Genomic DNA, 72,089 nt, shown 5'->3' on the forward strand with positions numbered 1-72,089 from the left:
TGCAGAGACCGAGGCGGACGTGGGAGGTGCAGACAGTGTTCAAAACAGGCTGGACCCCAGTGGACCAGCTGGAAGTCATCCCATTGGATTACTGGAGAATGTTGACATAACCAAGGGAGTCCCAGCACTAGCGGATGCACTGCTCGTTCCAGTACGAGCAGAGAGATCTCCTCTGAGTGGAGAAGGCCGGTTTGCAGAGTCACTGGTGCTGTGGAGCAAGTGATCACTCCTGGAAGCAAGGTCCCTCGGATCGAGGAGATTCGCAGAGGAGGAACCTTCTGTAGTGTAGGCAGGGCAAGCTGTGTCACCAGATCGGCCACAATAAAGTTCCCCTCGGCTCCGGAATCAACGAAGGCCCGAATCTGGATTTCCCCGCCTGGGTATTTCAGGGTTACTGGTAGCGTGCAGAGAGGAGCTGATCCAGTAGCGCCTAGGTGTAGCTCCTCAGTGTAGCCTAGGCACGAGCGTTTTCCCGGACGCTCAGGGCAAGAAGAAAGAAAGTGTCCTTTGCCCCCACAATATAGGCAGAGGCCCAGAGAACGCCGTCTCCTTCTTTCTTCCGGAGTGAGTGGAGACCTGCCCAGTTGCATAGGTTCTGTCGTAGGCATAGCAGAGGGAGGAACCCTGGGAGCCGGTGTTCGGGCCGAGGCAGACAGGTGAGGTGAGGTTCTGCAGCTTGAGCGAGTCTCTCTATCTCGCTACTGGAGGCGGCGATCCACTCTACCCGCAATGTCCATTAGGTCATTTAAATCCTCCGGAAGCTCCCTTCCTGCCAGTTCATCCTTGATTCGACCCGCTAAGCCCCCGAGGAAGATCCCCTTCAGGCAGTCATCCTGCCAAGCGAGTTCCATAGCCAGGGTTCGGAAGTCTATAATATAATCGGACACCGGGCGAGTCCCTTGTCGGAGGTGTAGGAGCTCCGAGGCCGCGGTGGAACGTCGTGCAGGGTCATCGAAGGCCAGTCGGAAGTTAAGGAGAAAGTCCGGCAGATTCTGCAGCAGAGGGTTGGAACGTTCCCATAAGGGTGAGGCCCAGTCGAGGGCCTTGCCATCCAGCAAGGAGAAGATAAAGGCTACCTTGGCTGCATCAGAGGGGAATTGGGATGGCAGCAACGTGAATCGCACTTGACACTGGTTCAGGAAGCCAAGACATGTCTTGCTGTCCCCAGCGTACCTAGTAGGCGTGGGCAGTTGAGTACTTGTAGTGGATACAGCTGCGGAGGGCGACTGTCGAGTGGAAGCCTCCAGGCGAGAGACCAGCTGGTCTACTGTGGCAGCGAGAGTGTCAATGCAATGTTGTTGTTGCTGGAGACGTTGAGCCATCCCCGGAATGGCCTGTAGACTAGGAGACTCTGCCGAGTCCATGGCCTTGCAAACTGTTGCAGTTGGGGGCTGCAGTCAGGATAGTGGACCCTTGGGCCGGTCTACCCAGGGAGGCAGGGTAGGCCGGGAGGCGGAGCCACAGGCTAGCGGTGTTCACCCGGGATCCAGAAACCCCCCAGGAGGAGCCCGAAGGGTCCTGGAACCTTGGGACTTAGGAGAACGCTCAGAGTCTATAAACAGAGAAAGCCTGGGCAGAGGGTGTAGCGATGAAAGTCAAAAGAGAACACAAAAGTCTGTAGGCCAGCAATGCCGGTAGAGGACCAGCTGAAGGTTGGACAGCGGGCAGCAACAACACCTGTGGCAAGCTGGACCGTGAGGCAGGAGTTGAAGACAGGCTGTGAACTGGAGCAGGCTGTAGACTGGAACGAAGTCTGGAGCTGGCTGGGAACCAGAGCGGCTGTAGACTGGAACGGAGTCTGTAGCTGGCTGTGAACCGGAGCAGGCTGAAGACTGGAACGGAGTTTGTAGCTGACTGTGAACCGGAGCAGGCTGAAGACTGGAACGGGGTCTGCAGCTGGCTGTGAACCGGAGCAGGCTGAAGACTGGAACGGGGTCTGCAGCTGGCTGTGAACCGGAGCAGGCTGAAGCGGAGCCAGGAACGGGCCAGGGTCTGAGGCAGGCAGCAAGCTGAAGCAAGGTCAGGAATGGTCCAAGGTCGGAGGCAGGCGGCAAGCTGAAGCGAAGTCAGGAACGGTCCAAGGTCGGAGGCAGGCGGCAAGCTGAAGCGAAGTCAAGGCAATCCAAAGGTCAAGTCAGGAGCGAGGAACAGACGAAAGCGCAACTCAGAACTACTAGGCAGTAGTGAACCTCATTGCAAGGCAAGGAGAAGGCGTCCGGATGCCAGTTAAATCAGACTTAGGGCGTGGCGTCGTTAGCACAGGCGGGGCCAGACTTCCGGGAGCTGTGCGCACATAGTGTGCGTCCTCACGCGCGCGCGAGGCAGCGGGGAGACAGGCAAGCAATGGCGGACGCCATGAGGAACCGGCGGAGCTGCAGGGGTGTCGGGCGTACGGAACGCGGCGTTTTCAGTAGTGGAGGTGAGCCCTGTTCAGAGTAAGAGAAGGGGAAGCGGTGGAGACCACAACAATACCGTAGTGCTATTTTTACTACTACAAAGCAGAGGCTGCTATTGAAGGAAACATGGCGTCCATTCATTCACAAATTACCTCCAGCAGAACAAGGTAAATTTCAGTTTTGGCTATGATAATTTGGAGGATATTGCAAGAAGTATAGGTGAGGTTTGCTGGAGAGACTTCATCTAAATTGACTTCAGTTAAATTGACTTTTCTGCCACGCAGGAGATTTGCTCCTACACATTAGGATACTGGAGACTATCAAAAGATCTTGACTGTTTTGGCTGAGGAATTTGCTGCATGGGAAGGGTTGGGGGGTTGCTTCAATTCAGTGTAGTGTTTGTAGGTTTTATTACACATTGTTTTTGGGTGAAAATGTAGAAAATGAAAGATGTATTGTTGTGATTGGTATTTGCTCTTGAGTTTGTTATCTTGAATAAAGAGATTGAAAAAAATTAAAGAAAGAAGCAAGAAAAAATAATAAATAAAATTAAATAAAATAAGACATGGGATGGTCAATAAATGGAAGGCCATGAGCAAGTCCCTGCCGCAGTAGTAAATCCATGGCATGCATTAGGGTCATGGGTGAACCTCTGCTGTGGTGTGCTAGGGTTGAAAGAAAAACCTAAAAGGCCACTCCCAGGGAAAGTGTTTACAATCACATAATTTTATCAGGATTGGTGATGGGGAGCCCAGTATATGCTCTCATCACCTGTGCAAGGGAGTTTGGGGCATATTTTTGTGGTGAGGAGAATCCCCTGTCTGCATGGACATCTATGCCAGGTTTTACTTTGTTGTATCCCCTCTCAGCATGCTGGATGAAGGGAGATGTAAACCTATCAATCACAGTAGCCTGATGAAATAGACTCATGGGTTCATGGAAGTGAAATGCCCAGGGTAGGAATACCAGTAAAATAAGCTGTCCAGCCCCCTGGGGATTTTTGAAATGCCACAGTTACTTTAAAAAATGTAAAAGGTTTACTAGAAGTGGCTGGCACCAGTCCCATGGAATGGAGAATGCAGTTATTGCAGGAATAAGGTCTGTTAAAAAGTTTAAAAATGGCACTATTTTTGTGATATCATCAGAGCAAGGATCTACTCCCTGTGAATAAAAGGCCGATATTGAAAATGCATTCAGCCCTTGATAGTTGGATAAGTAGGACTTATTAGGCTATCTAGCGATTCACTGAATATCAGCGGTCACTAGATAGCCAGAAAAATCACTTATCCAGATATCTTTTAGCTGGCCAATTTGTGGGCAGGCAGTGGGCAGATCTGAGCGGTGCTACTTATCTGGTTAACTTAATTGGATAAGTAGCGATATTTGTTCTTACCCGGTTAAGTTAATCGGATAAATTAGATCAGCCACAGAGCTGATCTAACTTAGCTGAATTTAACTTATTGGTCTAAGTATCTATCGCCTTGACTGTGGATATTATTCAGTGGCATAGCCATGCCACTGAATATCCCTTGTAACTTAGCTGGATAAATCATATCCAGCTAAGTTACTTACCGGGCCAGCGCTAAATATCGGGCCCAAAGAGTTTTTGAAGAAGGGATTAGAGGAAGAGGATGGGTGAGGCTGGGCAAGGGCACAAGTGGCTTTCTGGCTCTGCTATAGTCCAGAGGGAAAAAAAGAGAATAGAACTTGGGGAATATAGCGACCAACCTAAGGGGGAAATGGACAAGGAAAATATATGTAATGCCCCCTTGACTGCTTGTGCCCCCCTTGACTGCTTGTGCCCCCAGATTTCTCTCCTTGACCCTGAACACATCACCATTAATGGATCAGTCTATTGTGCTTGTCGAATGTCCTGAACGTCAAACTTGGCATGTAAATGGGGACCAGAGACACAACATCACAGTAGGCAGGGGGAGTGCTGCCAGGGGGGATCCTCAAGCTGTCTGCAGCACGTCATAAGTTCTCAGTATCACCTTCACTCCCATTCCCCGCCTGGTTACACACTGCTGCCACTCCAGTCTCTGATAAACTGCACCAATCCCCCTGGGTAGAATCACTCCCGTGGGGCTGCCGGGACAGTGTTTGTACTTCCAGGTCGGTACTGCAAATTGAATTTCTAAAGGGATAATGCTGCCAACCACCGGTGCCCAGTTGCATCCAATTTTGCAGTTGTTAAAACATAAGTCAGTAGATTATTGTCTGTTTTCACCTTGAACTCAATCCCATATAGGTCATCCCTGAATTTGTCCACAACCGCCCACTTAAGGGCTAAGAACTCCAGTTTATGAGCAGGGTAGTTTCTCTCAGTTTTACTCAATAGCTTGCATAGGCCACATGTCTTAGTCCTTCTGAATGTGGCTGATATAAAACTGTCCCTAAGCCCTCCAGGCAAGCATTTATATGCAAGTCATAGGGTTTGCTTGGGTCAGCAAAAGCAAGTACTGCTGAATTCCACAGACTGTACGGTTCTTCTAAAGGCAACCTCACAGTTTTTAGTCCATCTTACACTAAAGGACTCTGATTCCTTGTAATATTCCCTCTTGTCAGACACCCTATGCTTCTGCTTCTTGTTCACAGGTGGATAACCATGCATAAGCCCCAACAATGGACTTACAATCTTTGAATAAGTTTTCACAAACCATCTGTAATAACCACTAAACCCAAGAAAGGGACGTAACTCTCTGAGGTTGGCTGGATGGGGCCAGGTGGTGAGGGCAGCTATCTTATCAGGGTCTGTGGCCACTCCCTCCTTAGAAACAATATGCTCAACATACTGACCCTCAGCTTGACAAAATTTGCATTTGTCCATTGATAATTTTAGGCCACATTGTGCCAATCGATCAATTACCTTGAATACCCTTTCTTCATGCTTCTCTAGTGTTTTCCCGAAGACTATCAGGTCATCCAAGTATACTAGCACTTTTAATAGATTTATGTCCCCCACAGTCTTCTCCATTTACGTTTGAAACATAACTGGGGCACCTGAGACTCCCTGGGGGAGTCGGTTAAATTCATAAAACCCTAGTGGACATATAAATGCGGTTTTCTCCTTATCAACCTCACTAATGGGTATTTGGTAATGCCCATTGCGTAGGGCCAGGACAGAAAACCATTGACTTCCAGTCAGAGAATCAAGGGTATCCTCAGCTCATGGTGTAGGAGTGGTCCTGGAATTTAGGGTACGGTAATCAACACACAGTCGTACCGTCCCATCCCTTTTCCTAACAACTACAATGGGGGAGGCATAAGGACTATGTGATTCAACGATAATCCTTGCCTGCCTGAACTCCTCCAGATGTCTTTTCACATCAGCTATTTATTTATTTAAAAACTTTTCTATACCGTCGTTAAGTTAGGTACCATCACAACGGTTTACAATAAGGTACAAATATTAATGTAGGAAAAAATCTTGATGTCTATCCACTACACAGGTGCCAACAATTTATGGTATCATAGTTTATTATAATTACTCATATGTGGGTGTGATACATCATGTCCATTCTTATCAGTGACAGATTTAAAATAGATAACTTATAGTATCTTATTCTTAAATCACTTGGGGCTATTCTACTTGTTATTTCCTGGAATGAGGTGTCATCTGTAAGACATATGTGGTGTTCTACACCCTTTGCACACCCCAATCCTACTCAGACCACAAGAACATGCTAGCATGTTTTGCTAATTTTTGCTGTAGTTTGGCCTTCCAAGATGGGGGAATTGGGGAGTCCCCAAACTGGAAAACATTTGAGCCAATAGTCTGGGTACACCTCCCTTTAGGTTCTACTCTCTGCGCAGCCTCCACTCAGTTCACTGTGGCCACTCTGATCCCTGGGGGTAACTGGACAGCCTAACAAACATTTTCTGTGTCCGTTCCCCATCTAGAGTTAGTACACCATTCTGCACCAGTAATTGTGGGGAATTATGAGCTTGCCAGCAGGCCATGTCAGGGGTTAATACTAACTCTGACCTTTGCACTGAATACAGCAACACTAGTGCATCTAAATCTCTAGCTTATAATTAAACCTCTCTGCCTAAGGAGAGGATACCTGGCTGTCATGTATTTCTCTAGCTTATAATTAACCCTGACTGCCTGAAAGGATAGCTAGTTGTCACGTAGTCAGATGCAAGAAAAAGACAGACACATATATGGTATAGGATTCAGCAGCCATTGAAATGATCTGTACACACCCCCTGAGCCAATGGTCTAATGACACGTCTGTATGCTATGGCTAGGAGAGCCAATGATATAATGACACGTCTGTATGCTATGGAGAGGGGAAGCCAATGATGTGATGGCACATTGTATGCTATGGATGTATGTACAATAAAAACGGGAGCCACGGGAGTGGTCAGCGCTTCTCTTTTCCTTCTTGCCATGAATCCTGCCTGATGTCTCTTCATTGCCGCAATAGTAATCCTGCAGGCAATCGGTCCTCTACCCTGCTACATCCTGCAGTTTTTCCTTCACTTCTTAATAGGGCCTGTAATTTTTCCTGCCAACTACCTGGAGGCTGGGATAGGACATCCACCTTCCCACTGGGATTAAGGAGAACAGACACTTTACTCCCCATAGTGACTAAGGGAACAGATTAATTTTCTCACAGCAAGATTTGTTAGAATCTAAATCCATAGAGCAAGTAGAGAAAACTTTCACCTTCGCCTGTGCATCATCATAAAATCTCCTCCTAAACTTTACTTGTCCCAACACCTGGAGATCTTCTAGGGCCTGCTCAATGGCAGCTGACTTCATGTCCTCGGGTCACCATTCACCAATATAGCCTGTGACAAGTTAACCCTGTAGCGGAGGTGGACCCTTGGCCTGAGGTGAAGTTGGCACTACCAGTAGGGGGAGCCCCCACAGGTCCCCACGGTCAGGAGGCGGAGCTGAACGGGAAGCGGAGGACGACTGGAGCTTCGCCAATAAAAGCCCTCGTTCCCTGCAGGTTGAGCCCTTGGGTACTGGGGCCGGCTGGTCTTAGACGGGCCTCCGCGTGGATGATCCCAAGGAGAGTGTCCAAGGCAGAGACTAGGTAGGGTACAGCGAAGCAAGGATCAAAACCAGAAACCAGTCCTAAGCGTAGTCCAACAAAGCAAGGGTCAAAGCTGGTAAACAGTCCAAACGTGGTCCAGCGAAGCAAGGGTCAAAGCCAGAGATCAGTCCAAGGTAAAGGCTAGGTAGGAACCAGGAATAGAGTCAGGAACAGGAACCAGTAATGAGGATGAGCAACGAAGCACACAACTAGCGTGGAGACCTGTTGCCAAGGCAAGCTCTGATTGTCAGAGCTTGCCTTAAATAATCCCACACCGCTGACGTCATCGGAAGGGCTGGCAGCCCTTGCCTGCCGCGGGCCCTTTACATCAACTAGGAAGGCGAGCGTGCGCTTAGAGGGCCACGGTTCAAGAAGCAGATGGCGTCAGCATCCCCGCCGTGCTCCGAGGCATGCCAGCGGCACACCGGGCCGAAAAGAGGCGAATTGCGCTGGAGGCATCCCCTCCCCTCCTCCGGGGAGCCGAGGCCCAGCCCCGCCGTGGTGATGAGGCAGGTGAGGAAGGCCAGTCACGAGCTCCGCGGCCGGCCAACGCAACAAACCCCTTCAAATCTACACCAATTTTTCAATACCAATACATCCTTAGCATCCATTTTTCCCACAATCTGCCAGTACTGTTCACAGTAAGAAAAATCAAAATTAATCAAATTGATCCCAGTGGTGCCTCCAAATATTTATGTAAAGCCCCCTTGACTGCTTACCTCACGGGACGTTCCTGGGTCCGGTTCCAACCTAGCAGGAGTCTCTCTCCATGTTTTTGGTGCCTGGTGCCTCCACCTGGGGAAGAAGGTGTTAGTGGCTGGGATTTCCCTCCCTTCACCCCAGGAAAACAAATGGGACTGTGAACAAGGCTGGCAGTATGAACAAATATATACAGGTTTATTAAAATATACTAGTATATACATCTACATGACTATGTACATTACTAAAATGATGTCAAACAGCACACTTATTTACTCGTAACTAGGAGTTTCAGGCCATGCAACTATAAACATTTCTACAAGATAGCAAGAACATTATAAAATAGAAGGGACTTCTTATGTTCCCACTTAATTAAGTGTTATGATTATCCTCCCCCTTTTTTCCAAACTCCCAAGTGAAAAGATGCAATTGGGCTGGTGGGCATTGTTGACCTGGGGGGGTCTATTGTATGAAAAGCACTGTCATATCCTCAGTGCCACTTCTGCTCCGCTGAGAGGTCTGCACCAAAACTGGGGTCCAGCGATCCTGGGCACCTGATTCTGCCTCCTGATCTGTCGCTAGGATCCACACCCTGCTAGGGGACCCGACTCTGCCTCCTGGTCTGTCACTGGGGTCCACGCACTCCAGGGGATCACTCAAACTGCTGCTGGGGTCCATGCCCTCCAGGGGGACTGCTTGATCTGCTGCCGGGGCCCTCTCTCATTGCTTAAGTTAATCAGATAAGTTAGACCTGCCATAGACTTATCCAGCTAAGTTGTGATTTGCACAGGATTATTCAGCAGCATCCTTTGGCTGATCTTTTTTTCTGGAGGTGGATGTCAATGCCTCTTCTCCTTACTCAGAATTAGAAAAAGGAACAAATGCTCCAAGGTTTGCCAACAGGGGATTAAATCAGTTTCTTTGTTGAACAAATGTAACTTTTTCCATTTAAACCTGAGTGCACTGTTGGATGAGGGTAAATGGAACTGGATTTAATTTTATTTTTATTTCATTTAGTTTGCTTTCCTGGATCTTTTCACATTTCCCTTTGAGTCTCTGAATGAAACTATGTCTTGTATCTCAGTAAGCTGCCCATATAAATCTATTTAATTTTACCCTGCTAATTTGACGTTATCTATAATGTTTGTACAGAACGATCAGAATAAAGGGCTCTTCTATGCATTCTTGACACATTAAAGAGGATGCTGCTATCATACCTTTAAGAGAGCTGGGGCCGACGTGACGCAAATGCGCAGTAGAGCCGACGGGCCACGCATGCACTGAAGAGAGAGCTCTAACCGACCAGCCTGAGCTCGTCCCTCCGCCGCCGGGGAAGGGAGTACAGGCCCTCCCATGACGTGCTGGTCTGACCGATAGAATCTCGCCCGTTTGAACGGGCCTAACGGCTAGTTCAATAAGATTGGCAAGCTTCGCTCCATGGAGTACACACAATTTCCCAAAGCTTTCTTTACATTGCCTTTCTGTGCTCCTCTCCTACTAAGTCTGTGTCCTTGCTAGAAGCCCCCACCACACTGTGAAGTCCAGTATATTTCCCTTTCCCCTCCCATCCAGCTGCTCTTCTCTTTCTCAGCTAATCTCCTCCCTCCTCAACTCTTTCACTCTGTACCTCACCTCTCTCCTCCCCCTCCTCTCTTAATCTCCTCCTTTCCACTTCTCTCCTCTGCTGTCTAGGAACGTGCATTCATTGGTCCATTCATTTCATTCTTTTCAGCCGTGTATTCGTATCTTGCGATAGGAATATACATGCATAAAACCGATGGTACATGCGCAAGTGGGCGCCTACCGGAATGTGCGCGTACCTTTGGTTTTGTGCGCATACCTTTTAATCATAAGATACACGCACACGGCCGAAATGAATGAAACGAATGGCCCAATGGATGCTCATCCCTAATTGTGCCTCCCTCACTTTCCTTCTCTCCTATCTCATCACACCCCTGCTGTAGCCCTCCTTTTTCCCCCTCTCTCAGCCCTGAAAACTCTTTTCTCTTTGCCTCCCTGCTGCTGTTTTCTCCTTGGTTGTGATCAGAGCTGGAGGTCCTGCTCCTCTTACTGCCTTTTCCTTCCTCTTGTCTTTGGCTGGCAGGGCCTGGGGAAAGCTGCCAGCTGAGCTGTTCCTGCTGTTTATCTGGGTTTTAAATTTAAGCTAAAAACTAGAGAGGCAAACTACTCACATCGGAAGAAAAGCAATCACCAGCAATACAGAGAGTGAAATATTGTTAAATGAGAGATGAATGAACAGCTGAAAACATTGTAGAGAACCAATTAATTGGATAAGACAATGAGACATCATTTCTACTAATCTTTTTGAAGTCTCATTGGCTGTGTTGCATATTTGTGATAAATTATTAGTTTTATTTTATTTACTTAATCAATTATGTAAGTTGTTTTTAGCTCTTTGATCAATTATCTGTTCATCCATTTCTCATTTAGTAAATTTTGACCTCCACCACTGCTGGTGTTTGCTTCTTTCTCTCAGAATGTCCAGCTGTAAATGGAATTCAGTCAGTTCCATTCTCAACAAGTGTTCATTGAATTTGATAATTGAGACCTAGATTGGCAGACTTAAAGAGAAGTCTGTCACGGATACATTGGCGTTCAGTTCTCTGCCAGCAGTTATTAGTTTTCCCCTGGACAGATGTTTCAGTACCTGTATCCGGTGCTATTTTGAAGACAAGCCTTTCCCTGATACAGGTATGCAGTACAGTGCAGTGCGTCTGAAGGCTCCTCCTCCACTCTAATTTGAAACAAGGAAATGCAGCCAAAGGGAATTAAAAGAATTCAGTGGCTTGTTCAGTGCATCTGCACTGAGGCAAAACTCTATTAACTCACCACCTCTAGTCAAGGCTGGGGTCCCATCTCTAAAACATGGCTTGGAATCTTTCCTGGGGTTCTCTCTTCCATCTGCTGGGTTTCCTGTATTTACAGATGGGCTTTGTCCTGATTGTCACTATGCAGGGTAAGTCACACAGTCTTTGTGCTGCTTTTCTTAAGAGGTTTAGCAAACCATGTAAATTATTTATCAGCGAGGTACTGACTCCATCCTTTCAAACCAAGCTTAGTAACATCCGAAGACAGGATATAGCAGACCCTGAATAACTACCTTTAGGTTGGTTCAACTTGTTCAAACAGATCCTGAAGGTAAACCAAAGCCATGCATTGTTGCACAGCTGACAAATGCTACCATTGTAATTGTCTCTGCTTGCAATTGAATTTCTCATGAGTAAGAAGGAATGTACAATGCTGTAAGCTATGCCACAGGAGACCCAGGTTGGTATCTTCTAGCAGTCAGAGCTCATGGGGTTTGGGCAGATTGGGAAGTGATGATCATGTCACAGGAAGGGTGTATAGATATATCTTATCCCTGTTGGGATTTATTATTAGCACATATTTCCCTCTTGCTGGCCAGCCAGAGAATCAAAGGAGAACATAAGGGTTACTGGGCTGGGTCAGAACAAGGGTCCATCTAGCCCAGTATTCTTCCTCTGAAGGTGGTAAGCAGCAGGTGATAAGAGGAAGTGAATAAGAAACAAGGAATGTGCAGAGCTGATTATCCACTATCATAGCCTTCCAGTTTCTAGCTGCCGTTCTCTAAGGAGAGTTCAAACAATGTCTCATATTTCTGATGGTCCAATGAAACAAACCGGAAGGTGGTCCCATGTAGCCAAGGCAAAAAAACAGAAGGGACTACCTTACACCGTGGAAAGAGTTTTATTAGAATTGCCCGACTCAAAATACAAGCTGAGTTTCGCCAAAAGGCTGCATCAGGGGCTAAAACAATCAAGAACAATAGATATTACCATAAACATGCTCTATATTAAAAATTATAAACAATCTGCTAGAAAATGGATGATTGTTCATCTCTATGTAACTCTACCATAATAGTCTACACTCATAATATTCATATATATAAGACACATATATATAAGACACCATATTTATATTGAATTTATATTGAATTTTGTACATAATTATTCTCCTCTATCTCTTTCTATTTCTTACATTCCCAGTTCATTAGCCCTTGTTAATTGTAACTGCTTCTCTTCATCACGTTATTTATGTTTTTTGGTTGTATTATCCGCACCCCTGTTTTCTGTAAACCGACATGATGTGAACGAGTTCATGAATGGCGGTATAAAAAAACCTTAAATAAATAAATAAATAAATAAATATAACATACATATTTAAATCATTAATGTGCAACGTGACCCATTCACTCTATTTTAAACCTACTACTATTTAAAACAAACATCATTTTTATAAAAAAATTGTTTTAAAAAATAGTTTTAAAAAATATATGAAAACACTGAAATCATTACCTTTATGCTGTAACCGTATACTCACAGCTACATGTATCAGTATATCAATCTGACCATTAGTTGTTGCAGTAAAGCTGTTAATAAAAATGATCATTAAAAAACATAAAATGAGAGAAAGTCTCGTATACACAAATATATCAATAAATAATATTAAGAAACCATATGCATATCAAATCACACGTACAGACTATAAATAATATTCATAATACACACATCTAAAGCTGAAAATTATAAAAACAGCAATCAAACTATTACAGTAAGTTCAATATCAGTGCACTCATAACTTCTTCCATTTAAATGACAACAATGCAGATATAATTAAAACTGCCTGATAAATAAAACAAAATTGTATTGACAAATCGCACTAAACACATTTTAGCGCTAAAACCATTTTTTATCGCTAAAACTTAGTATAACACATAAATAAAGTCTTAAGCTGTTATTTTAGTAATCCCTAAGTTGTTGTGATATATATAACTAATACTCAACGAGCAGCTCTACAAAAAAATTTTTACTTTACATCTCGCAAAAACTAGCACTGCAACTAAGAAAAATCCTCTGCTATGTTGTCATTTATATGGCGTTCTTCAAAAACAAAGTCTCACATACGGACTATGAAAGAGACATAATACACACATCTAAAAACTAAAAATTATAAAAACAGAAAATAACCTATTAACAATGAATATTATTTATAGTCTGTACGTGTGATTTGATACGCATATGGTTTCAAGAATATTGAGAAAACTTTATTCACTGTCCTACTGACACAGCATGCAGCATGGCCGCCTCCTGCAGCAACGGGAGGCATGTGCTGTTATCCAGCTGGAGCTGAGATGAAAGCCACGGTGCTGTGATCACTCGCCCTCGTCAGAAACAGCGCAAGTATCTGATCTGTGTTAAAAAGAAGCAAAGGACCACGTCACTCAGACAGACAGTGACAGCCCAAACTTAAGTGCATGTTCATCAGCTAAAGATGATCATGATCCCTTACAGAGAAGCCCTTATGAGAAGAGAATATCTCTTTGGGATCAATGTTGTGTCCTTGGAGCCGGAAAGCGAAGGGAAACCTGGGTCCGTGGATCACCAGACACACTGGCCCAGTCACTGGCATCATAGCCACAGATCAGTCAGACAGGGATGTGGCATGAGAGGCCTGTTTGAGAGCACGTGGGGTAGTGCAGAATATTTGGAAAAACAACCAAAAAGGTCCTTGTCTATTTCACACAGTCAATTTGAGCTCCTGCACACACGCACACACACACACACACACACACACACACACACACACACACACACACAACGTTTCTGATGTTGTTTCCAAATTTTTGACTGAAATTTTCGATTTAATTACTGTTGTATTTCACTGAGAGGGATTTATCTTCTTCTCGTCTGTAGATCCTTATTACGTAGAGGCTATATGCTAGCAGAAAAGCAGAACACAGACAGACCCTCACCAAATGCAGAATCAGGGACCACAAACTAGAAGTAGGAAGGGGCAGACAAAAAAATGAACTGGCGACCTCAAGAAAGCAGACCCTGTATGCAATGCAAAAGAAACAAAAAAATAGAAACAGAAATATCAAGAGATGAGAGATGCACATTCCCCCAAGGCTACAAGAGAAAATCAAAGGCCTCACAAAAGAATGAGCAGGAAAACCTCTATATAATTCTCGGTTAAACAGCAGAAACAGCAGTAAAATACCCCTCTCTCTCACTTCCCCCTGCCTCTCTACCGAATACCACTCTCTATCTCTCCCTGCCTAATTTCATTTCTCCTTGCCTTCCTCTCCTTCCAAGAACCAGGTTTCCACTCCTTGAACCAATCTTCCTCCCTCCTGCTGCCCAGCACCAGTTCTCCCTGCCCTGGCCTGAGCCCCTCTCCCACTTCCTCCAACTTGAACCAGTTCTCCCTGCCCTGAACTCTTCTCTCTCCCCCCCCACCTCCACTACCCAGCTCCAGTTCTTTCTGCTCTGGCCTGAACACCCCTTCTCTCCTCTCCCACTGCCCAGTTCTAGGTTCTCCCGGCCCTGATCTCCCCCAATAGTGCCCTGGGACTGCTGGGAAAGTCACACTTTCAGCAGCTTCCTGGATGAGTGCTGCTTGGTTTCAGAACCTATTTTCTGGGTCATCAGCCTTCTCTGGGCCCATAACCTTTTGGGTTTTCGGTGGTACTGGTCTGGCCCAGGCATGTTGTTCTGGGTCAGAACTGGGTGTGTGCAGCAGGGGACTCCCATGCCTCCAGGAGAAACACTTACTGTGAGATAGAAATGACTCAGGACTCTACTCTGGCGTCCTGTAAGCATTCTTTACTTGGGAAAATGGGCTAGAAAAATAATAAATATTATAAGGTAGATTTTAAAAGCCTTGCACGTGCCAAAACGGCCATTTATGCACGTAAGCGGCCCAAGTGGGAGCTACGCAAATTTTAAATAGCTGGGTGGGGCGCACGCAGACTGATATATGCGCACTCAGAAAAAGTGCATGTGTGTTCCAGAGGCAGAGCCAGCACTGACGCACATAGCCTCTAATTCTCCTCAGCTGCCATGCATTACACACAACCATTGATTATCCTAATATGTCTCCACCGTCTTTGATTTTACCTTAAAACCTTATCTTTTAATTTTTATCAATCTCAAAAATATTTTTAATTTTTTTAAACGACAATTTTTTTCATAGAAAGAGGGCGACCTCAGTACTGGTAGAGTGTCTGAATCAAGAGATTCTCATTGTCCAGTCGCTGCAATCATAGGTCTCACCACATCTTTTTGTTTTCTTTCTATTTTTTCTAAAATCTGTTTTTTCTGGCCACTAGTGCGTTTGATCTGCGCCAGTCTTGATCAATCCTCAATCGTCTCTCTTTTCATTCTTTCAAATGGTGCCAATTTCAGTTGATACAATTGCAAACACACTTGAAATTCACCAGCTGAATGTGAAACGATCGGAGACTACGGTATCTTTCCAGCGATCGTTATTCAACTCGCACGCCCAACATGAATATTTTTCAGTTTTGCAGTGGAGACTGTCTCGTCTTCATCGCACGATCAATTTTTAGGATGCAAGTAAGTAATACACTTATCTTTTCATTTGCGTCTTGGCAAAAGCTTTTCATACACGAAGAGCTTTTTTCATTCCTTTCGCTTAGTTTTCTCAGCCGCCCGAGACGCTTGGTTTCCTCGCCTCTGCTGCCAACGTTGTCAACGTCAACGCTGCACCAGGGCAAAATAACCGTGTCTGCATTCTTCCTGCCTCTGTTAGTCGGGCTCCTGGGAGCCCTTTCTGAAGATGAGTGTTAATTTGCAGTGGTGTGCTTCTGTTTAAATGAAATTTCCTGTTTTGTTTTCATTTGAAAACAAAATGAAAAAAAGAAAGCATTTTGTTCATGTCTTGTTGCCTATTTAAAAAAAAAAAAAATGTTATTGGTGCAATCAAACCTAGGACTTTCTACCCCTTACCCCCCCCCCCCCAAAACTTGCTGCCACCCCAAAACACGGTCCTTCAGCTCATCACTATACCCAGGCACCCTCCCCTCTCATATTCTACCCATCGGCTTAAATGGAGCAGGCAATATACTCAGTTGTTCAAAGTGGCTCTAGTTCAGGTTTGCCAGCACCAATTTGAAAACTACAGCAGCAGGACAGAAGCAACTGTGGATCACTCCTGCCCAGTGAAGACCCAGAAATGGGATAAGAGATGGAGTGGAAAACTATGAGGGCACCCCGGAGTGGAGTGGTTGTGGCTGGCACTGAACCCAGGTAAGGGGGTAAGGTAAGTGTAGTGGATCCCAGAACTGTATTTTTTTTTTTTTTTTTTGTTTGTTTGTTGGTTGATTATTTCATTTTAAAGAAACAAAAAAAAAAAATAATAATTCAGCCCAGACACCTAGTAACTTGGCCACAATTTAGCCCTTGTTCATGAGGCTGGTGCTGGTGATAAGTTCCATGCTATTAGCAGTAGCTCTGCAATTTCATATTTAGGCCCCTTTAGAATATTTGGATGAACGCCATTAAGTTACTGGTATCTTGTTACTGTCTAGGGGATAAGATTTATTTAGACAGCCTCCTCCCATGATCCCCTCAGTTTGAACTGGTTCTTCAGGTTCCTTCCCTGAGAAGAAGAATGTCTTCTGGAATTGACTGGAGAGGAGCCGCCGTGTAACAGTGACTGTAAGGTGGTGAAACTCACCATGCTGGAAGGAGGAACCAACTCCAAAACAATCATCTACCCAAAAGCATTTACACGCACAAAAGAAGAATTACACAAAAAAATGAGGAAGCTTGTTAGAAAAACATTAGACCAGGAGGGTGAGAACTAAATATGGCTCCATCAATCAAAAAAGACACGCAGTAGTCTAAAGGAAAAGCAACTCTGGTCTGAGAACCTGCCGGGTACTCCCAAGTCACCCTGACCTAGCCACTGTGCGAGGCAGGAGGCTGGGCTCAATGGACCATTAGTCTGACCCAGTGTGGCATCTCTTATGCTCCTCAACAGAGGAATGGAGTCAGTAAAAAATGATTCTGGTTTGGCTTAGCATCTTTCTTTCCGTACCTTCAAGACAGCAGCAACACAGATGAAACTGGTGTGACACTTCTGGCCATGTGCTAAAATGACCCTTGAGCCATGCTCTGTATCAGAGATAATATCACCCTGTTCCATGCATCCCTGTGATAGGGGGGCACTGGTGGCGTGTGCCCGCCAGGGTCAGAGAGGGAGAAGGAGGGCTTGCAGGAGGAAACAAGTGGGACAGTGAACACAGCTCCAGAGGTTATTCCCAGTGGAGAGATGGATTAAGCCGATGCAGCTCTCTTGTTCTTCAGTTTAATAACTATTGTTGCTCTCTTGCCAGCCAGCTGGATGAGAAAAATTGCCAAAGAGAGATTCTGGTTTGCGATGTTTCCTACCTGAATCCAGAGAATCAGATCAGCCTGCTGTTGCACTGGTTTGGGACCCAGGACCTGATCCAAAGGTACTACATGGAGGGCTGGGTATTGTGCCTATTGATTTGGAGGGCAATTCTCAAAATCCATTTACCCCTGTCTGAAAATTGCCCAACTGTATACAGACAAAGTACATGTGGGGATCATCCTGCCTATATTTATGTGGGTTCAGAGGTGGGCTTAGGTTGGTGGAGATTGTGCATTTTCAAAAACAACAGGTTTTGATTTTTAGGGAAAAAGTATTCATAGAAAGAGGAGGTGCAAATCTCTGTGGATAATTTTTCACTTGGCAGTTTTCAATGGGAAGGCATGTGCGTAGTACTTTCCCCTTTAGAAATGGTGCAAAGTCCATGGCAAAGAGTAGCCACGAACTGTGCAACAATCCATGCAGAGTTCTGAAAATTGATCTCTTGATTGAAAGAAGTGGGAAAGGTCTCAGTTCTGGAATCTAAAGAGGCTTCCAGGGCTGGAACTGCCTTGCTGAACAGATTTAAAGGGAACATTTTTTTGTTGTTATTCTGTCAACTGATACTGGATGGACTTTGTATGGAAGGTGTGCATAACATTCATCTTTCATCCTCCTCTGCTGTTTTGAGTAGTAAATGACAAAATCAGGGGGTGCTACCTGCAGTGTATGGTGTCTTGATTGGCATCTGGAACTGATGTTTTAGTGTCTCCCACCAGTCGTGTCCTGTGTTATTGGAAGAAATTGGGCTACACTGAGGAGAGACATGCTCAGCTGAGGGTTTGTGGGATAAGGCACTCTTGTGATCTTACCCACACTGGTGCCTCTGGTGTCACTGGCAGATGAATCTTAAGATGAGATTGTGCCTGAGCTGAAAGCACATTTCTCACTTAGGAGAGCTGAAGAGGGTAAATTTCAAACCCCCTGTTTAGGCTGATAGCGCACACATAAGAACATAAGAAATTGCCATGCTGGGTCAGACCAAGGATCCATCAAGCCCAGCATCCTGTTTCCAACAGAGGCCAAACCAGGCCACAAGAACCTGACAAGTACCCAAACACTAAGAAGATCCCATGCCACTGATGTAATTAATAGCAGTGGCTATTCTCTAAGTAAAATTGATTAATAGCCATTAATGGACTTCTCCTCCAAGAACTTATCCAAAACTTTTTTGAACCCAGCTACACTAACTGCACTAACCACATCTTCTGGCAACAAATTCCAGAGCTTGTGTGTTGAGTGAAAAAGAATTTTCTCTGATTAATCTTAAATGTGTTACTTGCTAACCTCATCGAATGCCCCCTAGTCCTTCTATTATCCGAAAGTATAAATAACCGATTCACATCTACTTGTTCAAGACCTCTCATGATCTTAAAGACCTCTATCATATCCCCCCTCAGCCGTCTCTTCTCCAAGCTGAACAGCCCTAACCACTTCAGCCTTTCCTCTTAGGGGAGCTGTTCCATACCCTTAATCATTTTGGTTGCCCTTCTCTGTACCTTCTCCATCGCAATTATATATTTTTTGAGATGCAGCAACCAGAATTGTATACAGTATTCAAGGTGCGGTCTCACCATGGAGCGATATAGAGGCATTATGACATTTTCCGTTTTATTAACCATTCCATTCCTAATAATTCCTAACATTCTATTTGCTTTTTTGACTGCTGCAGCACACTGAGCTGATGATTTTAAAGTATTATCCACTGTGATGCCTAGATCTTTGTCCTGGGTGGTAGCTTCTAATATGGAACCTAACATTGTGTAACTTCAGCAAGGGTTATTTTTCCCTATATGCAACACTTTGCACTTGTCCACATTAATTTCATCTGCCATTTGGATGCCCAATCTTCCAGTCTTGCAAGGACCTTCTGTAATGTATCACAGTCTGCTTGTGATTTAACTACTCTGAATAATTTTGTATCATCTGCAAATTTGATAACCTCACTCGTCGTATCCCTTTCCAGATCATTTATATATATATTGAAAAGCACCGGTCCAAGTACAGATCCCTGAGACAATCCTCTGTTTACCCCTTTCCACTGAGAAAATTGACTATTTAATCCTACTCTCTGTTTCCTGTCTTTTAACCAGTTTGTAATCCACGAAAGGACATTGCCTCCTATCCCATGACTTTTTAGTTGTTTTAGAAGCCTTTCATGAGGGACTTTGTCAAACGCCTTCTGAAAATCCAAATATACTGCATCTACCGGTTCACCTTTATCCACATGTTTATTAACCCCATCAAAAAAATAAAGCAGATTTGTTAGGCAGGACTTCCCTTGGGTAAATCTATGCTGGCTGTGTTCCATTAAACCATGTCTTTCTATATGCTCTACGATTTAGATCTTTAGAATAGTTTCCACTATTTTTCCCAGCACTGAAGTCAGGCTCTCTGGTCTATAGATACCTGGATCACCCCTGGAGCCCTTTTTAAATATTGGGGTTACATTGGCCACCCTACAGTCTTCAGGTACAATGGATGATTTTAATGATAGGTTACATATTTTAACTAATAGATCAGAAATTTCAATTTTGAGTTCCTTCAGTACCCTAGGATGCATATCATCCGGTCCAGGTGATTTGCTACTCTTTAGTTTGTCAATCTGGCCTACTACATCTTCCAGGTTCACAGTGATTTCGTTCAGTTCGTCTGACTCATCACCACTGAAAATCATCTCCGGAACTGGTATCTCCCCAACATCCTCATTAGTAAACACGGAAGCAAAGAATTAATTTAGCCTTTCTGCAATGGCCTTATCTTCCCTAAGAGCCCCTTTAACCCCTCGGTCATCTAACGGTCCAACAGACTCCCTCACAGGTTTCTTGCTTCGGATATATTTTTAAAAGTTTTTATTATGAGTTTTTGCCTCTATGGCCAACTTCATTTCAAATTCTCTCTTCGCCTGTCTTATCAATATTTTACACTTAACTTGACAATGCTTATGCTTTAACTTATTTTCTTCAGAAGGATCCAATTTTTGAAGGATTTTTTTTGGCTAAAATAGCCTCTTTCACCTCACCTTTTAACCATGCTGGTAATCATTTTGCCTTCCTTCCACCTTTCTTAATGGGTGGAATACATCTGGACTGCTCCTCTAGGATTGTATTTTTAAACAATGTCCATGCCTATTGAACACTTTTAACCTTTGCAGCTGCACCTTTCAGTTTTTTCTATTTTCCTCATTTTATCAAAGTTTCCCTTTTGAAAGTTTAGTGTTAGAGCTGTACAACTTGTGCCTCGTTATCACAGGGAAAGGAGTGCATGGGTAGAAGATGGACTGGTGAGTGATTTACCCTGCTTTTCAGTGGCACTTAGACAGATAAGGCTAATGCTCAATATACCCTGGTAAGTCTGGTTGGGGTTAAATTTACGGCAGTTTTCACCAGCCAGGCTTATCTAGCTAAGTCTACCTGAATTATCAGTGCTAACTTTATAAGTTTTAGACACCCACCCCAGAATACTCCCCGTCCTACCTCTTTAAATACAGGTAAATTTTACCTTGATAATGACTTATCTGGTTAAAGTTTATCCACTTGGTGGGTTGGGAAATTTAATACTCTTTATGGACGACAGCAAGATCTTTCAGGAGGATCGAGACAGCACAGTTTTCAGACAATTTACATGAATGAGTAGCTTACTATTTACCCACATGAATGCCTTTGAAAATTGTACTCTATGGGGGTAATTTTATATCAGACCTTATATCCCGAGGTTACACCGATTCTCTAAGTGTCCGTTTAGATTTAAAAATGACCACACATAAATTGACACCAACTACTCAAACTCGAAAAATATGCACGTCAATGCAAACCCCACCTGGAATCCGCCCCCTGAATGCCTCTCCCCGGTGCACTTACTATTACGAGCATGCCGGGTGTAAATAGCAGTTGTACTGTTTTTCAAAAGGGTTATTTCTGCAGGTAAAGCAATGATTAACCCACAGACACTCCTCTGAAAATTCCCCATCCTGAGGGTCACTCTTTAATTATACCCTTGCTCTTTTGGGAAATCTACCAGGGCTCACCCTATACTTCATTAAGGGGGACAATTTTCAAACACCCCGCAAAATTGCAAACTACACGGGGGCTTTTACATACTAACTTTATGCAAATTTTCAAAGAGAAACTATATCAGATGGCATTAATAAATACTTTAATGTTTTCTACACTATTGCCTCAGTATTTTCATATATTTGTTAAAAACCTCAAAGATGATCATTTATTTATTTAATTATTTATTTGTATTTATAAGAATACAATAAAACATGAAGAAAGAAAATCATAGAATAAATACAAGATAAAATCCTTTGACAGTTAAAATGAATAAAACTTGTATGTTAGTTTATACAATTTATTTATTTGAAATTTCAACAGGTGCAAAAACCATAACAGCGAGTACTACACCTTTAGTGACAACTGTCCTGATAAAATCTGAATGTACCACAGTAACAGGGAATACAACAGTAACTGCTTCACCTGAACTGAGAACACATCTGATAGAATCTGAAAGTACCACAGGAACAGGAAGCAATGCAGGTACCACCAACCCTATATTAACAACTGTTCTGTTAAAATCTGAATGCACCACAGGAACAGAAAGTACAGAAACATCTACAAAACCACTAGTGACAGTGATTCTGATAGACTGTGCCAGTACCACAGAAGCAAAAATCACAGCTTCACCTCCTTTACCTTTACTGACAAATGGTGTGACAGAATCTAATAAAACACCAGGAAAGAAAAGCACAACTGCAACTAATTCAACACTACTAACAACAGTTCTGACAATCCCTGAGAATACCACAGAAAGCACAACAGCAAGGACTTCACCTGTTTTGACAACTGGTGTGCCAAAATTTGAGAGTACTACAGTCAGAGGAAATACAACAGCAAATATTACACCTGTACTGACAACACAACTGAGAGGACCTATAAGTATCACAGGAAGCACTGCAGGAACTACTTCACCTGTTCTGACAACTAGTGTGACAAAATTTGAGAGTACTACAGTCAGAGGAAGTACAACAGCAAATATTACACCTGTACTGACAACACAACTGAGAGGATATATAAGTACCACAGGAACAGGAAGCACTGCAGGAACTACGTCACCTATTTTGACAACTGGTGTGACAAACTTTGAGAGTACTACAGTCAGAGGAAGTACAACAGCAAATATTACACCTGTACTGACAACACATCTGAGAGAATCTATAAGTACCACAGGAACAGGAAGCACTGCAGGAACTACGTCACCTGTTTTGACAACTGGTGTGACAAACTTTGAGAGTACTACAGTCAGAGGAAGAACAACAGCAAATATTACACCTGTCCTGACAACACATCTGAGAGAATCTATAAGTACCACAGGAACAGGAAGCACTGCAGGAACCACGTCACCTGTTTTGACAACTGGTGTGACAAACTTTGAGAGTACTACAGTCAGAGGAAGCACAACAGCAAATATTACACCTGTCCTGACAACACATCTGAGAGAATCTATAAGTACCACAGGAACAGGAGGCACTGCAGGAACTATTTCACCTGTTCTGACAACTGGTTTGACAAAATTTGAGAGTACTACAGTCAGAGGAAGCACAACAGCAAATATTACACCTGTACTGACAACACACCTGAGAGGATCTATAAGTACCACAGGAAGCACCGCAGGAACTACTTCACCTGTTCTGACAACTAGTGTGACAAAATTTGAGAGTACTACAGTCAGAGGAAGTACAACAGCAAATATTACACCTGTACTGACAACACAACTGAGAGGATATATAAGTACCACAGGAACAGGAAGCACTGCAGGAACTACGTCACCTGTTCTGACAACTGGTGTGACAAAATTTGAGAGTACCTCAGTCAGAGGAAGTACAACAGCAAATATTACACCTGTACTGACAACACAACTGAGAGGATATATAAGTACCACAGGAACAGGAAGCACTGCAGGAACTACGTCACCTGTTCTGACAACTGGTGTGACAAAAATTTGAGAGTACCTCAGTCAGAGGAAGTACAACAGCAAATATTACACCTGTACTGACAACACAACTGAGAGGATATATAAGTACCACAGGAACAGGAAGCACTGCAGGAACTACATCACCTGTTCTGACAACTGGTGTGACAAAATTTGAGAGTACTACAGTCAGAGGAAGCACAACAGCAAATATTACACCTGTCCTGACAACACATCTGAGAGAATCTATAAGTACCACAGGAAGCACTGCAGGAACTACTTCACCTGTTCTGAAAACTGGTGTGACAAACTTTGAGAGTACCTCAGTCAGAGGAAGCACAACAGCAAATATTACACCTGTACTGACAACACAGCTGAGAGAATCTATAAGTACCACAGGAAGCACTGCAGGAACTACTTCACCTGTTCTGACAACTAGTGTGACAAAATTTGAGAGTACCTCAGTCAGAGGAAACACAACAGCAAGTACTACATCTGCATTGACAACACACCTGAGAGGAAGCACCACAGAAAATACTCTGCCTATTCTGACAACACATTTGATAGAATCTGGAACTGCCATTGGAATAGAAAGCACAGCAGCATCTAATTTGTCTGTACTTTCAACTCATTTAATGAAATCTGATAATTCAACAGGAACAGAAACCAAAACAGCTATTACACCTATACTGACAACTAGCTTGGTGAAGTCTATGAGTAACAGGGGGACAGTAATTACATTATTATCTACTACATCTATACTGTCAGCTAGTCTGAAACAATCTTTGAGTAATACAATAACAGAAAGCACAGGGACAATATCTATACCTCTACAATCTGGCTTGACAGAATTTGTTAGTTTCATGGCAACAAACAACACAGCAGAAAGTACTACACCTGTACTTATAAAATGTGTAAGTACCACAGGAACATGGAGCACAGCAGAAAGTAATACCACTGTACTGACAACACATCTGATAGCATCTGTAAGTACAACAAGAACAGGTACCACCAACCCTGAAATGACAACTGTTCTGTTAAAATCTGAATGTACAACAGGAACAGAAAGTACAGAAGCATCTACGAAACCTCTAGTGACAGTGAGTCCGATAGACTGTGCCAGTACCACAGGAACAAATAGCACAGCTTCACCTCCTTTATCAAGTGCATCTAAAACTCCAAGAAACACAGCAGAGGCTGTGAGCTCTACAAGCATAGGAAGTCTTCCACCACCAATAACAACAACCTTGCCTACAGGTAATCTTATTATAACTTTTACTTAGATGAGATTTATTTATTTATTTATTTATTTATTTAATTTTATATACCGACAGCCGTTTGCACATCATGCCGGTTTACATGTAACTTACAACCATAACATATATAGGCAGAAGCCTTTACAAATAACAGTATGTAACATAAATGCAGTAACAGAGCAAGAAACTAATGCAGTAACAGAGCAAGAAACTAAATAACTTAGGGAGGGAGGGGTAGGGGTAGTCATGACAAAGGGGGGGGGCGGGGGGAGGGTGAAAACAGACACAAGGGGATAAGATATGTACAAGGGATTCAAGCAATAAGTTGATATGTATAATGGTTTTATACAAAGTTGTATAGACGTGAAAACAAAAGTCATTGGGGTGAGGTGATAAGTGTGACTTGTACTAAGTAACATGTTTTAAAAGCAGGAAGTTAAGTGAGAGGTTTGTAGTTCCTTAATTAGTTTGAGGGGGTAGGAGTGGGGTGTAGGTCCTGGTGGGGGGTGTTAGTGAGAGAAGATGGACGGGTAAGGTTATTGGAAGGTGAGCATGGGATAGGATGGGATAGACACAGAGGGACAGTAATGGTAACGAGAAGGATAGGAGAAGAACACAGATGGAATAAGACCTGTCACAACACAGTGGTTAGACACAATGGGGCGGATTTTCAGAGCCCTGCTCGCCTAAATCCGCCCAAAACCGGGCGGATTTAGGCGAGCAGGGCCCTGCGCGCCGGTGAGCCTATTTTATATAGGCTCACCGGCGCGCGCAGAGCCCCGGGACTCGCGTAAGTCCCGGGGTTCTCCGAGGGGGGCGTGTCGGGGCGTGTCGGGGGCGGGCCCGGTTGTCGCGGCGTTTAGGGGGCGTGTTGGCAGCATTTTGGGGGCGGGTACAGGGGCGTGGCTACAGCCCGGGGCGGTCCGGGGGCGTGGCCGCGCCCTCCGTACCCGCCCCCAGGTTGCGTCCCGGCGCGCAACAGGCCCGCTGGCGCACGGGGATTTACTTCTCCCGGAGGGGGGGGGTGTAGATATTTGCTGTTGTGCTTAGAGAAAGGTAAGGGGGGGGGTGTAGACAGGGCCGGGCGGGTGGGTTAGGTAGAGGAAGGGAGGGGAAGGTGAGGGGAGGGCGTTAGAGGATTCCCTCCAAGGCCGCTCTGATTTCGGAGCGGCCTTGGAGGGAACGGGGGTAGGCTGCGCGGCTCGGCGCGCGCCGGCTATACAGAATTCATATTCTTGCGCGCGCCGATCCAGGATTTTAGTGGATACGCGCGGCTCCGCGCGTATCTACTAAAATCCAGCGTACTTTTGTTGGCGCCTGGAGCGCCAACAAAAGTACGCCTATGCGCGCTATTTGAAAATCTACCCCAATGAGTGGACCAATTGGTCAATTTCTACCAGCATTTATGCTTCTCTGTTTCTAGCTGGGGGATGGGCAGTCCATGTTGGTAGTTCAGCTGAAGTCAGAATTACTTGCATCAGACGTGACTAGATTACAGTTCTTAAAGACACACGTCAATCTAGCCAATTGAAAACATCAGGAAACAATAACTTGCATTAGAAGTTATTACTTTGCAATTCAGACACTTGGATTTAAATCCCAAAGTAGCTGAGAATTTTAGCATTTTTTAAGTTGGCTGGTTAAAGGTCCACCTTAATAGATGCAACCTTATAAGTAATTTATCTGAAAAATATCCCCACCCGTCAGCACAACTGGTCATCATTATTATTATAACACTGTTGACATAACTGTGAGGCAGCCATGGACTGAATGTATTTATTTATTTAAAATATTTTTAATCTGTCCATCAATAATTCTAGGCAAGGATCAAGTTATGGCTATTTAAAAAGACAGAGGTAAATGTATTTGCAGGATTCAATAACATTTTGAATGTAAATGATGCAAGAGGTCCTCCTCCTCTGAGAAATGAACAATGAAAGCCTACAATGGAGGTAGGACTTGCATAGCTAGAGACTAACTGCATCAAGAAATGTTCAGTTTGACAGAAAATCCTGCTCTGTTTTACCCTGATCATTTCAGTTGCTGCCTGTTGCCGAGTCTTGAAATAGTGCGTGATGAGAAAGCATAGTACTCACCAGTGACTGAATCTAATGAATTCAGCAACCATCCTTGATGCAGGCAAGCCATCCATTGACCTTAAATGACTACTGGCTCTTGTGGGGTCAAAATGTAAAAATAAAGATATTACATAGTATCATCACAACATACTGTATCATCTACTTACTCATTCCCAAAGCATACAGCAGCAAAAAGGTAAAAAGATATCTTGATAATAATTCTCCTGTAAGGTGAAAGTAATTGATATTTTGGTGCTTCACCTCATAGTTCACCCTGCATTCCTACAAACTGGCTGCAAAGTGGTGACCATTCCTAGCAGGAGAGGGCCCCGACGTGGTCTGCCTCCGAGGCACACTGGAATCTCACAGCAGCTCAAGAGTCACGGCAGCTGCCCATGAGCAGCCCAGCTACCTGGCAGCAGGACTGCAGGGACAGCAACGCAAGCAAGGCCTTAGAAAGGGAAAAACCCAGAGGCGTTAAATACTCACCTGCAGATGAAGACAGTGTTACAGCTAAAAGCATACAAAAGACATCCACCCAGGGCATGGGAACCCCCTTCCACACTATAAGGGCTAAAACCGTCCATGCCCACAACTTTGGTGGCTGCCTGAGGGTGCGGGGTGTGGTTGGGTAGCTCTGCACAGCTGAGCAAGAAAAAATCTTAAGAATAGGGAGGGTAAACTTGCAAAGACATCATCACAAGTGGTAAAATGGTGCTTCACAATGGAAATGGCCTGTTATAAACTCACCTGCCTGACTTATTTATTTAATTTAACACTTTTCTATACCGACCTTCATGGTAGAGACCATATCAGGTCGGTTCACATCGAATAGGGGAACTGAACCAAGAACAGTAACCAAAAACAAAAGGTTGAACATGAAAAAAGCAAAGTTACATTTAACAGGGAAATTAAACTTGGAGGCATAGACTGCTGGAAGGAAGGAAAGGCTAGAGATAGCGGAGACATTATTAGTATGAACAGAGCAGTCAGGAGGCTCTTATTCTGGTCTTAGGGGTAAAAATGGAAATCCATTGCTCCTAAAGGAAGTTCTGTCGACTATTGTGTGTCATGGGTATCTGAGAAGGCTTGGCGGAAAAGCCAGGTCTTAAGTTTTTTCTTGAATGTTGGTAGGCAGGGCTCCATTCTGAGGTCAGCTGGGATGTCGTTCCAGATAGTTGGGCCTGCTGTTGAAAAGGACTTGCACTCAGAGGTGTCCTGAATGCACGTGAATTTACCCAAGCTGAGCGGAGGCGCTATGGGGAAGGAGTTTGGACTTCTGCGCATACTTTTGGATTTCAAAACATTTCTGCAGGTGTGATTGTGTGCAGGTAGCTTCGGCGAGTTAATTTATATATGTGCGCCAGTCTGCCCTGAATATTGGTGTAACTTATGCACGCATCTGCCGACATTCCTTACGGGTGTTACAGAATTACCCCCCCTAATTCCCAAATGCTATAGTACACAGTACATCATCACCCCCCCTCCAAGTAATCACAATGGGGCGGATTTTAAGAGCCCTGCGCGCCGGTGCGCCTATGTTCAATAGGCGCACCGGCGCGCACAGAGCCCCGGGACTCGCGTAAGTCCCGGGGTTTTCCGAGGGGGGCGTGTCGGGGGCGGGGCTGAGTGGCGCGCCGTTTTTGGGGCGGGACGCGGTGTTTCGGGGGCGGGCCCGGGGGAGTGGTTTTGGCCTGGGGCGGTCCGGGGGCATGGCCACGCCCTCCGGAACCGCCCACGGGTTGCGTCTAGGCACGCCAGAAGCCCGCTGGCACGCGGGGATTTACTTCTCCCTCTGGGAGGCGTAAATCCCCCAACAAAGGTGGGGGGGGGGGGGGTTTAGACAGGGCCGGGGGGGTGGGTTAGGTAGAGGAAGGGAGGGGAAGGTGAGGGGAGGGCGTTAGCGAAGTCCCTCCAAGGCCGCTCCGATTTTGGAGCGGCCTTGGAGGGAACGGCGGCAGGCTGCGCGGCTCGGCGCACGCCAGCTACACGGAATAGGCAGCCTTGCGCGCGCCGATCCAGGATTTGCGCGGCTACGCGCGTATCTACTAAAATCCCGCGTACTTTTGTTTGCGCCTGGAGCGCCAATAAAAGTACACGAACGCGCCGTTTTTGAAAATCTACCCCAATATGATTTTCAAAATCATAAGCCAGCTAAATGTCACTGTTTGAATATCCTGCCTCAGTTATTGCCTCCCACACAGCTGGATCGTTTTTTTATTCGGCTACAAGGTTATCTGGCCAAGTAGGGGGCAGGGCAGGGGTGTTGCAAGCTGGACATTTTGTTCCGCTGAATAAGCCAGAAAAACACGGATGTTCAGCATTATCCAGCTTAGACTCCAGCCGGGTAAGTTTAGGACTGCTATTCATTGGTTCTGATGTTATCTGAATAAACCGTTCCAGCTAACTTTAAAACAGCAGAGTATATTCAGCGGTGTGTGGCCTTCCGCTAAATATCTCAGCCAAGTTGGACGAATAAGTTTACCCAGCTTTCCTTAGGCAGCCGGAGAGTGGCTGAATATGGACCTCATTGATGTGCTGGAATAGCACGAACGCCGCATAAGAACATAATTCCAAACTCAATGCGACAAGATAATCAAACAGCAAATCTAGTAGAAGACCACAAGCCATTAAGTAATCCTCACAATCCGGCCCATGCAACGTCGGCGCGTGCCAAAGGGGCGCTCATGCTTGAGCCCCTGCTCCCTTGACGCGCGCCGATCCACCTCTGCAGGGCGCCCGATGCTACATGCAAAATGAGCTGCCACGGTAAAAAGGAGGCGTTGGGGGGAAATCGCGCGCCCCTAAGAGCCTCCTGGGCAGTGGGAGCTCGGGAGAGGCGGCGGTCGGTCCCTTAGGGAAATGGATGCTCGATTTTAGAGCCTCCCTTTTCCTAACCTGACCGCCGGCACACTTTTTTTCTTATTTTTTTGGGGACATTTCTAGCTTTTTAGTTTCTTCCGACTTATGTGCAGTTAGCTTTTCCAGTGAGCACCCGTGATCGAGTCCTAAAGCCGGAGGTGCACGGCAACCTTATCGGCGACCTCGGGTTTACTGCAGACATCTGGAAGGGGATTTAAATTCCACTTGCCTACAGCGGGGGCAAGTTTCAAAGCCACTTACATGCATAAAACCTTTTTTTTTTTTATGCCCTTAATTGGCCCTTTCACAAAATCCCCGGCAGGTATGCGTGTAAACCTGCACATGTAACGTGATTTACACATGTACTTTTTACACCCGTGACATTGCAAGGATCTCTGGTGCCCGGGACGCCGATACATTTGTGTGAACCCCCCCCCACACACACCTTTCCCACCACTACCACTATCCTCCTTATAGAAATGCTGAGGGTCACGCCATCTCTCGCCTTCTTCCTGCCTGTGGCTGAAAACAAATGTTAAGAGAGGCCTCCGGGGACCCCCCTACGGCCCGGTGCTGGGGGCTTTGACCCTCCTGCCCCTCTCGCTACGGCGCTGTTTTACAGGCGCTCACCGGGGGACTTCTCACGGAGGGTGCACGTATCCAAGGCAAAGAGCCTTGACCTTCCTGAGAAACGCTCTGTCGTCTGTTTGCAGGCTAAATGCCAGGCTCCTTACAACTTGCTGCTTTGAAGAGAACGTTACCCCATTTTTCTTCTTTCTTTCTCGTGCAGAGAGGATCCACCTGATTTTATCACTGAAGTTATCCTCCCGCCTTAATCTCACAGACGTCACAATTGGAAACGGGATTTTACTCCAGGTAAGGTGGTAAATTTCGGTTGTTCTTTGTTCTTGTCGTCCTTTCAAAGAGTAAAGACTCAGGCACCTTTTACCGGGGTAAAACAAGAGGGGCCCTCATTCTAAGGCTGCAGGCACTTGAGCTTCAGCTCTTTGGTTTTACCATTTCTGCTCTCTCTTTCTCTTCGGCCTTTGTGAACCTGCCTTCCACCGAGATTTCTCGCCCTCTCGGGGCTCCCTCTTATCGCTGGCCAGAGCTCCTCCATGCCCTTCAACTCTGGCATTCCCCGTTAGTGCCTCCTCAACCCCCCATCGCTTACCGTCTTGACGTTGGCTCTCTGATTGTTGTGCTTCGGTTCATGTGGACTTTAATGATGAGTCACATAGTACAACGATCACTCAAGCAGGCCCTAAGAAAGATGGGGGGGGGGGGGGGGGAAGGTGCCAGCTGGAAGTCAATACCAAAGAAGAACATCTGCAACTTTCTGGCTGGCACCCCAAAAGCTGCAGCAACAACATCAGCTGCAGCTGCACCCTCTCAAAATGCAGCATCTCACCCAGCAACAGCTAATAATGACATCTCTGCTGCAGCTGGGCACAATACTCCCGTCCCAGCACTGCTATCTGCTGGGGCAGAGACCCCCTATTTTAGGGGGTCTCTGCCTACCACTGCCCACTGCCCACCACTGAGGCAGCCATTCAGGCTGACAGTACCCCTTCCTTCCACCTCAGAGGTGGCTGCGTCGCCAGCCAGTGAAACAAGCGGCGTCCCTGCAGCTGCAGGATTTACTAAAATACCCTAGGCGGCAACAGGGCGCAAGAAGGATAAAGCTCAGAGCCCAAGTTCCTCCCCGGTCATTGAATCCACTTCTGCTGCAGTCAAACCGCAGCAAAGGAGTTCCCGTGAGGCGATGGTGTCGGTGTGGCAGCTGGGGGCTCTGCCGGGAGGGACGTAGGATGAGCACCACAGCCGGGGGTCAGGCAGTCGAGTCCCATACCCAATACAACATGTCACCTACCCTTTCCACGGGCTAACCCGGAGGGCACGGGGTAAGGTGTCCAGCAATGGGAGGGGCAACTATCGAGGACCATGTCATGGCACTAGCCAATGTGGTGGGTCCTACAGCCATCGTGGAGGCTGGCAGGATGTACGGAAACATAGTATTTTTCCTCCATACGCTGGCTGCCATACATACGGCAATTGTATAGTGGTGGAGGGTGGTCTTTGTACCAGTTGAGTCTCTGGAGGTCCCCGGAACCAAGGTGGTGCTATCAAATGAGCCACCCTAGATTCCTGAGGCAGTAATAATGGGTCACCTGTGTACCCTGGAGGAGGTTCGCTCTCCCATCACCGTGATACCCCAGGGGTGCAGGCACAGGACTCTATGCCATGCCCTGCCCTATAGACTGCAGGTGACCAGGAAGCTGCCTCAGGGAAGGGAGGACGTGGAGGGCTCTTTTATTATCCCACATGAGGGAGCCCCCGCACACTTATCTACTATAGCACGGAGGAGGTGAGGTGTTTCCTGTGCCGAGAGGTGGGGAATACCCACAAAGTATGCCCCAAGGCAAAGAAAGCCAATAAGTCTACTGCCCCCGAGCTGCCCCCTCATCTGTTGCTGCTACGAACACCATAGCAGCTACAAAGGCCTCTACCCAAAACTCCAGCTGTACCTCTGAGGGCCAAGGTCCTAGCCTCCCTACCACCTCTGCTAGGACCCACCTAGTTGACACCACTCGGGTCTCCCCCTCCACTGCCAAAATTGCAGATGCCCATCCCCCCCAACATAACTGCCAGTGCCGAGGAACAGGAGACCTTGATGGGGGGGGGGGGGGGGGGGGGCTCTGAAACCATCTCAGAGGTCCCCAGGAACATCACAGCCAGAACCCCTACTCCCAAATATGGCAATAAGTTGGAAACTTCCTCTAGCATGCAAAAAAAGCTGCAAAGAAAACCAACAGGGCATGCCAGAGTGACAGTGAAAATGCAGTCTCTCCATTCCCATCCCAAAGAGGTCTGCTCCTCACCCCAGTATTGTTGAGGAAGCTACCCCTGCAAATAATACCTCACAGGGAGCACCTTGAATGAAAATGAAGCAGCCACCCCTGCAGAACCCACCTCAGAGAGGACCTCCCCCTATGAGTATGTGGCAGTGTCCCCCACAAATTCTAACTTGCAGGGAACTGCCTCAGATGACAAACTGGTAATCACCCTGCAAAATCCAACTTGTAGGGAACTGATGGGAATGTGGCAGCCACCCCAAAAGCAACCTCTATCAGCAGAGGACATTAGCCGCCCCCCCAATTTCAGCAGGGGGGATAGGGACAGCCTCTAGAGATTTGGCCGCTGCCAAAAAGATAATGGAGCAGCTTAAGGAAGGAGAAGAAATGCCTTCCCTGACAATATCCACATCTGAGTCCACCCACATGGAGGAAGTATCGAAAACTCTCGACCCCTTCCATATCATCTCTTCATGTGACAACACCTCTGCTGGAGAAGAAATAAAGACTGGACAGAGGGAAAGGAAGGAGCCGGGGGTGGATTGAGTGTGGAGTAAGTGCACAGGGGAGAAAAAGCCTGCTCCCAAAGACAGGAGGAGGATGTTGTTCACTTATTGGACAAGGGACTTGGAATTGGACTCTGAGAATCCAGGCCCAAATAACAGCAAGGGCCTGGAGCAGATGCCAAAAGCATCAGAACTCAAAGCAATCAGTGGCCCGAACCGTGAAACATCAGCTCTCGTGGGCAGAGCAAGTCCCCAAGCAGATCTCCTTTGGTGAGATTCCCCCTCCACCATCGTGGCTCGGGAGGGTGGAAAATCCTCCTCCTGGCAGAACCACAGAGGAAATCCATTGCCTCTCTCTCCAAGCACCACCAGCTGGCCTGCAGACCTCTGAAACCCAGGCTGCTGAAGAGAGAGGGAGAGCCCCTTGGGGTTACCACCTGGTCAGGGTGGGGAGCCAGGTCTGACCCGGTCACAGATACCGAGGTCGAGACAATTAGCTGGGCAGATTTGGCATCAGGAGAGGCGAAGCCAGAGACAATGGCTAAGGAAGAAGAGGGTTTCCAAACTCTCATTGACCCTGGACTTGACCATGGAGACCAGCTCCACTGAAACACCGTAGGGAGAGGAAGCAACTCCTGCAGCCTAGTTAGAGGTTGCTCCTCCTCTCACTAGCCATTCTCTTGAGATTCCAGTAATGGTGAGCATAACCCTTCCGGAGGAGCTCCTGGAGTGGGTGCCTGTCACTTTGCTGGAAACTTTCTCCTCAGCTCTAGAGGTGCCATACCAAGCACCTCCAGTTTCCACTACTGGGGAGTCCACGGGTCCCTCACAATCAGAGACACCATCTCGGGGCAATGAGGAACCAATTAAGATCAATCTGAGGAGGAAGTCTCTCCCTGATCATGGGTAAAGCTTTGAAATCCTCAGCAGTGTGGAGACAAGGGATGATGAACAGTCAGATGATAAGTCTGTAGGTAGTGCAGAGCATGCAAACTCTGAGGCTCCCATCATTCCAAAACAGGAGAGCCTTCAATTTCTGGAGGGAACCCTGCATCTCAGAAAGAAGGAGCGCTTGGTGTTGGAGAAGTGACCAGATGCAGAATTGCTGTTGCGACTGGTCTGGGCCATTCTCTGAGCCAACCATCAACCAAACTGTAAGGGATGGCCGAACTTATCCATCTCTGTAAGTTCTATAACAGCCTCAAGCTCCTCAAGTAAGGACTTGAGAATAACATCGACAGAGGATGGCTTTTAATGAAGGCACACTCAATGTCAACAGCTGTAGGTTGGGGTTTTGGAGACTCCAGGTACTCAGCTTCCTGCGAGGGGAGAAGTATGCTGTGAACTTCCTCCAAGGGACCCACACCACTCCAGCAGATGAGGCCAACTGGCTGCTGGAGTGGCGCGACAGTGATTTCTTTAACCACCTCTCTGCTACATCCTGTGGGGTGGTGACACTGTTTGCAGAGACCTTTCAGCCTGAGGTGCTTTATGTAAAGACCGCCATGCCAGGAAGACTGCTGCATGTCAGGGTCTGGCTCAAGTGCAGAATCGTTAATTTCGTTAATGTATACACTCCGAGCGCAGGGCCCAGTAGGCAGCAGTTATTCAGCCAGATGTTAACCTATCTTGACAGCTTGGATATCGACGAAGCTATGGTGCTTGGGGGTGATTTTAATTGTACCCTCGAAGCCCTGGACAGGAACAGCCAGGAACCACACCATTTTTAGAGATGGCGCCGGCCGTCCATTGCTCCTACCATGTGACATGGGGCCTGCCAATGGCACAGATATCCTGTCACATACTAAGGACAAAGGGCCATCGGCACCATTTTCTTTATTGGCAACCAACGGCCTGAGAGCGGGAGAACGCTCCTAGGACCCCCACTGGACCACCAGTTACTTAAAAATTTTGGGGGGGGGATTGGAGGGGTCCGGAGGGTGGGGGGATACTAAAGAACTAATTGTAAAGGGTCGGGCTGTGTTTTTGGGTTATCGGCTTGGCGCAGCCGATAAAAAAAAAAACGATTGGACCGCGGGAAAAATAATTTCCCAATAGTCCACGAAACTGGAACCGATTCCGGTTCTGATTCACATCTCTATAAATTAATACATAATGAAAAAGCAGAATGGCTGAACACAGCCCTTTGTGTACACATCCCTAACAGAAACCTGAGATCAGCCAACAAAGCACGCCTAACTATTCCATCAATCAAAACAGCAAGACTAACACAAGTAAGAGAAAGGGTGCTTTCTTTGGCAGGACCTATACTATGGAACACCATGCCCTTAGAGTTAAGATTAAAAAGAGACATCAAAACCTTTAGAAAAAGTTTAAAAACATGGCTCTTTAAACAAGCTTATCACAAAGAGAAGGGAGAATAGAACCCAGGGAAGTTCAAGGTACGGACAATAGAACATCCACACACATCACCGTATTCAAAATGTATGTAGTTTAATTTTATTTTTTCGTTCATCACTAAAGGATAGTGCTAGTACAGCATCCTTTGGGAGCACAGGCCTTGTCGTGCCTCCGGGCTTCAAGACTGTCCTCATTGATCTTATGGCCATCTCTCTCCTCTCCTCCAACACTGCGCACGGAAAGGCCAAGGACTCTCCGTCCACACCCGATGCCCTGGGATCAGCACCAATCCTCCCCGGGGACTCGGACAGCCCCTCCTCCCCCACCACATCCAAACCTCAGGGTGGGGAGAGCGTATCTGGCACTCCCGGGCTAAGCGAAATTTCCTCGGCCAAAGTAGGGGATCCGAGCTCCTGGTCCTCCCTCTCAGTGGCCCTCACTTCCGGCGTCTGTGGCATGGACACGAGAAAGCTGTCAATCCTCTGCTGTCCCATCAGTCCAAACTCCATTTCTGGTAAATTATCTCTCACTTTCGCCTTACGCTTGGGTATGCGGCATTTTTAACAAGCAATTCTTAGCTGAAATATTGTAAAAAGAAATCGGGACAGCAGAGCAACTCTCTCCTGCGCCCTATGTGTCAGCCATCTTGGCTCCTTGATAACATCTATTTGGTCCGGGATCTGATCCATCTCACTCGCAGGACTGGTCTGCCGATCCCTTTCTCATTCTAGACCAAGAGAAGGCATTCAATAGGGTGGATCATGGATACCTCATGGAAACCCTGCAGGTGTTTGGTTTTGGCCCACACTTTCTGGGTTTTCTCAAACTCCTGTACAGCTCTGTAGAGTGCCTCATGAAGGTCAGTTGGTCCCTAATGGCACCTCTGGCATTCAGGCGAGGAGTATGTCAAGGGTGCCCCTTGTCATGGCAACTGTATGCACTAGCCATTGAGCCTTTCCTGCACCTCCTATGCAGGAGGCTTACTGGGCTGGCGCTGCAGGAACCCGAGATGCAGATGACTCTTTTGGCATATGCCAATTATGTACTCATTGTGGCCCAAGACCAGGTTGATCTAGTGGGGACACAGGAGTGTCAGCAGGTGTACTCTGTCGCATCCTTGGCAAGGATCAACAGAGCCAATTATTTCGGGCTTTTAGTAGGAAGACAGGTGGATACACTCCCTGAAGCTTTTTGTCATCTAGCTTGGATGGGGAAATGTTGCAATACTAGCCTTTTATCAAGCTCTGATTAAAGCCCAGAACTTGTTCTCCAAGACCAGAGAAGTCCCAGCAGCCTTGAGCATAGAGTTTTTAGCTGAGCCTCTACTCTTCACCCATGCTTAGGTGTGAGCATGCTTGTGTCCCCCATGGTTCACCGTTGGCTAATGCTGGCCAGGATCACAAAGGTTGGGGATCTCCTGGACTACGATAAATGTGAGTGGGTGACACCAGAGACCCTAGCCCATCTCATGGGTCTTACAACCCCTCATCTCACCCGTTGTGTGCTCCAGGAGATCAGGAACACCATAACACCCGATGAGTGCTCCTTCCTCGAGGGGGTTCTGCAGACTGGATGTCCCCACGAGAGTCAGAGCCCCATGTGTCTGGATCTGTTTATCAGTTGCATGCCCTGCGAATTCCTTCAGCCTCCCCACCCAGACTACCCATCCAGGTTGTCTGATTTCATTCTGGCACATTTCTGCACCATCCGAGGCACAATATCTACTTGCTTGTGCTACACTTTATGCATTTCCTCACCCTCATCTCCCATCCAGATACCTTCTGGCGGGATGTTCTTCTACCACAATAATACACTCCTCAGCTCTAGCCACACCTACAAGTGAAAGCACCCCCGCTATCCCAAAGCCCTCCCTCCACACCCATCCTCCCCCCCCCCCCATTTATTTATTTATTTATTTATTTATTATTTTTATATACCGACATTCGATCTCAATCGAGATATCACACCGGTTTACATTCAGGTACTGTAGGTATTCCCTATCCCCAGAGGGCTTACAATCTAAGTTTTGTACCTTCCTAAACCCTGTTTTGTACATTCCTAAACCCTGTCATTCCTCTACCCCCCTTTTTTGTAAAATTCAAAATATATTACCCCCCTGTCTCACCCCTCCCCCCTCCTCACCCTACCCCTAGCCAATCCCATTTTCCTCGGTCCTATTTATCCGCTTCTAAACTGTCTTGCCTAATCCCTCCTACCTCCTAGTATGAATGTATCCAACATGCAAACCACCAATTTTACCTTGGCACATGCAGTATAGTTAATTTCTTATAAACTGTTCTAAATTATATTGTAAAAACTGTTCTAAGTTATATTGTAAAAACAACCTCTCCTAAGCCCGGTTTTCCATACGTTAACCACCATCTTTACATTAGCACATGTATTATAATTAGTATCTTGTTAACTGTTCTAAGTTATACTGTAAAAAATAAGCAGCCCATGTCTTATTTACTGTTCAGTTGTTATATGAACCAATGTGATATCTCGATCGAATGTCAGTATACAAAAATAAATAAATAAATAAATACCATTTGAGGGCGAGAAGCCCCGGTGGGCATCTTTCTATTCCCAGCATATTCCAAGGCCCACCGGGGATCTGAGCTGGAGAAGTTTGCATGGTGCCCTCAGCACAGGTGAGTTCTTAGCCCATTTCATGGACTCCTCGCCATCCTGTCCCTTTTGTGGGATATCAGAGTCCGTCTTTCAGTAAATTTACTTCTTTTGTGCCAGGCTGCAGCCCCTTTTTTTTATTTTCCTCAAAAACCTTCTTCTGCAGTTCTGGCTTCATTTCTCTTACCACATGTTTGTTTTTTGTACGTACCAAGTCTCGAACCCCAGCACAGGATCTCCTCATCAGTCTCCTCCTAGCCTTGCAAAAATGACCATCCATCAGACCAGGAGGCAACAACTGGACGGGGAGGTTCCCATGGGCTGCGAGGTCCTGTTCCGGGCATTGGTGCGCTCCCGTCTTCGACCAGAGCACTATTTTGCTGTGTCTACTGGCTCAGTTGACTCCTGTGCCAGGTAATGGACACTAAATAGTGTGCTCTGCTCACCCCCTGTCCCCCCGGATTATGTTTTATACTTCAACATTTGATTTACCCCGGTGCGCTGTATTTCATTTTTGAGTTACAGGCACATTAACTGTTTCTGTTGAATTTTAGTTTGGATTGGTCTGTTTTCTTGGTTCTCCTTTAAGGGATCCAAGGTTGCACATGTTGCTCTGGTACCACCACCAGGTGGCATCGGATTGTTGCCGATCTAAAATAGGCCTGGTTTTACTCCCCTGCATGCAGGTACTTATATTCTTGCTTTTGTTAGAGAATGCAATAGGGAAATCAAAAGAAGTCCCAGCATGCAATGGGATAAAACCAGTACTGGATCAACCTGTCCTGAAAATATGAGGCCAGTTGGCAACCCTATCCTCAGCCTCTCTCAATACTGGAGCTGCTAGTTTGCAAGAGAGAGATTTTGAACCTACGTGATAATACATGCCACTACAACTTCCTTTCTCTTCTCCATCCTTCCAGTAAAATACCTTATTTATTTACCCCGTTGACTGCAGTGATGGAAGAAAAGGACAGATATCACTTTCTCCCCTCCCTTGATCATGCCCAGCTAGCACAGAAATCTTCACCAAACTTTGAATAAGCTATTTTCCAACCTTTGTGTCTGTAGTTTTAATTTATCCTCTGTCTCTACTGGCTCTTGGATTTCTCTTAGTTTTCTCTCTGTCTCATTCCTTGTTCTTATAAAGCTTATAATATTTTCTGGTCCTCCTCTAATTTCTTTATCATTTGTTATTTTTCCTCCATGTGTATATCTCTTTCTATCCACCAGCTGTCTCTCCACAGCTCATTATCTTGTCTCACCTCCTCCTAATATCACCCCTCCTGCCACTTCCATCTTCCTCTTCACCTTTTCTTGCTTTATCCCTCCAAGATGATCCCCTCTCTTCTCATAACCCTTCTATTGGTTTGCCTTCCCCATCAGCACTCCCCTCCACCACTCTGTCCATGCAGCTCCTTTCTCAGTTCACCTCTCTCTTCCTCTTAAGTTCCTGCCACCTAATTGTATCCTCTTTTCTCTTCCCCTCATCTACTGTTATTCTTCTCACAGCCGGTGTCCCCTTTCTCAGCCCCTACAGCCTGTGTCTATTCTTCTACTTTTGAACTGTCAAAGATTCTTTGTGACGGATTACGACAATATCAATTTTACTCATATCAGGGCCGATATAATAAGAGCCGTGGTGAAATCGGGGCCAGTTGTCTGTGCGCATTTTTTTTTTTTTAGTGCGCATGGCAAAAGCAGGCACCCCCGTGGGATGTAATAAGGGGACGGCATGCAAATTAGATATGCGCAGAAAATCCGTGCGAAACAAATACCTGCGTAGATATGCATGATATAATGCATGCTGAAGGCCTTCTAGAGTAAGCTGTGCATAAATCCACATTAATGTGGGGACCCGTGATTGATTCTCGGTTGAAAACCTTTAAGACCGTAGTGAGTTAGTGGTCTGGGAGTGGGGGCTGAAGGTGGGTAGAGCAATGTCTAACCCCTTCTTGATATTACATAACCAGAGATATAAAGCTGAGCCGAATACATTCCATAGTCATAAATTAATAAGCTAATATGAATTAAAATGTCCAAATATATTTGCAAATGTGACTCTAATTATCAATTAAATCCAAACGGAGGAAAAGACCTCAGAAACCACACCAGCTTGTTGCTCAGCGGTTTCAATTCAAGCTTTTATACTGTATAATCGTTGGTCAAAAATAACCCCTCCATCTCCTTATTTTTCTTACATTTTTTTTGCTTTTAATCTTTAATTATTAGTGCAATAGAACTACAGTTATCAATTGCTAAGACATAGATAAAGGGGTTAAATTAACACATTTGAAATTTGTGTTAATTCAACCTCTTTTTAGTTGCCATACGTCCACTATACTGTATAGTGCATGCAGTTTTCAATTGCTATAGTCAGTTTATTACTCAGCTGATGTACATCTCTAATTCAGAAAACTTTTCCTGTTAATCTTCTAATATGAGTAACAATTTATTTATGTGTCAGTAGTGAGTGAAAGATGGGGAGGGTGGGTGGGAAAATCGAACACCACTGATTATTTCTCCATGAAATTGCTCTCACACTTTCCCACAGTAAAAAGAATTTACTTTTGCAAGCTCTTAACACACACCAAAAACTATTTTCTTTAACAAACTTTATAGACACACAGAATAACTTTAATCTTCTAATTATCTAGTCTTGGTGATACTATAATATATTAAACTGCCTTTATAACAAATTCATTGACATACAGGAAAAAACACTGTATCTAGATGTAAAAATGTCAGAGGAATAGGCATTCATGATAGCAGAGCAGAAGTGAGGATAAAGTGAGCAGATTATGTGCCCTCATATTTTCTGTATCTCTATAATGAAACTCATTCTATTTTCAGCTGAATCGATTTATAAAAGAACATTTTCCAGATATGACATTGACTTCATCCTTGAAAGGGATACGAAACATGTAAAATGCAGCTCCTCAAGAAGCTGGGACTTCCACAGGGAGAAACCAATCTGCTAAAAGTTTCCTCCATAGCTGAACATAAAGTAAAAGGATAATGGCCGTAAATTATACAATTGTAATTGTTAGAATATTTCTTGGAAATCCCTATCTAATATAGCACAGGAACCTCTTGCAAGTATTACCTCTATGATGTTTTAGCAATGACAAGCGCAAAGATATGATATTATTTCTTGATGTTCATATTTGTAATTTTATTGAGGAATATCATTGTGATTTGTCTGCTATTGTATTTCACTACAAAGTGTATAAATTATCTTTGTAATTTATTAAAAATTCAATAAAGAGAAATTGAAAAAAAAAATAAAGTAAAAGGATGCAGAGAGCAGAAGACAGTGAGGAGTAAGCTTCAGCTTATTCATGATCTTATTATAGAGGAAAATCTTGATATCTTGTGTATTGTAGAGAGTTGGCTACTTGACTCCGACGTTGTTGTTTTAAATCAGCTTTGCCCGAATGGATATACCTCATTTTCCCAGCCAAGAGTTTCTGACAGGGGTGGTGGTTTATTAATATTTATTTATTTATTTTTAGATTTTTATATACCGGTGTTCCTATATGAAATAAAGATCACATCGGTTTACATTGAAACAGAACATGAAAATTGCCAAAAGGCATTACATAGAACAAGGTTATGAAACTTGGAACAGGGTACATAAGTTCAAAATTTAACAATAACGTTGTAACATTGATGACCAAAAGATAAAGGAAAGAAAAGAAAAAGACTTAAACAATTAAGTTGACAGGTCTTATTGAGCATAAAAATTATAACGTATAAGTGAGAAAGTCTCAAGTGTCCTGCAGCAAGAGATTAGATACCGAAGTAGGTAGTGGTATGGAAAATGGGGGTTTGTGAAGAAGATATGCTCTTGCTGGTTGGAGGGGAAAAAATGATGATCATGGTCCTGGAAAAGCTTGGCTAAAGAGCCAGGTTTTATGTTTTTTTTTGAATGAAGAGTGGCAGAGCTCAAGCCGAATGTCTGGTGGGAGCGCATTCCATTGAATGGGGCCTGCTGTAGATATGGCACGTTTATGATGCGAGGATTTTGTTGAAGGTACATAGAGTGTGCCTTTATATGCTCCTCTGATGGGTCTAGAGGAGGAGTGAGGGCGTAGTTGGTTACATAATAATAGCTAAGGAACATTTTAAGTTAAAAACATTAAATCTTAGTGGGTCACTATCGCAGGAATTGATGCTTGCATATAATTCCTGTTTTTCGATTTGTTTGGTTTACTGTCCTCCTAAAATTTTGCATTCAAATCTCTCTTTATTATTTGAACAATTATTTCTTGCCCCAGTTTCTTTTAATAATATGATTTTATTGGGTGATTTTAATCTTCCCTTTAATCTTCTTGGAGCAGATTCTCAAGTGCAGCTGTGTTCTGATATTCTATATTCCTTAGGCTGGTCTCAGATGGTAGTTTCTGCCACGCATCGTTTAGGAAATATATTAGATCTAGTTTTCATGAACAAAAGCTCTAACTTAAAGCTAGTTGGTCCTTTAAGTAATAAATTGGTTCCATGGTCAGATCATTCATTGCTTAGTTTTTGTGTGAATGGCCCAATGGGGTGTTTCAATGATATTGATGTGGTTGAGTTTTATGAGAAAAGGCCCTCTTTTGATATCAGTAGTCTAAAAGAAACTCTGGATAACATCCCTGAAATTTCTGATAACATCGATTTAAATGCGTTTTTTAATGAGTGGATTTCTTACTTAATTACTGCTATTGATGGGATTGCACCATTGAAATCTTTTTCTTCTTCTTCTGATTTTAAGAGGAAGAAGTTATGTCCTTGGAATTCTCCTGCTTTAATTTTGTTACGACAACAGTTACGTAAATCCGAACGCAAATGGTCTAAGCATCCTTCTGATAATGCTAGTTTATTTCGATCATTATTAAAAAATTATCAATCTGCTGTTTTAGATGCTAAAAAGAATTTTTATGCTAAAAAGATAAATGAATTTGGTTATGATTCTAAAGCATTATTTACACTAGTTCATAGAATGACTGAAAGGCAGGGGGTTAGAAAATCCTGCGATTCTTCTATGTTAAATGTCGAGTTATTTGTTCAGTATTTTTCTAATAAATTAGAAAAATTACTCTCTACTTTCAAGGATGTTCCATTATGGTACCTTGAGAATCAGGATTGTGGCCCCTCTTCATGGTCGGAATTTGATCAGGTATCTTCTGTCCAAATAGCAAGTTTAATTGCTAATCTTAATAATACCATGTGTCCACTTTTGAAAATTTCCACAATTACATTTAAAGAGATCTTCAAATTCATGAAAGCGTCGTTTACTTCTTTAGTTAATTTCTCTCTTAGCTCTGGTACAATGCCTGTGATGTTAAAATCTGCATTGGTGAAACCTTTATTAAAAAAACCAGCTTTAGATGTTACTAAAGTAGAAAACTATAGGCCCATTTCATCGCTTCCTTTACCTACTAAAGTCATTGAAGGGATTGTACTACAACAATTTACTGAGTTTCTAGAGACACATGATATTTTAAGTCCCCATCAATTTGGCTTTTGCCGAGGTCTTAGTACTGAGCTATTGTTAATTTCTTTAGTTGATAGTATTAAAAGAGAACTAGACTGTGGCCAACAATTCATATTAGTCTCACTTGATATTACTTCAGCTTTTGACTCTATTGATCATAAAATACTACTGTTCCGTTTAAGAGAATGTGGCATCACTGGAACTGTATATAATTGGTTTGAGAATTATCTCACTGAACGTTCTCAGATGGTTAAATTTAACAGTCGTTGTTCTGAAGCCCTTCCATTAAAAGTTGGGGTTCCACAGGGCTCAGCCCTCTCCGCCATGTTGTTCAATGTGTACCTTGCCCCCATCACCAAACTCTTGGCCATCATTACTGATGGCTTTAAGTTATACGCTGATGACATTCAATTCTATGTCAAAGTGAAAAATTCATGGCAGGAAACAATCGATTCTATTACCCTTTGCCTTAATACCATAAATCGTTGGTTAAAACATAATAAGTTATTGCTTAATACCAATAAAACTAATATGTTGTTGAGCCACCGATCATTATCCACCTTAATTCAGAATTCTGTGACAATTGATAATATGTCTTTTTCTCTTGTCAATCCAATTAAGAGTCTGGGCTTTTTGTTAGATTCTACTTTATCATTTAAACCTCAAATTAGAATGTTAATTAAAACTGGCTTTTTCAAATTGCGATTATTGGTCGGTTTACGTCATTTGCTTCATGAAAAAGATTTTTTGACTGTTGTTCGAGCCATTATTTTCCCGCATATTGACTATTGTAATGGATTGTATATTGGGTTACCGAAATGTCGAATTCAGCCAGTTCAGCTATTATTGAATTCTGCTGCTAGGTTGGTATCCAACCTAAAACGTCGTGATAGGATATCACCAGTTTTATGTAAACTCAATTGGCTACCAGTTCCTGAAAGGATTTTGTTTAAAATAGGATTGATTGTTTTCAAACTTCGTATGAGTAATTCTCCATTTTGGTTTAATGCTCTCTTAAGAATCAACAAACCAGCTAGATGTTTGAGATCCTCTCAGTTGAATTTTCTTGAAGTTCCTTCCATCCGACATGCTCGCTTGTTCAGTACTAGAGAGACTTCTTTCTCAGTTGCGGCGCCCTCACAATGGAATTTGATTCCTTTTGATTTAAGATCTTTAGACGATCTCAAGAAATTTAAAACATCTTATAAAGATTTTCTTCTCACCCGTGCTTTTGAGACGTAAGTAATGAAGTTAATGCCATCTAACTGACTAAGAATTTTTACACTACATTTGAGATGTATTGTAATGAAGTTTTTGTCATCTGACTTCATATACAAATGTGACAATGCTTTGTCTGATGATTTGATGATTTGTTCTTTATTATTTAATTTTTGTTAATTTAACTTTTGTGGAGTTTTAGTTTTTGTTAAATTGTCACTGTAATCCTGTGTGTGTAATTATGTATATCGCTTAGGCCAATTGTGTTAAGCGATTAATAAATTTTTTAAAAACAAAAACAAACAAAAAAACCCCCAAAAAACAAATATCTGTTTATCCAGTCACACCACCCCTTTTCTTGTTTTGGTTTAAAATCAAGAACAAGCCACAGATAATTGCTTTATCAGAAGTTTATTAGCATTATTAAGAAAATAATAAGAAGCAACTTTGTAAATTACACTGAATGGATCTCCACAAGTACCTCATTACCTAACAAGATTCTTCTCATAAACACTGCTGTTGATGTGAAGCCCGAGAAGAGATTTGCCAATTCTGGAGACAATTTTACCATTTTCAGCCTCCAGCCATCAATCTCAAGGTCATGCACCTGCACTTGAAAAAGCGACATCTCATGACAATAAGGCCCTCATCAGTGGGTTCTGGAAGGAGTCCTGGTGCAATGATGTGGGTGCTCATAGGCTCTTAGTCTCAGTGAAACACTTTTTGACATGTCACACAAGAAGTCAATATTCCTGGTCTCCTAAGTTACGGGTGTTTCGGTGGACACAGAGAGGCCGATGCAATATAAAGCATGGAAAGCGGGTGCTGAAAAGTCAGCGTCTGCTTTCCTAATACGCGCATGGCGCCTGCAAGGGGGGGGCACCATGCAATACTTAAATTAGGGGTTCGCACTAGCAAGGAGGCGCTAGGGTCGCTTGCGCGACCTTAGCACCTCCTTGCTAACGCGACCCCCCCGCGGCTGCCAGTTATGGAGACCGACGCCGGTAAACTCGACGGCAATTTTCATTACTGGCAGGCGGCCGGTTATGAAAACCGACGCCGAGTTTACCAGCGTCGGTCTTCATAATTCGGCGGCCTGACGAGTTAATTTTTTACATTTTTTTTTACTTAAAAAAAAGTACAGAAAAGCAGTTTTTTCTGCTTTACTGTACTTCTTTTACCTGCGCTCAGCTATTAACGGCTGGCGTTAATAGCTGAGCGATAAATGTGCGTCTGAGACGCACATTTATTTTTTTGCATGCGGAGTGAATGAGTAATAGGCTCATTCACGTGCATTTGCAGGTGATGAGCGCAATCTCATTCACTCCGCGTCGGACGCGCGTTAAATAGGCGCTAATCCCACTATTGCATTAAGGGGTGGATTAACGCCTATTAACCCGCGTCGGGTATGTTTCCAAGGAAGACAGCAAGAGCAAAACAGAAAGTTGATGCAAGGTGATCCATATAGGGAATAAAATCCACGCTGTAGCTACACGATGTTAGGTTCCATATTAGGAGCTACCACCCAAGAAAGAGATCTAGGCGTCATAGTGAATAACTCATTGAAATCGTCGGCTCAGTGTGCTGCAGCAGTCAAAAAAGCAAACAGAATGTTAGGAATTATTAGGAAGGGAATGGTTAATAAAACAGAAAATGTCATAATGCTTCTGAATCGCTCCATGGTGAGACCCCACCTTGAATACTGTGTACAATTCTGGTCGCCGCATCTAAAAAAAGATATAATTGCGATGGAGAAGGTACAGAGAAGGGCGACCAAAATGATAAGGGGAATGGAACAACTCCCCTATGAGGAAAGTCTAAAGAGGTTAGGGCTGTTTTAGCTTGGAGAAGAGACGGCGGTTCTGGCCGCGAGCGCTGCGACCAGATCCTTACCTCCGGGCTCCTGGACCTGTTCCCACTTCTGGAGGCCTGGTTTGCGGCCTGTTCGGCAGCGTCCCCACAGGGGCCGCACCACCAGGAAGCTTCCCATGGACGCCCTGCTGCTAGGCGCGCGCGCGTCACTTGGGCGCTTTTCTAGACCGTTTCCCGCCAGTGGTGACTCCGCCCAGTTCCTGACGTCAGACACCGTGGCCTTGATAAGCCGGCCGCGGACACCCAGTCTTTGCCTTGCAACGGGTTTACCTCCTGGTTCCCTGTTGCTCCATGCCCCGGAGTGAGCTGCCTTGGTACTTGCTCCGTTCCTGCTTGGTTCTTGCTTGCCTGCTACAGTTCCTGCCAAGTTCCAGTACCCGAGTCTTGCTACAGTTCCTGCCTGGTTCCAGTACCCGAGTCTTGCTACAGTCCTGCCTGGTTCCAGTATCCGAGTCTTGCTACAGTTCCTGCCTGGTTTCAGTATCCGAGTCTTGCTACGGTTCCTGTCTGGTTCCAGTACCCGAGTCTTGCTACGGTTCCTGCCTGGTTCCAGTACCCGAGCCCTGTTACAGTATCTATCTACTGTTCTAGTCTGGTTCCAGTTCTCAGTCTTGATCTACAACCCACCTAAGTCCCAGCGGTTGGGCCCCTACGGGCTCCTCCCGGGGGAGTACCAGCTTCCAGGGTGAAGAGCACCTCTACGTCCTGCCTGAACATCTGCCTCCTGGCCTGCAGCTTACCAGAGACATTGAACATCTTTCCCAGTCTCCTGCAGGTTGGCCCAAGGGTCCACTAAATTGAGACTCCATAACAGAGAGGGGATATGATAGAGGTGTTTAAAATCATGAGAGGTCTAGAACGGGTAGATGTGAATCGGTTATTTACTCTTTCGGATAACAGAAGGACTAGGGGGCATTCCATGAAGTTAGCATGGGGCACATTTAAGACTAATCGGAGAAAATTCTTTTTCACTCAATGCACAATAAAGCTCTGGAATTAGTTGCCAGAGGATGTGGTTAGTGCAGTTAGTATAGCTGTGTTTAAAAAAGGATTGGATAAGTTCTTGGAGGAGAAGTCCATTACCTGCTATTAATCAAATTGACTTATAAAATAGCCACTACTATTACTAGCATCAGTAGCATGGAATAGACTTAGTGTTTGGGTACTTGCCAGGTTTCTTACGGCCTGGATCGGCAACTGTTGGAAACAAGAGGCTGGGCTTGATGGACCCTTGGTCTGACCCAATATGGTATTTTCTTATATTTTTATGTTTTTATAGGCCATGACTTTTAGTTTTTCACTCTGTTGGAATGGTTTGCTGAAAGCAGTAGACGGCTTCAGAAACAACAGCTCTTTGCTAACGCAGTGATTTCTGCGGATCTGACAGATGTACATCACTTTGTTATAGACATTGATGAGTGTGCATCTGAGGCTCCTTGTACATCTGAGAATGAGACATGCACGAATACGCAAGGCAGCTACCAATGTGACTGCAAAGCAGGTTACACAAGGACAAGCAGAAGCTGCGAGGGTATGTGGTGCGAGCTGCACATATTATTCCCTCTTCCCTAGCATCTGTGACTTTAGTACAAAGCTTCCGTGTATGTTTTCTCAACATCATTCTATCGAATGGTGTTTTCTACGAAAACTAAAAAGTCATGGGATAGGAGGCGATGTCCTTTCGTGGATTACAAGCTGGTTAAAAGACAGGAAACAGAGAGTAGGATTAAATGGTCAATTTTCTCAGTGGAAAAGGGTAAACAGTGGAGTGCCTCTGGGATCTGTACTTGGACCGGTGCTTTTCAATATATATATAAATGATCTGGAAAGGAATACGACGAGTGAGGTTATCAAATTTGCAGATGATACAAAATTATTCAGAGTAGTTAAATCACAAGCAGACTGTGATACATTGCAGGAGGACCTTGCAAGACTTGAAGATTGGGCATCCAAATGGCAGATGAAATTTAATGTGGACAAGTGCAAGGTGTTGCATATAGGAAAAAATAACCGTTGCTGTAGTTACACGATGTTAGGTTCCATATTAGGAGCTACCACCCAGGAAAAAGATGTAGGCATCATAGTGGATAATACTTTAAAATCGTCAGCTCAGTGTGCTGCAGCAGTCAAAAAAGCAAATACAATGTTAGGAATTATTAGGAAGGGAATGGTTAATAGAACAGAAAATGTCATAATGCCTCTATATCGCTCCATGGTGAGACCACACCTTGAATACTGTGTACAATTCTGGTTGCCGCATCTCAAAAAAGATATAGTTGCGATGGAGAAGGTACAGAGAAGGGCAACCAAAATGATAAAGGGGATTGAACAGCTCCCCTATGAGGAAAGGCTGAAGAGATTAGGGCTGTTCAGCTTGGAGATGAGACGGCTGAGGGGGGATATGAGGTCTTTAAGATCATGAGAGGTCTTGAACGAGTAGATGTGACTCAGTTATTTTCACTTTCGAATAATAGAAGGACTAGGGGGCATTCCATGAAGTTAGCAAGTAGCACATTGAAGACTAATCGGAGAAAATTCTTTTTCACTCGACGCACAATAAAGCTCTGGAATTTGTTGCCAGAGGATGTGGTTAGTGCAGTTAGTGTAGCTGGTTTCAAAAAAGGTTTGGATAAGTTCTTGGAGAAGTCCATTAATGGCTATTAATCAATTTTACTTAGGGAATAGCCACTGCTATTAATTGCATCAGTAGCATGGGATCTTAGTGTTTGGGTAATTGCCAGGTTCTTGTGGCCTGGTTTTGGCCTCTGTTGGAAACAGGATGCTGGGCTTGATGGACCCTTGGTCTGACCCAGCATGGCAATTTCTTATGTTCTTATGAATATTTATTTATTTATTTATTTATTTAAAAACTTTTCTATACCGTTGCTAAGTTAAGTACCATTGCAACGGTTTACATGTAGGCACATATTTAATGAGGGTAAAAGCGTACTATAGTACATTCTAACAGGTGCCGTTAAAGGTTCGGTTACAATATATCATTAGACATAGACATTTCGCGAAGTAGTTCATGACCAGTTGTACCAAGGTACTTACACGGGTGGTTTTATCACACATAGTATTATAGTTATGTTTGTTGTGGTGTAGAGTTCATAGATTAATCTATTGTAAAGTTCTACTTACTTTGGGGCGGATTTTCAGAGCCCTGCTCGCGTAAATCCGCCCAAAACCCGGGCGGATTTACGCGAGCAGGGCCCTGCGCGCCGGGAAGCCTATTTACATAGGCCTCCCGGCGCGCGCAGAGCCCCGGGACTCGCGTAAGTCCCGGGGTTCTCGGAGGGGGGCGTGTCGGGGGCGTGTCGGGGGGCTGGCCCAGTCGTCGCGGCGTTTCGGGGGCGTGTCGGCAGCGTTTTGGGGGCGGGTACGGGGGTGTGGCTACGGCCCGGGGGCGTGGCCACGTCCTCCGTACCCGCCCCCAGGTCGCGGCCCGGCGCGCCGGAGTCCCGCTCGCGCGCGGGGATTTACGCCTCCCTCCGGGAGGCGTAAATCCCCCGACAAAGGTAGGATGGGGGGTTTAGACAGGGCCGGGCGGGTGGGTTAGGTAGGGGAAGGGAGGGGAAGGTGAGGGGAGGGCAAAGGAAAGTTCCCTTCTAGGCCGCTCCGATTTCGGAGCGGCCTAGGAGGGAACGGGGGTAGGCTGCGCGGCTCGGCGCGCGCAGGCTATACGAAATTGATAGCCTTGCGCGCGCCGATCCAGGATTTTAGCCGATATGCGCGACTACGCGCGTATCTACTAAAATCCAGCGTACTTTTGTTTGCGCCTGGAGCGCAAACAAAAGTAGGCTGTTCGCGCTCGTCTGAAAATCTACCCCTTTGTGTCTGTGCCTTTCTGTTTTTTCCTGAATAATTTCTCTCTATTCTTTTGTCTCTTTGTAAAATGCTTGTTTAAAAAGCCATGTTTTTATGTTTTTCTTGAATGCCTTGAGATCACTTTGTAGCCTGATCTCTGGAGGCATTGTGTTCCATATTATGGGTCCTGCTAGTGATAGGGCTCTTTCTCTCACTTGGGTCAGTCTTGCTGTTTTAACTGATGGAATGGTTAGGAGTGCTTTATTTGCTGATCGGAGATTCCTGTGTGGCGTGTGTATCCGTAATGCTGTGTTTAGCCAATCTGATTTCTCATCATAAATTAGTTTGTGAATGATACATAGGGTTTTGTATTTAATTCTGTGTTCGATTGGTAGCCAATGTAACTCTGCTAGGGTTTCAGTTATATGGTCCCGCCTTCTTTTTTCAGTTAGTATTCTAACTGCTGTGTTCTGTAGTATTTGCAGTGGTCTTAATGTCGTATTTGGTAGTCCTAGCATAAGGGCATTGCAGTAGTCTGTGCTGGAGAAAATTAGTGCCTGTAGTATTGTTCGGAAATCATTTTGAGTTAGTAGTGGTTTAAGTTTTCTGAGTACCATGAGCTTTGCATAACCTTCCTTTACTTTTAGTGATATGTGTTATTTCAGATTGATTTCAAGGTCTATAATTATTCCCAGGTTACGTACTTTTCCAGTTAGTTCAATTTTCTGGTTGTCTTTGAGAATTATTGAGGTTTGACTGATTTCAGAGTTTTTTCGTTCTAAGTGTAGAAATTCTGTTTTATCAATATTAATTACAAGTTCCATTTGTGTCAGTAGTTGTTTTATAATGCTTAGATACATGTTGGCTAGGTTTAATGTTTCCTCTAAAGTGTCGTCTATGGGTAGAATTAGTTGGATGTCGTCGGCGTAAATGTAGTGGATAATTCCTAGTCCTGCAAGTAGGTGGCATAACTTTCTTTTTTACTACAACTATAAATAGATCAACTATAAATAGATCAATATTTAGAATTCTGAACCTGTTCCTTTTTATATGAAAGGCTTAGTGTGGACCTCAAACAACTTACTGACCAGAATCTGCCATAAATACATCAGAATCCCATAATAGCACCATGACAGTATAAAACTGCACTACTTCAACTCATATCATTTCCTATTGCACACGGTACTGGAAATGGTTATTATCTTGAAATATTTATAGTTGTAGTAAAAAAGAAAGTTTTTTTCCTTTGGCTCAAATGTTAATGGCTTGTAGTAAAACTAGGAGTCCTCACCCTACCAAGGGCATTACTGAACAGGAAATGCTACACCCATACTTGCACTTACAAGAGTCCACTAAATATCACCATCAATTGGCAAACCAGAGAACTAAAAAACAAAATATAATGCTGTACATTTATTTTCCAACAAAATAATGGGCGGTTCCCTAGCTTCTCAGCCAATCAGAATGTGGGGTTCCCGTTCTCATGCTCTCATCACCCCCCACCCCCCTTAGCTTTATCCTGTGTCCTAGTTTCTCTTGGTTTTAGTGTTAATGGCTCTCCCAGAACGCGCCTTGCTCTATGATCCCATGCGGAAAGAGATGCTTGGTTCTGCCCAGTTATTGATAAGGTGGCGATGTGCTTTACACAGGCTGTTCATTCTTTCGGTTTCAGATATTGATGAGTGCAAGCTTCAGACGCGCTGCATTAATACAGGACAGGAGTGCGTGAACACCCTGGGCAGCTACCGATGTGACTGTAAGGCAGGTTTTCAGCGCACTGAGCTCTGCTGCACAGGTACTGAATGTGACGGGGAACGCCCTCGCCACGTCATTTGCTTCTGTGCCCGTGGGGGTCACAAGCTTTAGGTTTTCATTCAGCGCCTTCTCAGAATCTCTCTCTCCTCATTCTTTCTTGCACCTTCCGAATACTGAAACAGATGATTCATGGTTTTAAAGTGCAAATGCTTAAGACGTTTTTATGCGACTCAGCTCCCAGTTAATTTACGAAGCGCCGTTATGATTCCCACTTGTTCTTCTGCTGTTTATGTTGTTAAATATGAGTAGAAATAGTCTGCGGTTTTGGAAAGCTCCTCCTGCGTTATCACTTGTAGCAGGATGAATGTATATCAGGGCTCGCTGCATTGACCCTTTTATGAGCCTCATGCAGACATCGCATTGACCCATGCAAAGGATGGACTTAGGGGGTCAATTTCCAAACGCTGTAATCACCTAACTTTCAGGCTGATTCAGTACGGTGCATTCAGGCTGAGCGCACCTTTAGCCCCCGTTTGGACGTGCGTTTTCGACACGCTATTATTACCCCTTATACAGTAAGAGGTAAAAGCGCGTGGAAAATGTGCATCTCCCCCCCCTGAAACTAATAGCGCCCTCAACATGCAAATGCATGTTGATGAGTCTATTAGTTAGTCCTGCGCGATACAGAAAGTAAAATGTGCAGCCAAGCCGCACATTTTACTCTCAGAAATTAACTCCTGCCCAAAGGCAGGCGTTAATTTCAGCTGGCACCGGGAAAGTGCACAGAAAAGCAGAAAAAACTGCTTTTCTGTACACCCTCTGACTTACTATCATAGCAATATTAAGTCGGAGGCCCCAAAAATAAAAAAAATTAAAAATTAAAAATTAAAAATCTGCCCGCGGGTTGGAAAATGGATGCTCAATTTTGCTGGCATCCATTTTCCAAACCCGTGGCTGTCAGCGGGTTCAACAACCGATGCCGATAAAATTGAGCGTCGGCTGTCAAACCCACTGAAAGCTGCCACTTCTGCCAATAAGGAGGCACTAGGGATGCGCTACGCGCTAGTGTCCCTAGCGCCTCCTTATTAGCGCGGGCCCTCATTTGCATACAGAACTGCGTGCCCAGGAGAGTGGCCTGGGCACGCGTCGGGAGAGCAGGCGCTTGCCTCGTAGCGCCGGCTCTCCCGCACATTTTACTGAATCGGCCCATTTGGGAGTTAATTAGAACTCTATTTTTCCATGTTTCTCCCCACTGACTGGTTAAATTTGGCACTAACCAAGTTAAGCCAGGCCACCCCAGCTGCACAGGTTTCAGTCTTAAATTAACCAGGTAGACTTTAGCTAGCTAGATTCAATAATAATAATAATAATAATAATACATTTTATTTAACTATCTGTTCTTATCAACTTTGTGTTCAAAGCATGGCACAATATGTATGGAAATGCAATAATTTAGGTATTTTCAGCAAAAAACTCATCCGGTTAGGTTTGGCTTAAAATTCCCTAAAGACCCCCTGCTGAATTAACTGCTTAGTTTAGCTCCTCAGTGAGTCTTTGAAAAGTGCCTCTAGGATGAAGAGCTGCAGAGTGATCTCAGGATCTCAGGAAGAGGTTTTACAAACAGAGGGCTGCAGCTATTGTAAACGGCCCCCACCATTAATTGCACAAAAATGTTAAACTCCATGAACTAAACAGCAATAGCACCAAAAGAAAGGGAGGATTTAGGAGCAGTGGGCACCGGATATCCAGGTCACAGCGGTGCCTCTTCTCCTTGGTATAGGGCAGCGTGTGGGAGAGCTTTAAAAGGGCACCTATGTGGTCTCTGCCTGTGGGTTGCCAAAATCTTATATCCGGCCCTGGGGATGACCAAGCGATGATGCAAGAGGCAAATTGATATTTTCAACAATGTACATAGCCCTGATGCTTTAATGCAACCAGTAAACCTGTAAGAACATTTCACCTAAAATACCGATTTTCAAAAGTCCTAAATGTTCCCTCCTCTGGAAGAATGTTTTGTTGTCAAAACCCTCAACGTTGAGGGCCATCTTCTCGATGTAGCTGCTGGCTCTTTTCTGCCTCTGCGTGCTCACATCATTAATGTGCTGGCCGTAGTGCCTAGTCTTCCTGTGAATGGCTGTTCTAGTATCTCTTCTGCCTTGAAATGCTTTGCTGAAAGCCTGAATGCTGTCTGAGATGATTCTTCAGTAAGTGCTCTCCATGGGGCCGACAGATGTTATAACGTTTTGCAACACTTCCTTACAGATGTGGACGAGTATGCGCTTGGGACAACTTGCACAGCTCAATCAGAGAAATGTGTGAACACGGAAGGCAGTTACCGATGTGAATGCAGAGCAGGCTACACACGCTACAATGAAAGCTGTATAGGTATGTGATATGTGGAGCTCCACCCGGGGTGGTGGCCTGCATCACGCAGGATGGATTCCCCCTCGTGAATAGTCCTGTGAACTAACAAATCACACCAAAGTAAAACAACACTGCTTCTATTGTTGCAGGAACTGGACTGCATTAGGGAAACTGTGCTTAAAAGGTTAAACAAATTAACAAGGACAAACATCCATAATCAGTATGAACCAGTGTCAGCCTTTAGAATAATAAACCATGAATAATGTGTAACCTTGTATTTACTGTTATCAAGGCCAGTTATACACTAGAGGCTCACTATAAATCTCTCGTGTATAACACCAACGCTACTCACTGAGCCTAGTAATACACATACAATTGTCCCCTGGCCCTCTACAGGTATGTGCTGTGATTCCTAATGTTCCTTATCCCTCAGGGGTTAGGGGCCACAGCATGTTCCTCAGACAATAAGCACAACACAGCTTGAACTGAGATGAGCAAAATGGCGCCCTTCTACCCAGATATCCAAAGGTTAATGTTGAAACAACACAAAAGTTAGGTTTCCTTGCAGTCCACAGGCTCACATGTGATGCAGGTGAATAAATATTGTTAAGGCAGTGATGATGAATGCCACTATAGTGAATCTGCAGCTCAGCAAATCAATGCAGAAGCCACCCAGTACCCAAAGTCTCTTTGCCTGTGTGCGTCTGAGAAAGATACTCGCGCTCCCAAGGACTGCCAGATAGCATTCTGACCTTTATCCCCTGCAAGCACCGGGAGTCATGCACTAAGCCGCTGTGAATGACCTTGTGGCTTTATAAATCCCATGGTGGGAAAACAGCACAGCCGACAGAATTATCCTGTGGGGAACAGAACCGCGGTAGCAAAGGCCTCCCCACTAACCACGCGCGATGGCAGCCCCGGGACTGTGTGGCCGATTGGAGAACATCTCCCTCCCCCTCGCCAAAGCAGTAAAAGCCCCAGAGATCTGTAGAGATTACTCCTCCCACCCCTGCACCCCCCCACCGCCCATGCAGGCGGTCCCGTAGTCAAAATAAAAACACCACCCCATCCCCACCCTTTGACTCAAAACATCGAGCCCCCACTAGACACACCGATCCCCCTTTGTTTAGGTAAGAAGGGCTCTGGGGGTGGGGCAGTTCACTGGACCACCAGGGCAAAATGTTTTTCAAAGGGAGGGTCGGCGGAGATTGGGCATCCTGGCTGCCCTCTGGCGCCCGGGTATTTTGAGTCAAGGGGGCAGGATTGCAGGATGGGGGTGGGGCTTGCGGTATTTATACAAATGTGTTTTTTTTTATTTTGACAAATTTGGGCTGCCTGCAAGGGCAGTAGGGGGGAGGGTTTGAGACATGGGGGTCTAGACCCCCATGAGTTTTACTACTTTTGGGGGTTGTACTCGGTGCTCAGTGGCCCCTTTAAGACAGGATTCCAGGTGCATCGGGATAGTTACAATTTTTGAGTTATAGCTAATTTCACTTCAAATAACATAACATGCTAATAAGCTCTTCAATACTCTAAACTACTAATGAGCTCATTTTAATGTACATGGTGCAAGGACTCATGTAACATGAGAGAGTTCAAATATCTCGTTATCCCCATGTTAGGGCATTTATCGTGTAGGCAGGTGTGGGAAGCACCGCAAGTGAAGGGAAATCAGTCAGAACTACAATTCTCCTGCATGCAATGGGGTAAAACCAGGACTGGATCAATCTGTCATGAAAATCCAGAGCCAGCTGGCAGCCCTTATATACAGCCAGTACATTGAGACTTTATGCATATAATAACCCAAACAAAAAAGTGCAACGTTCATTCATGGTCCTACATTTCTACTTGAGCTGAGGCTTTTCATAAGTAACTCCTCCTGGACTGGCTTTGCATTACAGTACAGAGCAAGGGTACACAGCTCAAGCCAGAGAAAGATTTCACCGACTGTAACACAGCCTTCTAATTCTTACAATACTTTCTATTGCAGATGTTGATGAGTGTGAATCTAGCACATACTGCAGCAATGTCGGTGAAAGCTGCGTAAACACAGGAGACAGCTACTGATGTGATTGCATAGGTGGTTACGTTTGTACAAATCACTGCTGCATAGGTATGTGCCATCAGGATGTGCAGTCATTTCAAACGAATGAGAAAAATGTGACAATGAGTCAATTTTGGGTCCATTGTTTCACTTTTTTAACTATATATTTTGTTATATTTGATCTTTGTTATTTTTGGTTTTGAGGTCCTAAATAGGAAATTGGATATTTTGTTTTTACTATTATAATATTTCAACAAATAAATTAAATCATTGAGGGTGAAATTAGACTCTATACTGTCATTAGAGAACCATGACTTGCATGTTGTTAGGGCCATATTTTGTAAATTACAACTGGTATGCCGTCTTTGGCCATTTCTTGATAGAAGCTCTTTGTAAAGTAGTGGTCCAGGCATTAGACTTTGCAGACCTGGGCTACTGCAACAGCTTAACTGTTGGTCTTCCAGAAAATCAATTGTGGAGGCTTCAGGTAGCCCAAAATGTGACTACAAGAGTTATGTAAGATTTCTCTTTCTCGTCTTAAGCTCGGCCATTACTATGGTTGATGAATTGGCTTCCAGTGGACCGCAAAGTGCAATTTAAGATTTTGGCTCTAGTTTTTAGACTATACTGTGGGGAACTGGTCCCTGCTATTTAGAGGACAAGCTGCAATAGTTATCGCAGTCAAACATTACTCTTTTCTCAGGTCTTTTTATTAAGCTGGAATTAAATTATCTAGTATTTAGAAAGAAACTGAAGACCTGGTTGTTCTCATTATCCAATTAATAAGGGGCAGAGAGTTATCTAGTTGACACTGCTGTGTTTGGTGTATAACTTTTTGTTTATTTTTATGTTGGACTTAAAATGTCATTGTGCATCACCTTGGGTGATCATTAATAGTTAGGAAGGCATTCTAGGAATGTTTTAAATAAATAATTAAACCACAGGATATTTGAACTGATTATAAATTGTTTTGGTTGAGTAACAATTTATTAGCTGATAAGCAGCAGTTACATCATTTAGAGTGGCTGCTGCAACTCCAGGCTTCCTTGTAATCAATAAGTGCTATTTAGACAATTTGAAAGAGTTTAGGTTAAAAGCAGATGATTTAAAGAAATTATGGGGTGAAAGAGGGAGAGGACATACCTAGCAGCACAGCCTTTCCGGGGGTAGGAGCAATTCCCGCCCCAACGGGGCTCAGCTGTTTTTCATTTCCTGTTGGAGGGACCGGAAGGAGAGCTTAAAACCGGCCCGACTGCGGCGCACAGTCGCCGCCGGCGCAGCACCGTAGCTGCGCGCCCCAAAGGGGCGTGTGGCTTTGCCTGGCTTCTCCTGGATTTGAATGGAATCAAGTGGACATACTGAAGAAATTTTATTTATGTTTTCTAAATTGAATTCGGACCTAAGCGACTGTTATTATCTACTATGCCTCAGGTAGGCTTTATTTCTTCTCTTTCTCCTCTGAAAACCCCCATTAGAGAGGATTATATTATTATTAATTTTTGTGTAATGCCGCTGTGATTTGCCTCCTCAATTTTTGTGTTCATTGGAATATTTCCTTTAAACAATGCCTCATACCAAGAGGAAGGCAAAATTAAAACCTTCCTCAGGTATTATAGTTACAGAGATGAGCCAGAGGAGTGTGACTGAGTGGCTGGAGTCCCCTCAGATTACCCCTGTAGAGGAGACCGCTGTGGAGGTGCATGTGGAGTGGACTGCACCTCACTCGGTCGAAGAGATCTCATTGAGTCCAGGGGCACCGGTAACACCTCCACCTCCTGGTATAACTGGGATTCTCCCAGTAGAAGAGCCAGGTGTATCTGAAGAAGTCTCAAAGGTTCTGGAACAGAGAATGGATGAAACTCCCTTAGAGATATCTGGATCTGAAGATTCTGTTAGTTCATCTTTCTTTCCTAACGAAGAAAGCACACCTAAAGTAGAAATCTCGAGTTCGGTAAAGCAAAAAGAAACTGTTATAAGTTCTAAACCTAAAGTCATAACATCTGTGAAAATAAAGCCATCAAATATTACACTTGAAACCTTATGGAATTATATTGCTAAGACAGATACTTCGATTACGAATTTGACGGAGGCAGTGATGGAAGCAAATAAGTCTATGAAAAGTAATTCAGTAAAAATAGAAAACCAGCAGAAGCAAATTTGTAATACAGAAGAATGTATTACAAAGATTGAAAAAAAAATTCAAAGTTGTCAGATTAAAGCTGAGGAGGGGTTTCATAAAAAATTTGAAAATTTGGAAAACTCTATTCGGGCTCTGAATTTAAGAGTAATCAATTTTCCAATTATTAAGCAAATTAACCCTGTAGATTTATTTAAATCATATATAACACAGATCTTAAAGGTCCCTGAACAAGGTATGCCAGTGATTGAAAGAGCAATTTATATATAGGGAAAAAGAAGGAGCAAGAACAAGATCTTACTCAGCTTGAGGAAAAAAGAGGTAAAGAAGAACAAAATGTTCCTCAAGAAAATGAAATTAACATTTCAGATTTGCTTCAGAGATCCCAAGAGGAAATTGAAGTAAAATATAGAGGAGTACTTTGTTGGTAAAATTTGCTTTCATCACTGATAAAGAGAATGTATTAAGATTTTTCTTCCGTAACAGATTAAAAACATTTTACGGGCAGAGAATTTGGGTATACCCTGACTTGGTCAGAAATACCCAGCTCCGATTCTTGACTCTTAAAAAAAATAGTTATGGAAAAGGGAGGTTATTTTCTATTAAAGTACCCGTGTAATTGTGCTGTTAAACGTGAAGGGAAGGATTATTTATTCTCAGACCCCGTACATCTCGAGAATCTTCTTCAGAATATTGTAATTCCGGCTAATAAATAGGTATTAAGGGGATGTTGTTGCACATATACCTGAATGTAAATCTGATTATGATTAAGCGCTCAAAATAATCCTCTCTTATTTTCTTGTAAGATTGTATCTGAGCATGAATGATATAATGGTTTTGTATTACTTACAGATAATATTTTTGAAGATTATGAGTTAATGATTATGTATCATGCTTAGTAATTGCTGTTTGGCAAGTTTATGCCTGATTGTTAATGAAAATTCAATAAATTAAAAATTTAAAAAAAAAAAGAAATTATATTTTGCATCTTGTATTCAAGCTGTGAGAAATGACTTTAAATGTTGCCATCTCAGTAATTAAGCCAGATATTAAAAATCTTACCCTATGCTACTAAAGGGTAACCTAATCAGAAACACTATAGATAGGGTGGGAAAAATACAGACAACTAAGTTAGCTTTATACTTGATGCTTGGCTGCAATATAGAAATAAAGAATTATATATAGAAGCTACCAGAACTTAAACAGAATTATTAGAGATCATTTGAAGTGTTTGTTTCTACTGAAAGAGGAACCAATGGCCAGCCCGCAGAGCTGCAGACTAGTGTTCAGTGATGGAAAAACCTCTTAAAATACATAAAAAGCTCCCCTTGAGAAACAATGGCCAACCGCCGGCGAGATAAGCAGACTCAAGTAATGAGCCACTGTTGGGAACAGGATGCTGGGCTTGATGGACCCTTTGGTCTGACCATGCATGGCAACTTCTTATGTTCTTATGAACCACCCAGGCTTTCCAAATTGTTTAGGCGAGACAATTTATTTCTGCAGAAACTGATAAGATGTACTCTTAAGAAAAGTAATGTTGTAAATATCCCTCTATTACACCCCACCCCCCCCCTTGATGTGTATCTGGCTTTACCAAAAGAAAGGAGCTAACTGGCAAGGCTTAAAAAGGGAAGTAACACTTAGGTGATTAAATACTGACACCTAGTGGTGTCAAAGTATAAGTGTGTAACCCTGTACCAGGCTGAAAACATCCCCTCCACCCCTCCCCTACCTGCTTCCAGAAAGTACCAAGTTTTCTCAACACCTCTAAACCACAAGGCTTAAACCCGGAACAAGAGGGGTTTAAAAGGGCCTCCTGTTCCCCAGCTAGCTCGTGCCTACTACATGTATGTCACCGCATTTGCAAGTGGTCATGGAAAGATCTTTTATAATGATTTCACTGAATTATGCTCACTAATAAATAACTATTCCCAGAGAAGGGAGTTGTCTGATTTTTGTTTCCCACAAAGCTGCTCCAAATCAGTCATGTGAGTTATTTCACATTAAGCCCCTTACTTTGCCATTGGATGTTATGGATAATGTGAAATCATGCTTCAGCCCTGAAAGTTTTGGTCATTATGGGTATTTTTGATCAGATCCACCAGGTGGCAGTACAGTTTGATTCCAATTTAATCGTCGTAATAGTAGTTAGTTCTGAAGCTGGTATGGCAAGTATGTGGGAACTATATGATATGGTTTCTAGGGATGTGCATTCATTTTAAACGAATTTCAAAAATGCAATGAATAAAGGTAATTCATTTTATTGAGGGGCCCTAATATGAATTGAGGATTCCTCCAAATGAAATGAAATGAATTCATTTACAATGAATGCATCGGACCTAGGTCTAGGCCTGAGGCTGGGGCCTCACCGGCACCTTGGTGAAGCAGAGGCCCAAAGCAGGGGCCGTGGCCAAGATCCAAGTGTGACGCTGGGGTCTTGGCTGAGACCCAAGTCCCCTGATCAGTCACTTACCTGAACCATTGAGTATCTGAGACCTAGGCCAGGTGCCGACACCTGGGCCTCAGCCTAGGCCAGAGCCCAGACCCATGCCCAATGCTGCGGCCCAGTCCAGAGGCCAGGTCCCAAAGCTGGGGCCTTGGTCCGGGCCTCGGCCCACAGTGTCAGAACTCAGCTTCTGGGTAGGGGTGTGGCATCAGGCCTGGGTCCAGGCTGAGGCACTGGCATCGGGACCCGACCTCTGGGCCGTGGTCTTGGGCCTGGGCCTGTTCTCCGGCCTAGGCCAAGGTGTCAGCCTCGCATAAGTGGAGGCCGAGGCTGTGGTGACCTAACTACAGCCTCAGACTATGCAAGGCTGATGTTTTGGCTTGGTGCTGTGCCTCGCCGGCGGATTCATCAGCACCTAAGTCCTTGACTTCTTCAGCTCCTGAGTCATTTTTGTCAGCATCTGAGTCTGTCCAGTACCAGTGGCCTTTGTCCATCTCTGCTTCCTGTCCGGCCTACCGCTTCTGCCGTTACCCAGTGGCAGGTCCGAAAGGGCTTGGAGTGGTTGGAGGACTACTCAGAGACCAACCTTGCGTGGTTGGCCTCCCGGAGGCTGTGCAGGTCGGCAGGGGCCTGGGCTACCGGTCTCCGCCCAGACGAGGCTCTGTCTCACCTCCCTCGGCGCTTCCTCGGAGCTCCTCTCCCGGTTTGCCGAGGTCCAAGGGCACACTCCACTCGTCCCAGCGCAACACATTGCGCTTATCTAGCTTTGTTTATAGTAGAGGCTTTGGTTTTGTTAGCCATGCTTGATTTGTCATTAGAGTTTGACACCATTGATCATCCAGTAATGCTGTAGCAGTTGAAACAGACTGGTATGCACCTCAGGCTTGCTGACTTGCTGAAGAATCTCTCTTTTTTTATTTGAATGGAATAATTTGTGGAATTCTCTCCCCATTGAGGGTAAGGCTGAAACTTCACTCCTTAGATTCAAGAAGTTGGTGAAGGCTTATCTTTTTAAGCAGGCTTTTGGTCATCTGGAGCTTTTTTATTATATGTTTTGGAATAGAACGTATGATTATAGTAATTATTATAGTCTGATATACTTGTTTTTAGTTTTTTCTTTTATGTTGTTTATTTGTTAACACTTTTATAGATTATTATTGTGAACTGCCTAGAAAAGTTGATAAGTGTGGGTAAGAAATACTGAAATAAATTAAAGCATTGTATGGCATTAAATAGTATTTTTGTAGATTGTCTATGCAGGATGGTTTTCTACACTGCTTTGATCTTTTTGGATAATTGCGGTATATTAAATAATAAAGCAAACTAAACTAAAAACTCAATCAGAAAATCTGGAACAATTTTTTTTTAGTTATTTTTTTCGGGTAACTTGCGCACACAAATTGCAAACTACATGCACAGAATTGTAATTTGTGTATGCGAGTTGTCGAAAACAAATGACCCAAAAAATGTGAATTAAAAAAAATGTACTAAATGAAATCTGGAAAGTCAAAATGCGCTGAAAACATCAGAAACAAACTTCAGGTTGTAGTAATGTTGTTCCAGCACCTTTCATGAATTTTAGTTTCACTAGACAAGAAACCTAGCAAGAAACAGGCAAAGAAATGGAAAAAAACACAGGTTGTTAGGAGCCTCCAGGGCAATATTCATGGCAGCAAAAGAAAATCATAGGATCACTTTTATTGGTACGAGTGGATAGAGAAGAATGTTCTGATCTGTTTATAGCTGGGTGCATTTGGAAACAAAGTACATTCCAGAAAGTCACTCAGCGAGTCGGAGATAAAACGGGCAATTAGGCACCAGCATTCCTGATTCTTAACTTTCGTTTTGTACCACAAGACCATTGCTCATTAGGGCTACGCACACACGAGAAAAGATTCAAGACTTTGTTCATCCACAAACTGGGTTACTACTTCGGCAGCGGCAGTGCCCGTTGGAACTGCGCTTAGAAATGGGTGGGCCCGAGCTCGCCCAGAGCCCACCAGTAACAGGGCGCCACGTGTCGGGATCCAACATGGCCCAGAGCTCCAGTGGGGGGAGTGACGGTGTGGGGGCGTCCCTGTCTTCCTTCCTCCTACCTCCTCCCCTCGGCTATGCTACCCATGTAGCATTGCTTGGCAATGATGGGGCAAGGGAGGGGGGCGGGAAGATGAACAGTGGGTATGTGGTGATGACGTCAGGGCACCATATATAAGGGCTGAGTTTATTTATTTATTTATTTATTTATTTGAGTTTTATATACCGTCATTCGGAAACGTCAAAATAACGCCATCATAACGGTTTACAAAATAAGGTTACAGGGATAAGGGGGGTTAAACAAGGGTTGCAAAGTACAAACTGTTATTAAGCATAGGGGATAACATGTGTAAGGATTTAGTTCAGTTTTTTGTTTCATTTCTTATTTATGAAAACCTAGATGTGATGAATTTCATTTATTTATTCATGAGGTTGGATTGGAGGGCGATGATGTTGTGGTGTTCATTGGGTGAGTTGGTATGCTTTGTTGAACAACCACGTTTTTAACTCCTTTTTGAAAGTTTTTAGGTTTTCTTGAGTTCTGAGCTTAGTCGCTAGGGAGTTCCAAAGTTTTGAGCTACCAAGGGCGATTGCTCTTTTTTGGGTTGAGGTGAGTTGATTTGAGTGCGTTGGTGGTGTTTTTAGGAGTCCCTTATTTGCTGATCTAAGGTTTCTGCTTGGGGTTAAGACCGGCCATCCTTTTTCAATTCAGCCGGTGTTGGATAACTCAGCCAGGAGAAATCGCCAGCATCTTTACACATAGCTCGAGTGTCTTTCATCATTTCGAGACCCAAACCAGGACAGAGGGACAGTCCATCAATCGACTCTCCAATTAAATAAAAAAAAAAATGCATGCTTGAGGCTGACCGCTTCTGACAGAGCGCTGCAGTTGGCACTAGCCAGGACCCTTAAATTAAAAGGGAAGAACAAGCAAAGGCTTTAATAGCAGCACGCAGCATTACTACCACTGCACCTGCCTTGTGGCAGATGGTGAGTCACAAGTGGGAAATTGGGGTGGTGTAAGTGCTGAGAGAGCGTGGAGTTTCTTTATGGGCAATTAAAAGAAAGAAAAAACAAAAACGCAAGTGTAGGGACAGTCACAGCACGAGTAGCAGCTCTATCGACAGCAAATCTGACTCCTCCTCGGACCGCAGCACACACCATCCATCAGCTGAGGTCAGCGAGGCATCAAGGGGTCCTCCAGCCCTGACCACCTTATCCCAGTTATGGGAAAGTGTGCCAAGAGCTCTATGAAATAAGATCAGAAAACGCTCATACATCGATATATTCAGGATCATGGAAGGAAAGTGTAGGCAAACAAAATGGAAGAAGGAAAAGAATGAGGATGTGCCACCCAATGTGGATAGGAAGGTCTCAAGGAACATCATCAATTGCACCCGGGCATTTCTCTGGATGATGATTGTTACTGGGCAAGATGACCCTTCACAGTATGGTCCTATGCTAAATTATTCAGACACCATACTCGAAGCCTACAAAGAATAAACGGCTGGTCCTGGTTAAACTATGACAAGCATCTTCGGGCAAAAGTGGAGGAGAACAATTTCATGTCTTGGGGAATACAGGATGTCAGCCTATGACTAAGACAGATGACGAACAAGGTGAGAGATGCGGGTGTGCACACGTAGACATCTAAGAAACCTCTCTCATTGAGTAGACAGATCAGCGGGACAACCCTGTCACCTACCAAGGTCTGTTGGTGTTATAACAGATCCCCATGCAGCTTTCAGGACTGCAAATTCAGACAAGTTTGCTCCATCTGTGCTGCTCCCCATCCAGTGAGCAAAAGTATTAAGAAACCTACCAGAGGGAGTGGCGGCAGACCAAAATGAAAGTCTCATTTTCAGCAAAGCACCTTCCCTATAATTTTGCCTGCTATAGCACTGTGGTTGGACCATTACCCTAGACGAAGAGAGGTGCTGCGGATTATGCAAGGTTTTCGAGATGGTTTTCTTATCCCCGTTATAGGCTGGGTGAGTGAGGTGAGCGTGGCAAATGCACCTTCCGCAGTGAGACACTCAGACATCGTGCAGCAGAAATTGGACACTGAGCTGGCATTGGGATGGATGGTGGGCCTGTTTTCTGTCATCCCTTTGCAGAAAATGTTCCTTTCTAACTGTTGGTCATAGTACCAAAGAAGGAGGCTGGCAGGTTCTGGCTTATACAGAGTCTCTCATATCCACAAGGTTCGTCAGAGAAGTGCACGGTGCAATACGCATCCTTAGACTCTGCTATAGACCTACTGCAGAAGTGTGTTTGGGGGTGCTTTGATGGCCAAGATGGACATATAATCAGCATTAAATCTGCTTCCTGTGCATCTGGACAGTTTTCCGCTGTTAGGACTTCGGTTTTGGGACCAGTACTACTTTGATAAATGCATGCCGATGGAGTGTTCGGTGTCATATGCATGCTTTGAACTCTTCAGCTCCTTCCTTCACAGGGTGACTGCAGTGCAAGCCAAGATGAGTAGCATCATCCACTGCCTTTTTATTTGTTTGCCCAGGAGACTCTGGTGCATGCACCTGCTCACTGTGTGAATTCCAATCCATCACCAAGAAGTTTGGTGACCCCATGCGCACAAGAACACATTAATGATTATCCATTTCCTGGGGATTGAACTGGATTCAGTCAACATTTTTTATTTAAGACTTTTTTATACCGATGTTAGTAGCGACAACATATCGGTTTACAGCAGAACTACAGGTTGGAAATTACAATAAACAGGTATCGGGAAGGGATTTCATAGGAACAGAGATGCAGCAAGGAATTGGAGATACAAGCGCAACAGAGGACAAAGTCGCAGGGCTGAGACTCTTGCTACGCTAGGCTTCAAAAACAAAGAATCTGACTCTTCGCAAGGTGCAAGCCATCCTGGATGCATTAAACTTTGCCTGCAGAGTGATCCCCATGAGACAGGTTTCCCTGAAGAGGTTTGCAGCTGCTACAGTAGGCGTCAGGCGGTGACATCATTTCATTAGAGTATCAAGACACATCCGTGGTGACATCAAGGTTTGATTGCCCCTTTTGGATGATTTCAATGGTGTGTCCATGTGGCAGGAACCTCCACTCTCAAGTCAGCACTTAGCCATACATTCAGACGCTTCTGGCGGATGGGGAATTGGGGTATTCTGTCAGGGTGCTCAGTGCCATGGCCAGCACCTGGGTGGAGGCGGAGCCAAATCAGAATATCACCATCCTGGAACTGTTCCCTATATTAGTAGCATTGGTGCTCTGGAGTGAGAAGCTCCAGAACATGAACATAATATTTTGCTGTGATAACCAGGCTGTCGGCAAAATGCCCCAGGGTTGTCAAGCTATTGAGGGAGGTAGTTTTAGCAAGCCTGTGCATTAATACCACAATCAGAACACGACATGTGCCAGGGGTTGACAACAGGATTGCTGATGCTTTATCACGTGCTAAATGGGATGTGTTTTATAAGCAGGTGCCCTCGGCTGAGAGAACAGGAGCCTCAGTACTGGACCGCCTATGGACAATTGGACTCAGACAACCTGGGACCTATTGTGGGAAGCATTGGCACTAGCCACCTGGGCAGCCTATTATAAAGGTTACCAGGACATGAGAGGAATCCTGTGTCAGCATGGCTGGATCACTAGGCCTGTGCCAGAGGACTTGCTTGTATGCTACATTTCTGCAACAAAGGACATGGGAATATCTAGAGATTTGGTGGTCAAGCATCTAGCAGGGCTGGCTTTCTTCACAAAAGCGAATGGTAGGGGCGATCCTACCAAGTCCTTCCTAATCAGAAAAATGTTGGTTGGTTGGGCAAACGAGATTGGACCAGCGTACGACACTCAATGGCCGATCATGCATGATATGCTGATGAAGTTATGGTTTCTACTACCATCCATATGTGCATCAGACTTCGAAACCAGCCTGTTTCAGCTGGCTTTTTCTTTGGCCTTCTTTTGTGCTCTGCACATGAGTCAACTGGTGGCTTCCGCCAAGAGTGACACAGGTTCTAGTGGCTTTCTGATGAGGAATGTCTTGTGTATGGGTCAGGCTATCCGTATACAAATACACAAGTCCAAAACTGACTAGGCAGGCAAGGGCATAACCCTTTCTCTGAAATGCATCGACTCGCAAGCCACATGCCTGGTGCAGAACTTGGAAAAATAACTAGCAATTCGGCCCTCCGACGGGGCTCACTTATTGGTGCACTCTGATTTAGTACCACTGACCAGATACCAGTTCTCTGCTATTCTCATGTTGGCAGTGATCAAGATGGGTCTCAATCCAGGGAAATTCACCGCATATGCTTTCAGGATTGGAGCTTCAACTAGCGTAGCCCAGGTGGGATTAAAAATAGACGGCAAAGTGGAGTGACTCGCGGTTATCGAGGGTGAGGTCGCAAGCAAGTGAATCGTCAGATTGCCGTATGGACCAACAGGTTTGGGGGACTACAAATCAAGCACAGTTGGGCCGATGTGCAAGACAAGGATCATTTGTCTGACATAGGAGATGACTTGTTAAATAATGATCTGCAGGATGCTTTAGAAGAGCTATTTAAGGTTTGAGGTGATGGCTGCAGCTATATATATGGTGGTGGGGAGCATGAGGCAAGAGCTCACCCTACCTCCTGCCAGTGGTGGGTACCCGAGCAGGTTTAGGGGGTTTCAGATATGGTGCAGATTGCCAAGACGGGATCCGGTACTTGCTCCTCAAGGGCCTACTTCCCTGAATACTCAGAAGACTCCTTATTGCCTGGAAGCGATCGCAGATGTGAACACAGTGAGTTCTATTGTACATAGGAATCGGTACTCGCTCCACGAGGGCCTACATTCCTATAGCTCTGAAGACTCCCTTCCATCCAGACGTTATCGCAGGTACGGAGATCGAGAGTTACATTGGCAAGATCGAGAGTTACATTGGCAAGATCACAGATAGGAACCGGTACTCGCTCCACGAGGGCCCATGTTCCTAGAATCCTTTACAGTTTCTCTTCTACTCTAGAAGCCATTTCATATACAGCTATTGTGAGTTCTTATTACAGACTGTTTATAGGAACCAATGCTCACCTAAGGCTCCTGTTCCTGAACATACTGAAGACTCTCTGTGGCATAGAGACCATTGCAGACATCTACTATTGTGAGTGTACCATCTTGTAACCAGTATACCCTGTCTACTCACTACTTCTAGTCTCTCTTTACAGCTCAGGGACCCAGAGATTATTATTCCAGTATTAGAAGGACTTCAGCCCTGCTGAACACATCGACTCACTACGGCCACCTCTGGTGGTTCTACTTCCAGTCTAATAAAGGACTATATGTGTTTGTCTCAATACTCCAGCCTAGCCGGTGGTCCCTCTCAGGATCTCCACTTAAGGGCGCTGTCATCTGCCATCGGCCCAGGGATTCACCATTTTACTAAGTGTTCATTCCTTACACTAACAGAATGGTATTATCAACTACCACTCTGTGGGAGCCAACCTACCGTAGATCACTAACTCTGCCTACGGAGTATCATAAAGTGTTAGCCCCTCCCTTTGGGGGAGCAGCATAGAATAGATTGCTAACTCCAGTGAATCCGGCTAAAACTATTGGAGAAGACTTCAGTGAATTCAGCTTTTAAGAAAAGCCTTTGGAGAAGTAGTACTCCTGAGCATTCAGCTAAAGGTATTGAGGTCTATAGCCATGGACCCGACTCACCTTTCCGCCTTGCAGACTATACCGGGCCTGGCTCAATGTATCTTAGAACATCAGGAAACCTTGGAAAAAATTACTGTAGCGGTTCATCAGCTTCAGGCACTGAAGATACAATTCATAGCCTCTACACAAGAGGGTCAGTTACAGGAGGTAACTTTAAAGTCATCTGTTTCACTGGCGGTGCCTGTTCGATTTCCCATAGGTCTCTCTAAGACTAGCTACATTCTGTCTTACTTGGATGGGAGAGCTTGTTGTGGGCTTCTACCTTGTGGGAACGCAAGGACCCTATCTTGCAGGACATAGAAGGATTTATGGACTTGTTTATATCCATTTTTGATAACCCTGCTCGTATGTCTGTTGCTGGATTTACTTTGGTGGATCTGAAGCAAGGCAACAGATATCTGGCTGAATTTGCCATTGAATTTAAAACTCTAGCAGCGGAGCATTGCTGGGACCCCAGATGTCTGAAGACACTCTTTTGCAAAGGCCTGGATACCCGCATAAAAGACGAGCTGGCTGCTCACCTGACACCTGACTCGCTGGAAGAGTTGATAGCTTTGGCTACTCAGATTGATTGGCGGCTTCGAGACAAAGTGAAGAAAGTTCCGCCTAGAGTATTACCCGAGTTCAAGCGGGCTCGTGCCCCTGCTCTTCAGATGGACCCAGCAAACATTGCTGTTGATAAAGAGGAACCGATGCAACTTGGTCATGGTCACTTGACTTTTAAGGAGAAAAGTGCTCTTCTGGGCGCATGAGTCTAAGTTAGCTAGTCATCCGGGTCAATGTCGAACATTGCTCAGAATCCAGGAACTGTATTGGTGGCCTACCATTAAAAAGGATACCTATTCTTATGTGGCCTCATGCACCAATTGCACCAAGAATAAACCAGTTTCTGGACCATCGTGGGGGCAAATGCAACCATTGCCAGTTCTGGATCAACCCTGGTCGCACATTGCAACATACTTTGTAGTAGATTTACCTACTTCAGGAGGAATGAACACCATCTGGGTGTTCTGTGGATCGCTTTAGCAAGATGGCACACTTTGTGGCGCTCCCTGGCATATCTTCAGACTTGGAGCTTGCAAAGCTTTTCATAACGCACATATTTCACCTCCACAGCCTGCCTTCACGCATCATATCTGACCATGGTTCCCAATTTACAGCACAATTCTGGAAGGCTCTGTGCAAGTTGTTTGACATCACCCTAGGCTACACCTCAGCCTACCATCCACAGTCGAATTGGCAAACGGAACGAATGAATCGAACTATGAAGCAGTTTATACGAGCCTATGTCACATCCCGACAAAATAACTGGGCCGAATTGCTTCCATGGGCTGAATTTGCTATTAATTCTCACCCAGCAACATCAACAGGGCGGTCACCTTTTGAGGTGGTATTCGGACGTTCTCCAACACCACCGCTTCCACTGAGACTCTCAGTGATGTCTCCAGCTGCTCAATCCACTACTGAGGATATTCATAAACTATGGGTTCAGACAAAGGGCATGTTACTTAAAGCTAGTGATCGTGCTAAGAAGTATTATCATGCACCAGCCCCATTCTTCAAGCCAGGGGACAAAGTTTGGTTGTCTACTAAGCACCTCAGACTTAAGCTACCTTCTTCTCGATTTGCTCCTTGCTACATAGGACCATTTCCAGTTCTTCAACATATTGGCAACGTCACCTATCAGTTGAAGTTACCACCTGATCTTCATATTCATAACGCATTTCACATTTCACTATTAAAACCACTTATACTCAGCAAATTTTCTTCTAAGACTATAGAACCACCAGTCATCAATGCTGAAGACGACTTAGAATATAAAGTTGAAGAAATTCTTGATGTTCGTAAGAGGTAGGACATTGGAATATCTCTTAAAGTGGGAGGGTTTCGGCTCCGAAGAGAATTCGTGGGAGCCTCAGGTCAACATTTTGGATAAAGAGATGCTTCATCATTTTCATTTCGCACATCCTTCAAAGCTTAAACCTGGCTCCCGAAGAGGAGACTGCCCTTTGAAGGGAGGTACTGTTGCATTTGTACCTGTTTCTCGCCCTTGCTCCACCATGCTCCGGCACATGCCGCTGTGTCAGAGCACTCGGCCCCGCCCCGGACTGCCCCTTTTTCTAAGCCCCGGGACATACGCGCGTCCCAGGGCTTGCGCGCGCTGCCAAGCCTATGCAAGATAGGCTCAGCGCACGCAGGGGCAGCTTTTTGGGGGTTACACGCGTATGTTACACGCGTAACCCTTTGAAAGTCTGCCCCTCATTATCCTTAATTTTGGCTATATTATTCTGTGTCAACAAAATCTTTAACTTCCTAGCTAACACTCTACCTGCCTTGTTATTCCCTTCAAAAAACCTTTGTTTCTGTACATTCAAGTGCATGTGCTGTCTGGGTTGATTCTAAAATATTGAATTCACTGCGTGCAGCACTAAGTTTCTTAAATACTGTGCTGTCCAACGTGGTTGTATGAAACTGTGACAGGTGACTTATATCTCGCAGCAATTCAGACTTAGGCTTTTCTTCCCTTTATTTAAGGTAGTTGCTTATGCTATGAATCGGCCTCGCATAACTACTTTGGAACATTCCATTAGGGTACTTGCTGAATTTACTGTATGTTTGTTCAGTTGGAAATATTCTCTAAGAACGGCATTCACCAATGTGCAATAATTATCTTCCTGTAGTAGACCATCATTCATCCTCAAATATCTCAAGCCATTATCTAGGCATGACAGTTTTATTGTGGCCCAGATAGGGGCATGATCAGACCATGTGATATCCCCAATCCCCACATCGACCACCTTATTTTTCAAGGTCTTATCTAAAAGTATAAAGTCAATTCTTGAGTATGTTCCATGGGGAATGGAATAGAATGTATATGATCTGGACGTTGGGAAATGCTGCCTCCAAATATCTTTTTCGGCATAATTATGTAGGCAGATCACTATGTCTCTCGGGCGTTCTGTTGTTTTCGGCCCTTGGGTTTGATGTGCTCTCTCTATTTTGAACTTTAGTTTCTCCTGATTTTCTGACTGTTCCATTAGTGATTATTTTAGTAAAAACTGAAAAATGTTTATTGGAACCCTGCGGCAGTCTGAGTATTCTTGAGTCTCTGGGATACCCCATATTCTGAGGTTATTCCATCTTGACCTGTTCTCCAAATCTTCTAGCTTGTCTTGCTAAGGCCTCCTGGTCTACCCTTAGTTGTTGCTGCAAGTTTTCCATTTTCTGCGTAGAGTCCTCCTGCCTCTCCACCCGGATGTCAAGCTCATCGATCCTTGTTCCCATAAGTCCTCCTTTACCTCGGATATAGAGAGAAGTAAAATCTTGTTTATATTGTTTTAGA

General features: G+C 44.5%; 1 protein-coding gene across 1 annotated transcript; it reads left to right on the top strand.

Annotated features, from left to right (window-relative positions):
* The first annotated feature begins 23,387 nt into the window (after window positions 1-23,387).
* Window positions 23,388-41,353, top strand: LOC115098672 (uncharacterized threonine-rich GPI-anchored glycoprotein PJ4664.02-like). The gene is made up of 3 exons (XM_029615470.1): window positions 23,388-24,613; window positions 30,343-30,428; window positions 40,753-41,353. The coding sequence occupies exons 1-3, from the start codon at window positions 23,992-23,994 to the stop codon at window positions 40,825-40,827; spliced, it is 783 nt and encodes a 260-aa protein (XP_029471330.1). The 5' UTR covers window positions 23,388-23,991; the 3' UTR covers window positions 40,828-41,353.
* Window positions 41,354-72,089: the final 30,736 nt, after the last annotated feature.

Source organism: Rhinatrema bivittatum, chromosome 9 (assembly GCF_901001135.1).
Source record: "Rhinatrema bivittatum chromosome 9, aRhiBiv1.1, whole genome shotgun sequence".
NCBI lineage: Eukaryota > Metazoa > Chordata > Amphibia > Gymnophiona > Rhinatrematidae > Rhinatrema > Rhinatrema bivittatum.

Excerpts from the sequence above, each read along its gene's own strand:
- LOC115098672 (XM_029615470.1), top strand. The coding sequence starts at position 23,992 with ATGAAATCTGATAATTCAACAGGAACAGAAACCAAAACAGCTATTACA. Across the intron at positions 24,614-30,342 it reads AACAACAACCTTGCCTACAG|AGAGGATCCACCTGATTTTA; the intron begins GTAATCTTATTA and ends TTTCTCGTGCAG. Across the intron at positions 30,429-40,752 it reads GAAACGGGATTTTACTCCAG|CTGAATCGATTTATAAAAGA; the intron begins GTAAGGTGGTAA and ends TTCTATTTTCAG.